Consider the following 71,839-nt stretch of genomic DNA (forward strand, 5'->3'; position numbering starts at 1 on the left):
AGAACAGCTCTTATTAAGATTAGAAATATTGCGACGTAGAGACATTAAAACAGAAAAGTGTTCCTTTTCTTATTTGGTAAATATTTTGCTTTTGAAAACATCAGTAACTAATCACAGCTGTTTCCTTTTGTTACAAGTGCATCCAATCAGGTAACATTCCAAATGAAACACACAATCCAACGAAGTCATTCCATTATACAGTACAATGGGAGCCTTAAGCCTTGTGAAATATATGTATTAAGTATGCATGTATTCATCAAATCAAACAAAGAAGCTAATGGGTCTCTGATTAGTGTTCTAACTCTATTATGATGATGCCTGAATCTCACCCTGACTCATCTAAAACATGTGAACAAAATGCTATTAAGTTTGATAGACAGTCTGTTACACGCCATCATCATTCTGGTTAAATATCCCAAACTGAATTTTGGCTGGAATCTCTCTCTTGAAAACCAGGGGCAAAGAAAGAGCCACTATTAAGCTGAGGTACTTTTCTATTTTAACCTCAATAATTTGTAAATCTTTATGCCAAAACTAAAACAAACATTAATCAAAATTAATCTCATTTAGGATTCATAAAAGATCATGTTTCCAAAGAGATTGTTACATGGACATTACCAGGCTCATTCAATCCAAAATTAGGTATTCATAAAACTAGGTAAATAGCAAACAAATTTTTATTTAATATTTTAAAAATACATTTTGTGGCAATTATAAATAAATTTCTAACAATGATAAATTGATACTTTGAACCAACAACAGGGCCACAAATTCACTTCCAAATGCAAAGCAGTTACCCTATGTTTAGGGATAGTTCATATTAATGAATAATTTTGTTTTTAAGAAAAAAGTGATTGTTACAATCAAGTATATAATCACTTAGTTACACCTAAGTTCTATTGGTCAAAAATATATTCTTTTAGAAAATCCATTTTAAACATCTTAACACTTTTTTTCAGTGATCTTCTCCAAACAATGGTAGAAGTGCCCCTTGATGGACAGAACTCAGGAATTGGTTTGATCACACCTAAATTATACTGATATCTATAATACAGGCCTCCAAAGGACAGTCTAGCTCCAACTTGTAAAGCAGGCCCAGTTCAGAATGTTGAATAAACAACAGTAGTAATCATCAAAAATTAACAACTTTAGGTATCTTTGTTTTGGGTTTCTGTGGTTTAGGCACATCCAAAATTTCTTCATAGTCTGCACTCATTCCCTTTGCCCAGCGACCAACTGTGACCATTTGATCTGTAAAGACAGAAAACTCAAAATGTAAGAAAGACAGTGATCAAATACACCCACCTAGATTGACTGGTACTGGTTTAGCAAAAGAACTAGTTTTGACATGAATAATCACAAAGAGAGAAGAGTCCATCACTAAAGCGAAGTGAGAAATGCTGTAATTGATTATAACCCTTGATTTCAGAGTACACGGGCAATTTGTCATCCCAATTAGGGAAATGTAGCAACTGCTTTGCAATGCACAAGTTGATGAGAAAGCTCTTTCATTCTTTCCCAGAGTTCATCATTACAGAGTCAATGAATTCCAAGAGACTGTAAACAGCAAGACTTATGAAGCCATCAGTTTTAAATGCACAAGATCCCACCTGGGAAATTATACAACATCTGCTTGTCAGTCTTGTCATTTGGGAAGTGACAATCCTCCCAGGAGGGAGAATTCAAATTCCACTTCTCATTTCAATCTCACTGCCTACAATGTAGTAAAGACTATCTTCTTCTAGACAAGACTCTAACCAAGAACTCTTGGTTTTCAAATTCAAATGCTAGGGGTAGGAAGTAAGAATGGGCAGACTTATTTGTATAGTACTATGATCATTTGATATAGAAAGAAATGTGCTTTTCCTCCAAGAAGCACTACTGGGCTACCCTACTGTCTTGCCTCCTTTCACACAGACTGTCATCATTCTAATCTAGGCAAACTAATGTAACAATGGTCTCCACATCCTGCAATATCTGTCTTAGGCCTGTTGAACATTTATGAAGTTTTAAATGACCAACGGTAGTATCTGTTAGGAAAATAATATAAACTGGCCAGATACTATGTGGATTACACAATTTAAATATTTCTCGAAGTTTTTGCAACCAACTTGGAATCCTTCTGACTTCAGAACATACATGAGGATTCTCAATCATAACAATACTGCAGATTATTCTATTCATTTTCTTAGTAAATTAATACTTTTCTTTAAGTAACATAATTGACTGTTATTATTAAACACATAAGTTAGCAAATATAAATATTTATGAATAAGATGCTTTATAAAATCAGGGTCCTCTGGGGCTTACTGATCATTTTTTTCCCACCTAAGAACAGCTGCTAATGCTTACTTAGTACTGCTGATAAAGAAATGATGAAGTCATCACTGTAACAGGAAACCAGACAGCCTTAAAACCAGTTGTACCTCAGGGAATTGTTAATAACAAAATTCAACCAAAACACAGAGGAATATTCAATCTCACCCCTTCTAAAGGAGGCCCACAGATCTCACCTGAGTTCTGACTTTCGGGACAATCTTTCTTCATATGTTCCACAGAGCCACAAAGTCTGCAGCCACCACCTATAAAAAGAACAAAGTCACTGAAAACCTGTGATACTTACATAGGGCATGTAATGTCTCAAAGCACTTGCATAGCTTGTTTGGTCCTCATAACCTGGTTAGCTGCAAAGGTAGCTGAAGCCAGGAACGACTTATTTCTATTAGTAAGTCTATTCTCCGTTCCTCTTAACCTCACAGAGCACGAGACTGTATCAACCCACCATTTCTTGCCCCTGACCTTCATAGGAGACGTGGGAAAGAGAAGTGAGATACGACGAGGTGCTTGTTCTCTGGAGTGCCCAGGAGCCACTGCATGGAAGCCTGGGTCTTAACCACAGTTAGAAAGGCATGGGCTCGTGAACTCTGAAAAATCTGTGTACAGATGCATTTTTTGAGAAGAATGCCCACAGGTTTTAATCAGATATTTTAGTGATCAATGCCTCCTCCCCCTAAAAAAGGATACAAACCACTGGCCCGCTATACAGGTCAGCTGGGCGTGAGTAGTTACAAAAGGAATGAAATTAACTTGTATATCAGTGCCTTTATCTGCCAGGCATCCTAACTTTAGTAAAAATGCCTATTTGCCTACTTTAAGCAACATTCCAGGACTGTGAATTACAACACAGTCCTAAAATGAGTTTTTCTAAAATGAATCTTTCACTGAACAGTCAAACACTATTGCTTAATGGTCAAGCATTAGCATGATCATGCTCATAATATTAAATGACTTACTCAGAAAAATGACCCTAACAGGGTATAAACTTGGATGAACTCACGCTTTTCTGTGACTTACTCCCCTTGCCACACTTTTTATATCTAGTCATTTTGGTTCACCATACAAAGGCATCTTTGCTCACTAGTCATATTATATGGCCTGTTTATTAAGTTCAAAACTGAAAGACACTTTTGAGTATCTTTCAGGTCCAAGACTCTTTACTGCTGTAGATGCCACAGTGAAACAGAGGAGGCACTTTAATAATTACTCTAATCCTCATAACTCTTTAAGGTAAAATATGATAATTCATCAAATCTAAGAAGCCACTGATTATAAGATATATCATTATTTTATATTCCTTTCTGAGGGAAAAAAAACTGCCACCCACCAATAGTAAGATACATTGAGTTCAGATATATTAAAATGTGGGGGGAAAAAATGCATCTTAAAATCAATGAAATAAAAGTTTCTCATCTCCACTTCACAGGTGAGGAAACTGAGATGAGAAAAGTTAAATAACTTGCCCAAAGTCCCACAATTAGTGAGTGGTAGTGCTGAGACTATAACTAGTGTTAACTCCAAAGCTATGCTTTTTCACTGGACTTCTGCAAGGGAACCCAGGACATGACACTAGAAGGGTCTAGAACCTAATGGTACCAGCATCACATTAATAAATGACTCACATTAACAGATGCCAACCTCCTCCTTAAAGCTTTAAACATCACAGACTTTATTGTGGGCACCTTAAGACATCAGCTGAGCCAAAGGTAAGAATGTTACATGGTCCATGCCAGACAATAAACTAAGGAAAACATTCAGAAAAAAAAAATCCAGAATAGTGAGTACCAACCCTTTTACCCAAAATATTACGCTATACTGAGATTAAATTCACCACACTATTTTTTAAATCTTGTATTAGTTTGAGAAATAATCTTTTTGCTTGTTAGGTTTAAAAGTAGATATTTATAACATGTTCTCACAAATGATATTGAAGTAAGTACAAATAGTTTGAAACATAGAGATCAGCTTTTTCTGATTTGATGTATCAACTTAAATTACACAAAGTCTAGTACATAGAATGTGTGCTCAGTTGCGTCCAACTCTTTGAGACCCCATGGACTGTAGCCTGCCAGGCTCCTCTGTTCAGGGGATTCTCCACCCAAGAATACTGGAGTGGGTTGTAATTTCCTTCTCCAGGGGATCTTACCAGCCCAAGGATCGAACCCCGTTTCCCACGTCTCCTTTACTGCAGGCGGATTCTTTACCTCTAAGCCACCATAGGATAATGCTTGATAAAAATAATGAAATTCTAGAGATTTTGCCACTTATTCAGGAATATAAAAACTGTTTAAGTGTAAATTAAATCACAACTGCATGATAACTCACCACAATTCTCAACATACAAGAGTAACAGTACTCACCATCAGCATAGAGTCCTTTGGGATTATCAGGGCAAGATCTGGACAGATGCCCCATTTCCCCACAAACAAAACATTTTGCAAAAGGAAATTCACCTGTAATGATCAACAGTTCTTGTTTAGTTATATACATGTATGGATGTGCGTGTATATATATCAACATAGATAGATACAGATACCTATCTAATCTATATATAGTCTAATTCATATTACTTTAAAACACTCTGAGAAGAAAACATATTGTTGTTACATAATTTAAAGTTTCATCACATCTGATTTCAAACTATTAAGTTACACACTCATAACAAACCCTGTCAACAATGAAAACACCAGTTGGTTACTTACTGGCCACTTTGCTCACTAACCAAATAAAAAAATTGATAGTAAAAAACAACAACAACATACCAAGAGCTGGGTCTACTTTAGCCTTGCACTTGGTTATTTCGTGCTCTGTGGATCCACACCTGTAACATATTCCAGTGCCCATTTCTTGATTCTCAAGGGCAGCAGGGCAATCTGCAATCCCATGGCCAGGTTGTCTACAATGGAAACATACCTGAGAAAACAAAAAGTGAGTTTCCACACTGCAACACTACACTGGCTTTATTAATTCTAGTCATCAAAAAAACAATCCCATGTTAAAGTTGTCTAGTTCTGTTTTTTGAACTCTCAGTATTTCATCTGTAGAAAAAAGTGTTTCACATTCTCCTAAACCGTAAGAAACGTCATTTTCATCAAAGGGTTTCAGTGCTTTTGAAAACCCTCAATTCATAAATCTATCAGTCTAGGAGACAAAGTTATAAATCTTTGCAGGAGGTAATTGCTTAAAAGAATTAAGCAAATATGGACTCAATACATTTCATTTCATTAATGAGGATGTCTGTATCTTAAACTGAGTTTTCTGGAGGAGACAGGCAATGAGCATAAAAATTATCACTCAAAATTAATACCTTCACTTTTTAAAGTTCACATCATAGAATGAATCTGGGTCAAGTGATTCCATTTAAGTTATGATTCAAATCATAAGATATATTTCATACCCCAAATTATACTTTATAATTTTTATATTTTTTATACATGTTTCTTAATATTTTTAAACAGAGGTTTCATCTTAAAATATATGCACATTTTAAAGGTACAATTCTAAGGTGAATTATTTGCCTCCAGCATAACATAGAGCAATGGTTTCGTTGCTTTACATACTACCTAGCAATTTGGAGGATATTTTTTGCTGCAGTGAATAACAGTACCAGTCAATCAAAGATGGTAGATATTTAAGATATTTTATTCAAACTGGAAAAAGTTTTTGGATAAAATAGTTCATTTTTTAATTAACAATTAAGAACCGATGCTTAGTCTGAGATACTAAGAAAAGTAAAAAAAATGAATTGAAAGGTCTCAACAAGCCTTATAGTATTAAAGCATATGCTTATAAAGAATCTTTTCTGTTTTGAAAAACAATGTCTTTCCTCTTAATTAAAAACATAAATTTTCCCTTAAAGTCATAATACTAAACATTTTCAAAAAGTATGCAATTCATCACACTGCCTATGTCAAAGAAATTATCTTTAAATTGAAAAAAATTATTTATTTATTTGGTTGCAGTGGGTCTTAACTGCAGCTGTCGAGATCTTCAATCTTCCTGGCAGCCTGCAGAATCTCTAGTTGGGGCATGTGGGATGCAATTCCCTGACCAGGGATCAAACCTTGAACCTGGGGCCTCCTGCATTGATGCATGGAGTCTTAACCACTGGACCACCAGAAAAGTCCTAAAATTATCTTAAAATTATTTTCATGTTAAATTAACTTGACTTTAAAATATTTTAAAATAACTGCACAATTTAAACAAGACTATCTTGATCCAAATAGAAATGATTCTCTTTTCTATCCCAATTTATTCATAAGGAATATTTTGTCAGTATTAGCTTATAAAAGAATTTTACAAAAGACACTCCAAATATGATACTGCATAAAAATAACCCTGCAAATAGAAACCACATTTATGGAAGCTGCAACATTTCAAGTCTACATTGTTGCAAACAATGCTCTACATTTAGTAAGTCTATTAAAAAACAAAAATGTAAAATAGCAACAAATCTTGATTCTTATGTATTACCCTGCTAGAAGAATTTCTCTCCCTAGAGAAGGGAAAGAATTATACCAGTATTTCATTTCCTGTGTCTGAAACAGCTTAAAATCTAGGCCTTGGGAATGCAGAAATTAAAAAAAAAAAAATTCACACTCATGTTTTCTACCCAAAATATGGAGATAATGCCACCATCTTTGTGTGTTGTGCTAATTCATCAGTACATCAAGTGTGTAGCATATAAGAGCATATAAACAAAAATCCTAGACTTACTACTAGCCCTCAAAAAGACGCCATCTAAGTCTAGCATACAGCCACAATCACACTCTGCTAAAATATGTATGAGCGTATGAATAAGTTTACAACCATACAACATAATGTGATAGAAGTGATAATCTTACCATTGCATTTTTCTTTGCTGCTTGTCTTTTTAATCGTCTTCCTTCCCGACGACTGTCTTTCTTTAAAGCAACTTTAATTTCTTCCCTTACTTTCTGACTGTCTGTTGCTATCACCTCACCATTGTGAAGCATCTGTGAGTTTTGTCTTAAATATTCCATGAATCCATTCACATCTTCATTTAAATACTCCTTTTTTTTTTTATTCTTTTTGTGTTTTGCTTGGGGGGCATCATTTTTAAGGGACAGCCTGTTGGCTTCAAGTTGTTTACTCTTTGGAAGATTTTGGCTTTGTCCCTCAGAGGACCCCTTCTTCATATCCTCCCATGATGTTGCAGGAAAGGGTCGTTTGTTCCGTGTGGTAGTGACTCGTGCCCACCTGGTCATAGCTTCATCAGAGGTGTATCAATCTTTAAGACAACCATGGCCAGTTTGTCATCATTTCAAAGAAAAAAACGAAACTAAAGATATATGCTATATCACTATATCAAGGATACCCATATGTTGAGTGTTAATTATTAGAAGACTTTTTAACTTAAAAACTTAGAGATCTATATATTTAATTCTATAACATGCTGCACAGACATACCTGCAATGTAAATCTAGCCCTTGCCATAGAAGCTACCACTCCAGTTAAAAAAAAAAAGCAACAATTAAAAAAAACAAAACACAGATATAAATACTGGCTTCAAACTGGAAAACAATTCAGCAAAAAAAAAAAAAAACAAATTATTTCCAAAATGAAATTACATGGTAATAGTAAATTAAGTTACTTTTCCCAAATTTTGCAGTTTTCTTAGTTTATTTGCCTATCTCCAAGTCCCAGGTCTACTTTCTTCCAATCTTTTTGCACCATCTGCCATTTCATCACAAATAGTTTATACAGCAAATTAGTTAAGTATACACAAATCCTGTCCTGAAGCATGAAGTTGTCATTACAACTCCTTCCAGAAGATTGATAAGCAAAATATATTCGTTTAGTGTCACGTGATAATACCGCGTCTACCTCTTTTTTACAATTTTATTTTAATTAGAGGATAATTATTTTACAATGTTGTGATGGTTTTTGCCATACATGAAAATGAATGGGCCATAGGTATACATATGTCCCTTCCCTCTTGAACCCCATTCCTACCCCCTCCCTCCCCTCTAGGTTGTCACAGAGTACCCGCTTTGGGTTCCCTGCTTCATACAGCAAGGTTTCACTAGTTATTTATTTTACATACGGTAAAGTATATGTTTAAATGCTATTCTCTCAAATCATCCCACCTTCTTCTTTCCCTACTGTGTCCAAAAGTCTGTTCCTTACTTCTGTGTCTCCTGTAATCAGAATACGAGCTACTTCCAACCCAGCTGTTTCACATCGTTTCCGACTATTAGCACGCTCCCTTCTAGGGCAGCATCCCCTGCACCGCTGCTGCTGCTAAATCACTTCAGTCGTGTCCGACTCTGTGCGACCCCATAGACGACAGCCCACCAGGCTCCCCCGTCCCTGGGATTCTCCAGGCAAGAACACTGGAGTGGGTTGCCATTTCCTTCTCCAATGCTTGAAAGTGAAAAGTGAACGCGAAGTCTCTCAGTCGTGTCCGACTCTTAGCGACCCCATGGACTGCAGCCCACCAGGCTCCTCCATCCATGGGATTTTCCAGGCAAGAGTACTGGAGTGGGGTGCCATTGCCTTCTCCCCTGCACTAACCAGTGTTAAAACCTCAGCTTCGGCCACAACATCCGTTCAACACAAGCGGTGGGGAGGAGCCAATAAACAGGCGTGGGACTCTGCACGCCACTTTACACCACGCGCGCACACTCGTCGCCGCAGATCCTGTGGCTGTCACAGTGGGGAATGGGGCCGTTCAAGGGGAAATGGATGATCCTTCTCCTGAGAACAAAGAACTAGGGGAGCTCTGAGTATCCAGTCGGTCGCGTCCATTCCGCCCGACCGGCCCCAGTGAGGCTGGACGCGCCGGCCCAAGCGGCTACCCAACTACAGCTGAGACGGATCCCCGCGCTCCGCCTGGGCCCGCCGCGAAGCGCGGTGCTTCAGCCTCACCTGGCGCTGGGGGCCCTCGGGGACCTAGCCTCCAGTTCCTGCGCCCTCCCGCCGCGCCCCAGGGAACTTACTCCCCAACGCGCAGCTTCTTACCAGGAAAGGATCCTCCAGAGCAGCGGAGTTAAGCAGGCCAGAAAAACCCTCCCCCCTGCAACGGAGGCGGCGACACCCAGGACCGGAAGCACGTCGTCCCTGCAGTGCGTCACTTCCGGCGAGCAATTGGCTGTCTAGGAGAGGTGCCCTTGTCCGGCGCTGAGGTGTACTTCAGCTCTGGGAAAGGTGGCTAATTAGTAAATGTGGAGGGCGCAGTGTTTGAAGGGCACGCGCTGGGCGCCGGGGACGCAAAGATGAAGAGTGTACGATCTGTGCTGTGCAGAACTCAAGGCATAAAGTGGGGAGACGAATGAGAGGATCCGTGGCGATGGGAGAGGCCCAAAAGGCTTCCCTAAGAAATGCTCTTTGTACTGGACTTCATCGCAAAATTAGGCAAACATTACTTGGAATCGGTGGCTGGAGGGACTTACATTTTCCTTTGTTGTTGCTGTTCAGTCGCTTAGTCGTGTCTGACTCTTTGCTACCCCGTGTACTACAGCACGCCAGGCGTCCCTGTCCTTCGCTATCTCCGGGAGTTTGCCCAAACTCATGACCATTGAGTAGGTGATGCCATCCAACCATCTCATCCTCTGTCGTCCCTTTCTCCTCCTGCCTTCAATCTGGCATCAGGTGGCCAAAGTATTGGAGCTTCAGCTTTAGCACTAGTCCTTCCAGTGAATATTCAGGGTTGATTCCCTTTAGGATCGAGTGTTTTGAGCTCCTTGCTGTCCAAGGGACTCTCAAGAGGCTTCTCCAACACCACAGTACAAAAGCATCAGTTATTCAGTGCTCAGCATTTTTTATTGTCCAGTTCTCACATCAGTACATGACTACTGGAAAAATCATAGCTTTGATTATACAGACCTTTGTAGGCAAAGTATTGTCTTTGCTTGTTAAGATGCTGTCTAGGTTTGTCATAACTTTTCTTCCAAGGAGCAAACGTCTTGTCATTTCATGGCTTCAGTCAGCATCTGCAGTGATTTTGGAGCCCAAGAAAATAAAATCTGTCACTGTTTCCATTGTTTCTCCATCAATTTGCCATGAAGTGATGGGACCCAACCAGTCCATTCTGAAGGAGATCAGCCCTGGGATTTCTTTGGAAGGAAGGATGCTAAAGCTGAAACTCCAGTACTTTGGACACCTCATGTGAAGAGTTAACTCATTGGAAAAGACTCTGATGCTGGGAGGGATTGGGGGTAGGAGGAGAAGGGGAGGACAGAGGATGAGATGGCTGGATGGCGTCACTGACTCGATGGACGTGAGTCTGAGTGAACTCTGGGAGTTGGTGATGGACAGAGAAGCCTGGCCTGCTGAGATTCATGGGGTTGCAACTGAGCGGCTGAACTGAACTGAACTGATGGGACCAGATGCTGTGATCTTCGTTTTTTGAATGTTGAATTTTAAGCCAGCTTTTTCACTCTCCTGCTTCACCTTCATCAAGAAGCTCTTTACTCTTTGCTTTCTTCCATAAGGGTGGTATCATCTGCATGTCTGAGGTTATTAATATTTCTCCTGGCAATCTTGATTCCTGCTTGTGCTTCATCTAGCCAGGTATCTTGGATGAGGTACTCTGCATATAAATTAAATAAGCAGGGTGATAGAGAAGTACATGACCTTTGGCATGTCTGGCCTCTCCCACACCTTGAGTATTCCCAACCTCCAGGAGTGGGCCCTTGGCAGCCATGTTTATATCCTGTGACTAACTCTTCACAGCTGATTGGGCCAGGACCAGGCGCCTGTGATCAAAAGAGGTCCAATCTGAGACTTGTGCCTAAAATCAGGACATGCAGTTGCAGGACATTACGTTTTCCTAAGCAGCAGTAAAATAAAACGGTATGGAATGGATCATTGTAATAGAAATATAAAGGACATTTGGGGCCCTATTAGGTGGAGGTGGCTCAGAGTAAGGAAGCTTCCTGCAGTGCAGGAGACCTGGGTTCCATCCCTGGTTTGGGAATATCCCCTGGAGAAGGGGATGGCTACCCACTCCAGTATTCTTGCCTGGAGAATTCCATGGACAGAGGAGCCTGGTGGCTACAGTTCATGGGGTTGAAAGGAGTTGGACATGACAGATTGACTAACTTTCACTTTTTACTGGGTGGAGGTGGTGCCCCATAGTCCTAAACAATGCTATTTAAGCATTCGATTGAAATACCACCATGTGGAGTCAAAGAAGGTCTGTCTTCAAGAGAGAAACCTTAGTCTCCTGAGCAACTATCTCCACAACCCCCTTCCCTTCCCTGCAAAAAAACAAATGGCTACCACCAGTGTTTGTACTTAGTGGGAAAATTGGCAATCTGCTCAGCTCACCAGGACAACTGAGCCCATCCCCATCATCACACTCAATCCATTTCACCTCTTAAACTCTTAAATAGCTATTCTTTTTATCACTGCTGTTACCTACTTTGTTCCAGCTTTCATCATGAATCAGTGGCAGCTGGTCTGGGCATCTGTTCTGGCTCCACTCCCTCAAATCCATTTTCCATGCTTTAGCAAAGCAAACTTTTGAAATGTAAATCAGATTGTTGCTCTCCTGCTTTAAACCTTCTGTATTTTCCCACTGTTCTTAAGATGAAATTCAAACTCATTAAGGAGATGCTTCCCTGATAGCTCAGTTGGTGAAGAATCCACCTGGAATGCAGGAGACCCCAGTTTGATTCCTGGGTTGGGAAGATCCCCTGGAGATGGGATAGGCTACCCACTCCATATTCTTGGGCTTCCTATGTGGCTCAGCTGTTAAAGAATCCGCCTGCAATGCGGAAGACCTGGGTTTGATCCTTGGGTTGGAAAGATCCCCTGGAGGAGGGAACATTTTCCCACTCCAGTATTCTGGCCTGGCGAATTCCATGAACTGTATAGTGCATGGGATTGCAAAGAGCCAAACCCGACTGAACAACTTTCACTTCACTTCACTTCAAAGAGATGTTAAGTTCCTGTCTCCTTCTCTAGCCTCACAAGTTCCCTCTCTTCTTTGGGCTCTATGACAGGAGCCTCACATGCACCTTGTTATCTCCAAGCCTTTATATATATTCTGTTCTTTGTATGGTACTCCTCCTCTTATTCTTCCAATTAATTTCCATTCACCCTTCAAGACATTTAATGTTTTATTCTCAAGTAAGCCATCCAAGGGCTTTCCAGGTGGCACTAGTGGTAAAGAACCTCCCTGCCAGTGCAGGAAACAATTCCCTGAGTCAGGAAGATCCCTGGGTTGGGACAGTCCCTTGGAGGAGGGCGTGGCAACCCTTTCCAGTATTCTTGCATGGCAAAACCCATGGAAGAGGAGCCTGGGAGGATACAGTCCACTGGATCGAGAAGAGCCATATATGACTGAAGTGACTGAGCACGCATGCAAGGCTTCCAAAGCCCCTCTCTCCAACCTAGATCAATTCCTAATACACACTCACAGCAGTCTACATATACTTCCTTATGGTGCTTTTCAAATGTGTAATTCATAGTGAATTGTGTAATAAGTTGTTTGCTGTATCCCCATTGCCTGGTACATAGCTGATGCTCAGTATGGTTTGTTAACTAAAGGAAGACTAAGTATTTTGCAATGCTTGGTAAAGTAAGCTAGAAAATTACTCTATTTTAAGAGGAAAGATTAAAGTCAATGCTACAGGAATATTGGAATGTGATATGGTAAATATCACAAATATCCTAAGTCTTATGGGGGTAAAAGTTAAAAAAAAAATTTTTTTTAATTCCTCCGGCTCTGGAAGAGAAGAAGCCTCCTAAAAGATGAAAGCATTCGTGCTTAGTTGCTCAGCCATGTCCGAGTCTTTGTGACCCCATGGCCTGTCACCAGCCTCCTCTGTCCATGGGACTCTCCAGGCAAGAATACTGGAGTGGGTAGCCATCCCCTTCTCCAGGGACTCTTCCCAACCTAAAGGTCAAATCCAGGTCTCCTGCAGTGCAGGCATATTCTTTACTGTCTGAGCCACCAGGGAAGCCTGGTGAGAGTGCTGTTTACACCATCATTTTCTTAACTAGCTGTCTTCAGGCTCTAAATGTCAACCTGCCATGCGCATGTGCTTAGTCATGTCTGACTCTTTGCAACCCCATGGATTGTAGCCCTCCAGGCTCCTCTGTCCATGGCATTCTCCAGGCAAGAATACTGGAGCGGGTTGCCATTTCCTTCTCCAGGGGATCTTCCTGACCCAGGAATTGAACCCATGTCTCCTGTGTCTCCTGCACTGCAGGCAGATTCTTTATCTGCTGAGCCATCAGGAAATGTCAACCTAGAACCTGACATTTCATAAAGAGGTTTTCTTTTGTAGACACCAGGTTCTTGCACATAGTGTATACCACTAGAGGGTGCATTCAACTAAAACTCATCTTTAGTATTGTACTGAATTTTAATCTGTAGAGGGTTGTATATTCCTGGAAGTGAAGGAAAATAATCTCAGTTTGTTTTTGTGGAAATGCATCAAATAAAAATTAGAAATTGAGTAAATCAGCCATAGATATCCTTTCAGATTCAGAAGAAAGTGTTAGTATTAATAATAGCTAACTTCTATTGAACATTTTATAGGTACCTGGAACTGTGTTTAATGCTTTACATTCATCACCTAATTAATCCATCCAGTATCCTGAGAGGTAGAAAATATTATGTTCTCCATTTTACAATGGAAAACAAGTTCAGAGAACTAAAGTAACTTATCCAAGGTCACATATTTGGTAAGAAGAGTCAGGATTTAAATATCAAGATCTCAATTCAAAGGTGTGAGCTCCATTAGTATCTTGAAATATTAATACTACAGAGGATTGTTTGCTGGCTTGAACCCTTCAGTTCAGTTCAGTCGCTCAGTCGTGTCCGACTCTTTGCGACCCCATGAATTGCAGCACGCCAGGCCTCCCTGTCCATCACCAACTCCCAGAGTTCACTCAGACTCACATCCATCGAGTCCGTGATACCATCCAGCCATCTCATCCTGGGTCATCCCCTTCTCCTCCTGCCCCCAATCTCTCCCAGCATCAGAGTCTTTTCCAATGAGTCAACTCTTCACATGAGGTGGCCAAAGTACTGCAGCTTCAGCTTCAGCATCATTCCTTCCAAAGAAATCCCAGGGTTGATCTCCTTCAGAATGGACTGGTTGGATCTCCTTGCAGTCCAAGGGACCCTCAAGAGTTTTCTCCAACACCACAGTTTAAAAGCATCAGTTTTTCGGCGCTCAGCCTTCTTCACAGTCCAACTCACATCCATACATGACCACAGGAAAAACCATAGCCTTGACTAGACGGACCTTAGTCGGCAAAGTAATGACTCTGCTTTTGAATATACTATCTAGGTTGGTCATAACTTTTCTCCCAAGGAGTAAGCGTCTTTTAATTTCATGGCTGCAGTCACCATCTGTAGTGATTTTGCAGCCCCAAAAAACAAAGTCTGACACTGTTTCCACTGTTTCCCCATCTATTTCCCATGAAGTGATGGGACCAGATGCCATAATATTCATTTTCTGAATGTTGAGTTTTAAGCCAACTTTTTCACTCTCCTCTTTCACTTTCATCAAGAGGCTTTTTAGTTCCTCTTCACTTTCTGCCATAAGGGTGGTGTCATCTGCATATCTGAGGTTATTGATATTTCTCCTGGCAATCTTGATTCCAGCTTGTGCTTCTTCCAGTCCAGCGTTTCTCATGATGTACTCTGCATATAAGTTAAATAAGCAGGGTGACAATATACAGCCTTGACGTACTCCTTTTCCTATTTGGAACCAGTCTGTTGTTCCATGTCCAGTTCTAACTGTTGCTTCCTGACCTGCATACAGATTTCTCAAGAGGCAGGTTAGGTGGTCTGGTATTCCCATCTCTTTCAGAATTTTCCACAGTTTATTGTGATCCACACAGTCAAAGGCTTTGGCATAGTCAATAAAGCAGAAATAGATGTTTTTCTGGAACTCTCTTGCTTTTTCCATGATCCAGCAGATGTTGGCAATTTGATCTCTGGTTCCTCTGCCTTTTCTAAAACCAGCTTGAACATCAGGGAGTTCACGGTTCACGCATTGCTGAAGTCTGGCTTGGAGAATTTTGAGCATTACTTTACTAGCATGTGAGATGAGTGCAATTGTGTGGTAGTTTGAGCATTCTTTTGCATTGCCTTTCTTTGGAATTGGAATGAAAACTGACCTTTTCCAGTCCTGTGGCCACTGCTGAGTTTTCCAAATTTGCTGGCATATTGAGTGCAGTGGGTTAAAACAGACTTTACTCACCCTTGCCATGTGAGACTTTTTTTTTTTAATGTGTTCACTTTTACAGTTCAAGAGATTTTTTTAATTAAAAATTTTCATTCCACTATCATTAATATACTGTTTAAATATGTTATTTTCAAAACAATATGATCCAAAGGGTAAATGTTAAGTGAGAAACTGAAGTTCTGGTTATGAAGGACTGAAGTACCTCATTTTTAGAAAATTGTGACATATATAGTGCATACAGAAAAGGTTATAAAACATATGAAGTAATTATAAAACACATGTTCATATAAATACTGCCAAGTTTAAGAAGCAGACAATTGCCAGATATTGTTTGAAATCATATAAATGTAAATATTTTTGCAGAGGCAGTACCTTTTAATGTTTCAAACAAAAATTGTTTATTATGATATTAATATAAGCTTTCTATAAACCATCTCTCATCCTGATAACAATGTATAAAACAACTACCTGAGGATTCTGAAGAGTAAATAAAAGCAGACATTTGTGGAGGGGAGTAGAAATCTGAAGACGCAATTAGCGCATGATTGTGTGTCCCTTTGTGTGTTTGTGTCTTTGCCATAAGAGAGGGCCACAGTCACAAAGTACATGAGCAGCTAAAACTGCAGTAGAAACCCTACCATCACTTTCTGGCGTGAGGAACCAGGGGAAAGAATCATGCAACAGCCACTCCTGGAGAACAAGGAGAGAAGCTGAAGAAAGAGTGCTCTTGAAGCTCTCTTTGTATGTGTATGTATTTTGTATTGGGTTGTCCAAAAAGTTCATTCATTCTTATGGAAAACCTGAACAAAGTTTATGGACAACCCACTATATGTCTATGAATCCCTCACAAGTCTCAGGCTGGTCCCTGAACCCACATGCACAGGACAAACATAAGAGGCTAAAAGAATGAACTGAAATTTGAGTTTTCACTGACAGAAAATGAGGCAAAGCCTGTAACATAGTCTAAACATGTTAACTGCCCACTTAAAATATTTTTTCCCAAGGAATAAAACAGAACTCAGAATATGTATATAATCGCATCCATAATGTCCAAGATAAAATCCAGAATGTAAATTTAGCACTGGTTTAGCGGTACTTTGAATTCTGATCTTCCCTAATTTGCCTGCTACTATTTTTCAGAGTCCTCAAATAGCTGATGTCTGCATTGTGTTTTACAGCTGCATTTATGGGGAGACAGGGGAGAGTGTACTCATTCCATCTTACCTGGAATTGGAACCACTACAATTAGAATTTTAAATCTTCATTCTTGCCTGGATTCTCTCAGAATAAGATGTCTTGTCAGCCTGAGTAAAGTTACCTGTAGGTGCTTTAGGGCTGGGAGTGTCCAAGGGCCACACGGGATAAGCCACCCCTCAAGCTGAGTCTCACAGTAGCATGAGTAGCTATTTAGCTGTAGAGTAATTTGGAATGAGGTTAGAGAATCTAAAAAAAAGAGCTGGTACCAGATTTTACTAAGTTAAAGGATTTTTTTTTTAATGCCAAATCAAAGTGTTTATCCTTTAGAGCTTAAACAATGAAGACCTTCACATAGTCTTTTAGATTATACAGTAGATCCCATAAAATAGGTCAAGAGAAGAGCGTTGGATATAGAATAATGTTTTAATATCTTATGCAGTGCTCAGGAGCCTCTGGACAATGTCCAGTTCAGTTCAGTCTCTCAGTCATGTCCAACTTTTTCTGACCCCATGAACTCCCCATCCATCACCAACTCCCAGAGTTTACTCAAACTCATGTCCATTGAGTCGGTGATTCCATCCAATCATCTCATCTTCTGTCATCCCTTTCTCTGCCTGTCTTCAATTTTTCCCAGAATCAGGGTCTTCTCCAGTGAATCAGCTCTTGGCATCAAGTGGCCAAAGTACTGGAGCTTCAGCTTTAGCACCAGTCCTTCCAATGAATATTCAGGGTTGGTTCCCTTTAGGATTGACTGGTTTGAGCTCCTGATGTCCAAGAGACTCTCAAGAGTCTTCTCCAGCACTGGACAATATACTTACTGACAAATATACATACAGAATATATACTATACTAAACAGAAATACAGCACAGGAGAGGAAAAAAAATAATGATTCTACTGTTGATAATAAAAAATGAGATCCAGACCAGTGACATTCTAACAGTTTCCTTCTTAAAATTCTGTCGTGAATTTTTAAGCTGCTTTAGGGCTCTTACAAGAAAAGATGCAAAAGGGAACGAGAAAAGGAAAGATATACCCATTTGAATGCAGAGCTCCAAAGAAGAGCAAGGAGAGACAAGAAAGCCTTCCTCAGTGATCAATGCAAAGAAACAGAGGAAAACAATAGACTGGTAAAGACTAGAGATCTCTTCAAGACAATTAGATATACAAAGGGAACATTTCATGCAAAGATGGGCTCGATAAAGGACAGAAATGGTATGAACCTAACAGAAGTAGAAGATATTAAAAAGAGGTGGCAAGAATACACAGAAGAACTATACAAAAAAGATCTTCACAACCCAGATAACCATAATGGTGTGATCACTCTCCTAGAGTCAGACATCCTGCAATGCGAAGTCAAGTGGGTCTTAGGAAGCATCACATGAACAAAACTAGTGGAGGTGATGGAATTCCAGTTGAGTTATTTCAAATCCTAAAAGATGATGCTGTGAAAGTGCTGCACTCAATATGCCAGCAAATTTGGAAAACTCAGCAGTGGCCACAGGACTGGAAAAGGTCAATTTTCATTCCAATCCCAAAGAAAGACAATGCCAAAGAATGTTCAAACTACTGCACAATTGCATTCATCTCAGTTCAGTTCAGTTCAGTTCAGTTGTTCAGTCGTGTCCGACTCGTTGCAACCCCATGAATTGCAGCACGCCAGGCCTCTGTGTCCATCACCAACTCCCGGAGTTCACTCAAACTCACATCCATCGAGTCAGTGATGCCATCCAGCCATCTCAACCTCTGTCGTCCCCTTCTCCTCCTGTCCCCAATCCCTCCCATCATCAGAGTCTTTTCCAATGAGTCAACTCTTCACATGAGGTGGCCAAAGTACTGGAGTTTCAGCACTAATCTCACAAACTAGCAAAATAATGCTCAAAATTCTCCAAGCCAGGCTTCTACAGTACATGAACCATGAACTTCCAGATGTTCAGGTGGATTTAGAAAAGGCAGAGGAACTAGAGATCACACTGCCAACATCCACTGGATCATCAAAAAAGCAAGAGAGTTCCAGAAAAACCTCTACTTCAGCTTTATTGACTATGCCAAAGCCTTTGACTGTGTGGATCACAACAAACTGTGGAAAATTCTGAAAGAGATGGGAATACCAGACCACCTGACCTGCCTCCTGAGAAATCTGTGTGCAGGTCAAGAAGCAACAGGTAGAACTGTATGTGGAACAATAGACTGGTTCCAAATTGGGAAAGGAGTACATCAAGGCTGTATATTGTCACCCTGCTTATTTAACTTCTAGGCAGAGTACATCATGAGAAACGCTCAGCTGGATGAAGCACAAGCTGGACTCAAGATTGCCAGGAGAAATATCAATAACCTCAGATATGCAGATGACACCACCCTTATGGCACAAAGTGAAGAAAAACTAAAGAGCCTCTTGATGAAAGTGAAAGAGGAGAGTGAAAAAGTTGGCTTAAAACTCAACATTCAGATCATGGCATCCAGTCCCATCACTTCATGGCAAATAGAAGGGGAAACAATGTAAACAGTGAGAAAGTTTATTTTCTGGGCTCCAAAATCACTGCAGATGGTGACTACAGCCATGATATTAAAAGATGCTTGCTCCTTGGAAGAAAAGCTATGACCAACCTAGACAGCATATTAACAAGAAGAGACATTACTTTGACAACAAACATCTGTCTAGTCAAAGCTGTGGTCTTTCCAGTAGTCATGTATGGATGTGAGAGTTGGACTATAAAGAAAGCTGAGTGCCAAGAATTGATGCTTTTGAACTGTTGTGTTGGAGAAGACTCTTGAGAGTCCCTTGGACTACAAGAGATCCAACCAGCCCATCTTAAAGGAAATCAGTCTTGAATATTCATTGGAAGGACTGATGCTGAAGCTGAAACTCCAATACTTTGGCCACCTGATCCAAAGAACTGACTATTTGAAAAGACCCTGATGCTGGGAAAGATTGAAGGCAGGAGGAGAAGGGGAAGACAGAGGATGAGATGGTTGGATGGCATCACAGACTCTATGGATATGATTTTGAGTAAGCTGTGGGAATTGGTGATGGACAGGGACGTGCTTGATGACAGCCTGGTGTGCTGCAGTCCTTGGGGACACAAAGAGTCAGACACGACTGAGCAACTGAACTGCACTGACTGAAGGCCCTTATAGTAAGGCCAGTGGGTAACAGAACTGAGTTCCTTTTTTTCTTCGTTAATTATTATTTTACGACTACTCTTTAATGAACAAAGTGAAGTCGCTCAGTTGTGTCCAACTCTTTGCGACCCCATGGACAGCAGGCTCCTCCGTCCATGGGATTTTCTAGGCAAGAGTACTGGAGTGGGTTGCTGTTTGCATTACCTTTAATATTATTACTAAAAAGCTTTTTGGGGGGCTCCAAAATCACTGCAGATGGTGACTGCAGCCATGAAATTAAAAGACGCTTACTCCTTGGAAGAAAAGTTATGACCAACCTAGATAGCACATTCAAAAGCAGAGACATTACTTTGCCGACTAAGGTCCATCTAGTCAAGGCTATGGTTTTTCCAGTGGTCATGTATGGATGTGAGAGTTGGACTGTGAAGAAAGCTGAGCACCGAAGAATTGATGCTTTTAAACTGTGGTGTTGGAGAAGACTCTTGAGAGTCCCTTGGACTGCAAGGAGATCCATTCTGAAGGAGATCAGCCCTGGGATTTCTTTGGAAGGAATGATGCTAAAGTTGAAGCTCCAGTACTTTAGCCACCTCATGAGAAGAGTTGACTCATTGGAAAAGACTCTGATGCTGGGAGGGACTGGGGGCAGGAGGAGAAGGGGACGACAGAGGATGAGATGGCTGGATGGCATCACGGACCTGATGGACGTGAATCTGAGTGAACTCCGGGAGTTGGTGATGGACAGGGAGGCCTGGCGTGCTGCGATTCATGGGGTCACAAATAGTCGGACACGACTGAGCAACTGAACTGAAAAAGCTTTTTTTAATCCATGGGAGTTTTGAGACAAGCCCATGAGAATTTCCAATTATATATAGATTCATAGAAATATATACCTTTAAAAATCTTGTTTTACGGGTCAGAGAAGTTAAGTGATTTCCATAGAACACCCTGCTGGTGACACAGTTTTATTACCTGACATGCACATGGAGGTGGCCCTATATTTTTAGTTTTTCATTTGATTGTCGGTTTTCTCACTAAATAACAAAATTACAAGCAGGACCTGAAGTGCCTAACAGCAGAAGCCCATTAGTGGAGGTTGCTTGAGATTGCTAAGCAATAAGGAAGAGAAATAATATGAAGTGTGTGTTCTTCCCTGAAAAAGCTTGAATCTTTTTCATACTCTTTGTTTAAACACGAAAAAAGAGTGGCACTGGAAACTAATCACAAAAATGGTGTGGTCTTCTGACGCTCTTCTCGCCCTCTTCTCGTGTCTCTCAAGCTTGAGTTCCTAATCAAGCATCTTAGTGGTTAGAGTGTCGAGTGCTTCAGATGAATACTTAAACCTAAATGATAAGTGAGTGGTAAGATTTATAAGCTCTTCTCTCTAAAGTACTTCCTCCCCTTCTCCTAAAGCCTGAGGAAATGCTACCAGGTATGGCCCTACAGTCTAAGGGAACAGTGGTAGTTCCCTTAGTAGTTACAAAGGGAATTCTATAAATGGATAGTTAGGAAGAAACATTTTTTGATATCTCTGTGTGTGTGTGTGTGTGTGCTGCACTCATTTGTGTTTAACTCTGCAAGCCCATGGACTGTAGCCTGCCAGGCTCCTCTGTCCATTTCCCAGGCAAGAATACTGGAGTGGGTTGCCATTTCCTTCTCCAGGGGATCTTCCTGACCCAGGGATCAAACCCATGTCTCTTGCATCGCCTGCACTGGCAGGCAGATTCATTACCACTGCGCCACTTGGGAAGCCTTTTTTATATCTACTGTTTGCTAATACCTTGTTAAAGACTAGATATATAAAAATGACAGCCCTTGGCTTTAAGCAGCCAACAACCTATAAGGGTAATACATGAAGACCTGTAAATCACTAGCAAGGTGATAAGTGAATGAATTACACTGGGAGTACAGATTACAGATAAGGTCATTCTTCCTGGGAGATTTTTGGAAACTCTCACAATAGAATGTGTTGCAGACAACTGGAAAGAGGGATTAGGGAAGTGATGGGGAGGAGTCGATAAAAAAGAAAAAATCTACCCATCTTCTTCAATAAGCTGAAATGCTTTGTGTAAATAAGGCACGATCACACACACACACACACACACACACACACACACACACACATATGCACAGTCTTAAGCTAATATTTGATACAGGACAAAAGTGAACACAATAAAATGATCGAAAATATTTAGAACAGATTTAGTAATTACTATAAGTAATCTACCTATAAATCACTGAGTAAAAAATAATAATTAATTTAAGAGGACCACATAGTTGGGAAATAGTCCTCCAAAAAGTATGGCATGGCAAATAAACGATCATGGGAAAAGAGGTTCCACAAATATTTTAAGAAACATATATGGGCCAGGAAAATGTACCATCATATTTATACTTATTCTGGAAGATGTGAGTATATGATGGTGAGCTCTATGAAGATGAATTGGGCACTGCCTATATTACAGAGGAATCTGTAATCTAGTGGAGGAGATAGGAAGATGTGCCAACAGTACCCCAAGGAGTAGATGAAAGAGGGCAAATGTGGAACAGTACCAGGTGTGCCCAAGACAATATGGAAATTATTACCCAGTTTTCAAATGGTTTGGCCATAGCGTGTATGTTGCTTTAGATATCTAAAAAGTGTCTTGGAGCAGGAGAGCAAACCAACAAAGGGATTTCTTTCAAGATCTGATCCAAATGTACAGTGATGGGGTTCAGGGAAGGTTGCCCCAAGATGTTCCACTCTGGCCTGCTGATTATTTTCAGCTAAAAACAGGCAAGCCCCAGAAGACTTGAGAAGATTTTCTGAACATTCCTGATAGTGTCCAAAAGAATTTAAGATAGGCAGCCTGTCCCAGGAAGGAGGAGTTATCACCATAAATAACAACTATCCTAAGTATGCTATATACACTAGCAGTGTGTCCTATGACAATCACTTATCTTCTCTGACCTGTTATACAAGGGAAGTAGACAGGAAGAAACCTAGCAAGGCCCATTTGATCAAAGTCCTGTGTTCCCTGTCTTTGGATGGCCCAGCAAACATTTGTATACCCAACATTAAGTCTTTTTATCATCCTGCAAATTATCTTACTTCCCTTTGAATTCCCCGACCCCTACCTACTTCTCCTTAGTCCAGAATAATGGTGTTACCCCATCTTGCCTTGCCATCTTTGGAGTTTTTCATATTTATGAGGATTTTCCCATGCATATGCAATACATTTGATTTTCTCCTATTAATCTGCCCACAGCTGCCTTTTAATTAGCAGTATAAACAGAGAAGAACAAAGAGCGTTTCTATTCATCACCCGATTCTGCAAGGATTAAGTTATAATCTGCTGCAATCACTGACCAACTCTGTACTCTGAGAGGAAATTAAGCTGATAACAGGATGATGCACTCTGTGCCTCAGACAGAGGGAATTAAGATGATAACAGGATGCTCTATGCTTTGGACAAGCAGGCCCCATGGATAGTTAGATGTACATCTCAAGTCTTGCATCTCCACATACATAGAAATACACTAAAACCATTAACTTGTAATACCTGTTCTTTGTGACTAGCATTACTCTTTTACCAACATATATGCTTGACAGATTCCTTCTCCAAAAATCATGTATCAATATCTGGACTGATTTCTTCCCATATGTCTTTGGAGCAATTCTTCAGAGCTACGGAGAGGCTGTCTCAGGCTGAAGTTCTCAGTAAAAATCCTTGGATAAAACAAATATATAACTCTTTTTTCTTTTCTTTTTCTTTCTTTCTTTTTTTCTCTTTCTTTTTTTTTATTCTTATTTTATTATTATTTTTCTTATTCCCCCCCCAAAACAAATATATAACTCTTACTTTGTGCATTTTTAAGTTGACAGCAGCCAAAAGAATTAAGAGGGAAGGAGAGCAAAATTGCTCTTCCACTCGCCAGTCTTCAACCTATAGGTGTTTCTGCTTTTCCAGTACTGGGTATTTGTTTTAAAATTATATTTAGGATAGTGGCGATGACTACACAGCAGTGTAAATGTGCTTAGTTCCACTGAACTGTACACTTCACAGTGGTAAATTTTATGTGTTTTTATCACAATTTGAAAAAAACAGAAAAACTGCTGTTTGACCTTTTTATGAGTAGTATTTTCATCTTGATTCTCTTGAAGTTTACTTTTTTACGTCTTTATTTAGTACTTAAGAAGCTGTTCTTAAATGTAGGAAGCAAGTTGTTAGCCATGTATAATTTTCCTTTCTAATCATAAAGTCAGCCATCAACTTAAATTTAGAAAGTTCTGTTGTGGAGCACAAAGCATTTTTGAAATAAATATAGCCATTATTAGTAAGCATCTTATGCTTGAAAACTTTCCAAATAGTCATGAATATTCATAATATGTAATACTAATGCTCATGCACAGTAATACTCATTGACATCTGGGGGAAACTAAGATACAAAACCTAATATTTTAAGACAGCTTAGCTAACATTAAATTTGTCGAAACTGTATCCAGTCTTTAAAACATCTGTTCCCTCTCCTTCACTCAGAGACATAACCCTCCTATAGTTGCCTAATATTTCATATTTGCCAGGCTAACATTAAAATAAGCATTGATACTCGGCAAACATTCATCTTTCCTTCTCAGTTTCAAATTCTGCTGAATCTCATAGTAAAGTCCTATTTGGAGGTGACGGAACTCCCCCTACCCAACATGATGAATACATTTCTAGAAAACATAAAAAAAAGGGGGGGGCCTCATTGGCTTATAAAAGTGCTAGCAGCATAAAACAGGGGAAAATGCCATCTCAGTAGTATAATAAGAAAATTTGGAATCTGAGAAAGAACAATTATTTAGTTTCTATTACAAAAAATAAAACAGGATAGCAAAAGACAGATAAATCAACCTCTGTTTTCATTAAGCCAAACCCATAGGCCATTTAAGTTAAGGTTGAAGAGATGTGCCAGGGAATATGTTGAACACGATGTACTGAACCTTAAACCTTCAATAGCCAAAACTTTTTACCTGCCTAGCAGAACGAGATGTGATTGCACTGTCAACCAAATTGTTGTCATGTGAGTAAAATGCATTAAAGACTTTAAAACCAAGGCTCTTTTACTCGTTAAAGTCTTCTAGTGCTTCATTAATTTTAATAGTATAATCTAGTTCTGATTGAAGTGCACCTGAATGCAGTTATTGCCTCATCAGTTCTGATGAGCTCCAAGTAATTCAAGCCAGGTCTGCAGAGTGATCACAAATTATGTGTCTCTGTTTACATCTACTCTAGGCCTGTTTGCCCATGTCTTCAGCAGCACAGCTTTTACGTCCCAGGAGCCGAGCGGCTTCTTTTCTGATCTCTCTTACAGTAGAGATTTTTATCTTCAGAGCTGCTTTTATACTAAAAACTGAGTTTTGTGCAAACAACAACAAAAGATTTTGTGGAGATGCCAAAATATAACATTTCTTCTCCAAATCTTCAGACTGAATACAGATATAGAATATAGATATGAGTCAAATGCATTTTTGAAAAGTTGGGAGTCTGATGTCTATGTTAAAAAGTAAATGAATCAATTCTGCATTTCCACCGTAACTCTGTTTCAAAAAATTCTTTTTAGAAAAATCTCTTCTTGGGACTTCCCTGGCAGTTCAGTGGTTAGGGGATAGGGGTTCTTCGGTTTTGTCTCAGGTCCCAGGCAGGTCTTTTAGTCTTGAGACGGCTAACCTCCATTTTGTGCAGATTTTTCTAGTTTAATTCTCAGAGGGAATTTACTTTCTCTTTTTTTGAGGGTTTTGAGGCTCCCTCTGATATGTTGTATTCCTCAATAAAATTTTAAATCCTTGTATAGTTCCCAACACATGAGAAAAAGAGTATTTCTACCATAAAGAGATTGTAATTATTTCATTTTTACCTTGATCATTAAATACAGTAGATACTGCATAATTTGTACCAAAATTTTCCTCCATTAAAATTACTAGCAACTATATATCCTTTCACATTAAAAAAATTAGCCTTGCTTGAATGTCAAATTTTCTAATTTTTTGGCATGTAGCATACAAGCTTCTTAGTTCTCTGACCAGGGATCAATCCCATGCCCTCTGCAGTGAAAGCACTGAGTCTTAACCACTGGATCATGAGGGAAGTCCCTAAATGTCAAATTATAAAAAGTTGTTATGAAACATTTTTGGCATTCAAAAAGGAATAAAAGACTTTTTATGTCTGGGGACCAGCAGGTGAGAAGAGTCACCATTGTGAAAGGGGTAACCACCAAAAACCACAGAAGTCAGAAGACAGAGGAACAAACTATTTAGAGGTGAAGGAAGGGGGTAAAAGTAGAGAATTTAATGTTTATCGAGTCAGGTAATTAGGTCTGTGTCTTCAAGAATATGAATTTCATCCCATTAATGTGTTGTGAGATCAATTTAGAGTACTACAATCAGCATTTTTTTTTAAACTGAAAGAGAATAATACAGAATAGAAAAATATCAGAGTGCATCTCACATAGTAAGGGTAAGTATTATTACCTGAAACTTTTATTTGGGTTTTACATACATACACATACACACTCACTATCTTACTCACATATGAAAAATATCAATAATATAATGGATTCTAAGGTAAAAATATATTTCTTCCTAGAGGTTCCAGTGAAAGAAAAAAAATGTAAGTCATTGTTTATTATTTAATCATCATAAAAACTTTGTAAGGCAAATTATCTTCATTTACAAATGAAAACCAACCCTCTATTGAGTTAGATAATTTGCCCTTGGTCACACAGCTATAGTGGCTGAGGCTGAATTCAAGGCAAATCATTTGACCTCAAAACAACTTCTTCCAGATGCTTTCACAATATGCTCTTTTAAACCTTTGGCCTGAAGAAGAAGAGCCATTTCTGCATAAGCAGACATACTGTGGCAGCACAGAAGTCAAAAATAAGGACCCAAAGAAGAGAGCCAGAATGGTTTCCCAGGCATCAAAGCCTTCTCCAGCTGCATTCTGCCGCAGATACAAGGAACATCATAAATTTTAAAAGCTTCATGACACACCACCACACTCTGTTCACATCATTGCTTGATGAATATTGATTAAAGGAGACTTAGTAAACGGAAACAATTTGCATGATCTGACACCTTCAGCTGAAAGATATGGCATTCAATTAGAATTTTAATTAATAGTTGTCTTTTTATCTTTTTCAATTGACTCATCTTTTACATAAAATCTCTTATTTTCACTGTAACACTGCCAATGTGCTTCTTTCGTGAATAGCAAAAGAGACCACAACTTCTGCAAAGAGGATCATATCACTCAAACAGTTGGCAATATTTGAGGAGAAAGGATATTCTTGTATCCAATTTAAGTGCTATTACATGCTCTGAAAACTGTCTGAAGAGCTGTCGGAGAAGATATTTGATGAATATGGAAGATGTCAACAAAAACTGAGGTGCTAGATTGAATATTTAGGAATCCATTGTAGACTCTGTTTAAATGACTGCCTTTAGTTATGAATATCCTGCTCTGAAAGAGTAAAGTCACATGTAAGTACATTCCTGGTAATACAATAAAGGGTATTGACCCACAAATCAAGAGTTTCAAATGTAAACAAGATAATTTAAACCTTAAGAAGTCTATGGTCAAGCCAATATTAAATGCAAATGTTAGTGTGGTTATTGATGAGTAGAACTAAAGATGAGCAATGAATTAGGTAAAAATGCAACAAAAAAGGAGAGAGATGTTAGCTTACTCAGTTAATTCTTGTTGTTAATAATGTTGCTTTGCATGTCATAGTATAGATGACAAGGCTTGCTTTTTAATATATAGCATATAATTTTATACCATTGCTTATTTTTTAGTTCTTCTTCTACGAAAAAACAAAAACAAAAAAATTGGTATATACTTCTATCTAATCTCTTCAAGCTCATTTATGCTTATGTTCTTCAGATGTATGAACTGGCCTTCATTTACCACTTATCTCATCAGACCTTTCAAAGAAGCGGTCATCAGATCTGTTGGTTTGTTTGCCCTACAGAATGGTTTTAAGGTACATTCAGAGATAGATTATTATCATAATAATGATTTCTTTTTCATTATTTAACAAGCAAACTTTTACATGGTACTTAAAATGTGTGGAGCACGCCTAAGTGAACTTTACAAATATTTTGTCCTCCCAACGACCCTAGGAATGATTTCTTTTTCATTATTTAACAAGCAAACTTTTACATGGTACTTAAAATGTGTTGAGCACTCCTAAGTGAACTTTACAAATATTTTGTCCTCCCAATGACCCTAGGAAAGAAGTATCATCGTTCTCATTTTACACAAAAGAACTTGAAGAACTTAGAGACTAAGTCAATTACTTAATGCCATATAATGGGAGAGTTGGGACTCGTATTCAAGAAACATGCTGTAGAGTCAACATGCTCGGCCATGATGCCAGTCCTCTCAGCCCTCCATCCCTCGTCCCCAGCATGCCAGTCACTGTCGAGGTCATGCTCCCTCTTATGTCTACGGGCATTGGTGGGTAGAATGGCCCTCCACCCCATCCCATTCGCAGGATGTTCAGGAGAATATCACAGTATCCTGAACTATACCAGGTGTGCCTTCCTCTTCTAAATTTCGACCACATATCAGTCTGTCTCTCAAAAGTTAGTATGGTGCCTTTTAGCATCAGCACAAGTGGATTATTTTTACAATAAAAAGGAGGGACAACAATGCTTATATTATAGCAATGATGTATCTTCACTGTAGCAGCTACAGTACTCACAAAATGCAGAATGTGATCTCCTTCCTGTCATTCAAGGTATTTTTCTATTCATGTGGAGCAGTTTTAGAGTTAGAGTTAGCTGCTCTCACCTCTTCTATTGTGCTCTTCAGGTTACAGACATCACAGGATGGATGGAAAAGAATAACAAGATTCGAGAGATAAGTATCTGCATGCTGAGGGAAGAAGTCAGCTATCGAATTATACTAAGTATGTTTTCAGTGTTTGAGACATCAAATTTTGGATTGCTTTTGAGAGATCGAATGTACAAATAGACAATGGCCAGACTATCTGTGCAAACAGAACTCTGACTCACAATCTTTGCAGCAACCAATTCAAGAAGCCAGACTGCAATCTCTGAAGCCATCAGCTTTGAGACTGGGCTTGGTCAGTGATTTCCAGTTCCCCTCATTTTTGCCCCTGCTTCCAATTCAGGACCAGCCAGAGAAAGCCAAATAATACTTTCCAAACCACTTACTTAGGATATCCCGCTTCTAGTTAGTCTGCCTCCAATCTCCCGAGGCCTACCACTCAGAGCACACCTGAGAACACCCTTGTTTTTCACCAGAAAGCTTTCCTATGCCTGCCTTTGAGTTTTTGCCAAATTTAAGTAGGCGAAGGTGGCTGACTCCCTTGCTACAGCAAGCCCTGCATAAATAGCCTCTATTTGTCCTCATCTATATAGTCTTTATTTCAAGAGAAATGAATCTCCTCTCACTCTACTTACCAGAAAACTGATTACATTCGTTCCTCATTTTCCAATGGTGTCTGTAGAGATTTGCTAAAAGTTTAGCATCTAGATGGTTGGAGGTTTTTTAGATTTGTGTGAAGTGGTCTTACAAATATGAGATTTATCATTGTCCTAAAATATTTTTACTGCCTGCCACTTGTAATTGGATGTGTTTACCCATCTTAATAGCATCAAAAAAAAAAAAAAAAAAAACCAAATCAGGAAAACACACCAAAGATAATAAGGAGAGTTTTATTGTAAAGATAGACAGGACCTATAATTTTTATATTTTTCCAAGTCTACAAAAACTCTCAGAGTAGAAATTTCTTTATGTCTGTCATACCAGCAGACAGATTATTTATAAATCAGGGAAAGGAAAGTTCACTTCCTGCCAAACTGAGGTAGAGGAGGTGGCACCTTAATATCCTGGCCTCTCTCCAGCTTCTTCTCACAATCCACCAGGTAATTGACTCCATCGATGACTATCTGAACGAGCTCAACCTTTGACAGTGAAAGAGATGAAAGATTAATTTGTACAGAAGACACATGCAAGGCTTTGATCAAAAGGAACAACACTGGGACACATGAGAACCTTCCCTGTTAGATGGACTGTATAACAATTTCTTCTCATTGTTTCCCTAAAGTTTTGTGGAAAGAGAGGTATCTGACAGCTAGCAGGGATATTACAGGGTTACTCTCGATCTTTCTGTCCTTAACATAAGGTTACTACTTTGTGTGTGAGAACTTTTTAAAAAATATGAAAACCATTAGTTTGCATTTCAGACATTTCTTCCCCATCAATCTCTGCTAAAAAATGACAGGAACAGGAACGTCGCTCAGTCGTGTCCGACTCTTTGCGACCCCATGGACTGTAGCCAACCAGGCTCCTCTGTCCATGGGATTTTCCAGGCAATAGTACTGGAGTGGATTGCCATTTCCTTCTCCAGCGGATCTTCCTGACCCAGGGATCAAACCTGGGTCTCCCACATTGTAGACAGTTGCTTTACCATCTGAGCCACAAGGGAAGTCCAATCAATCTCTGCTAAAAAATGACAGTTTGTCTTAAAGTCTGTCTATGCAGTGACATCCTCATGATATTCTCTGACCCAGATCTAAATTCTGACTTGCCACTAAGCTACCTGAGTACCAAACATGCTATAGTTCAGATATTATCATTTACACAGTGAACGGCTTTCTGAACAATATTTCAACTCAAATGTTTGGCAATTAAAGAATGTTTGCACTGTACCAGGCTAGTTTGTTACTTAAGGAAACTACGTGAATTACATTAAGATATACTTTTTTAAAAATCCCTGCTTAAAATAAGTTAGAATTTTCATTTACAAATAACTGGTTTTCTTAAACTAGAGTACATTTACCTATGATTTTTCCCCTGGGAATCACCTCTCAAACAAATTTCTTACACTGCTCCTAAAAAAACCCAACTAAGGTAGTAAGTAATTACTATTTAGTTCCAAACATCACTAAAATACATGATATAACTCAAGAATGCCCAGCAATAATGGAGGAGATGGTTAAGTGTTACAGCTGAACATATTTTAGGCATGATGGAGTCTAGTGTCCTCCCCACTTCTTTTCATGCAGAGGGAAATGGAAGCTCTAAGAAAGGGTTGGGTCAAAAAGTTAGTCATTACTAATTAAAAAAAAAAACACTTATTTTTTCTACTTATCCAACTGACCCATTCCATTGTTGATGAGGATGTGGTGAGGGGTCATTCACTGCCAGTGGAACTCTCTTGGTATAAATCTTCTGGTAGGAAACTGGTCATAAGTAAGGGACTCTCATATTTAACCCAAGAATCCCCTTTCTAGAAATATATCCTAACTAAATAATCATAGTTGTGATCAGAGTTATACATAGAGATGGTCAAACATAATATCAAATAATCAGAGAGACATTAAATAGATATTTATTAGACATTAAATAGATATCTATTAAATAGATATCTATCAAATAGATATCAAGTAGCTATTTAATACTGTGGAAAAATGCTCATGTTGAAAATTAGATTGGGGAAAAGCTGTTTTATATTCAACATATGTAATAATACTAAATTTAGTAAAAAAAATTTTTTGAATAATTGTAAGAATGGAAGGCAATTTAGAATAATGTTCACAATGGTTAACAGGGTTGTTAGGTTAAATAAGTGGATTTAAAAAAAAAAAACACTTTTGGGAATATTTCTAATTCCTATAAAAGATCACTTACTAAATCATAGGTGTTTTTTAATGATGACCACCTAGCTTTCCAGTAATTAAAATTAAGTTTTAATATTAGAGGCAAACAGGGCTAGGGCCTAGATTTTCTTTATTATTCACTGCTGCTGCTGCTGCTGCTAAGTCGCTTCAGTCATGTCCGACTCTGTGTGACCCCAGAGACGGCAGCCCACCAGGCTCCCCCGTCCCTGGGATTCTCCAGGCAAGAACACTGGAGTGGGTTGCCATTTCCTTCTCCAATGCATGAAAGTGAAAAGTGAAAGTGAAGTCGCTCAGTCGTGTCCGACTCCTAGCGACCCCATGGACTGCAGCCTACCAGGCTCCTCTGTCCATGAGATATTCCAGGCAAGAATACTGGAGTGGGGTGCCATTGCCTTCTCCGTTATTACTCACTACATCATACGTTATTTAGCTAATTTCAGAAGGTGTGGTATTTATAGCTGCTTCTTCCTCAAGTACTTTACCAGAGCTGGTAGCATGCAGGCTGATTTCATCGTTTTGTTTTCTCCCTTCCTTCCCTCAGTTTGCTGGTAGGAATACCAACTAGCAATGAAATACACAAAAGATGGCAAGAAAGAAGAAAGAGCACCAATGATCCATGGGTTTAACAACCAGCCACTGAGTTATTGAGTTGTATATTGTTGTTGAGTTGTTAAGTCATGTCCGACTCTTTGCAACCCCACAGGCTGCAGCATACCAGGCTTCCCTGCCCCTCACTATCTTCCAGAGTTTGCTTAAACTTATGTCCATTGAGTCAGTGATGCCACTGAGTTGTGTAAGAGCCTTTTAGTTAGTGATGGGCACAGTATGTTAAGGGCTTCCCAGGTGGCGCTAGTGGTAAAGAACCTGCCTGCCAGTGAAGGAGATGTAAGAGACGTGGGTTCTATCACTGGGTAGGGAAGATCCTCTGGAGAAGGAAATGGCAACCCACTCCAGTATTCTTGCCTAGAGAATCCCACGGACAGAGGAGTCACTGGAGTGACTTAGCAAGCACACACAATATGTTCAATGAGATAAACTGGGAGGAATTACTGAGATCTGGATTTGCTTAGGATTCTGCTACATGTTCATTAGGTGTGCTCTTTGTGCTTTTTCTCACGCATCACTCCAGGCCTACCTATAGTTTATGAATCTCATTAATCCTTTATATTCACAGAATCCTAAGGGCCATCTGCTGAGTACAGTCTTACACATATCTGGTGCATACCTTATTTGCCATCTTGAGCCCTAAATACAAAATTTTACAAACTATCAAGTAGCTAAAAATACCCAAGTGAAGATGATAGCATGTGATCTTCATCAAAAGAAATTCAGAATCAAGAGAAAAATCCACTATTTCACTCCACTCAGAGAGAGCACATGTGTTCTCTGACAGTGATAAGACTGCTGTCCTTTAGCAAAACAGAGCTCCTGCCACTCACGATTGCTGGAATAGCTCTGGGGGCAGGCTGGTGACAGCAGTCCCACTGTGAATTCCTTCACTTGTCTGTACATTCTCAGATCCCATGGTTCTTACCTTTATGCAGTGCTTTCCCATGGAGGACAAGCGCTACAGAATGAAATGCTAACATGAGCCAGGACTCAATGGGCCTGGAGGAGGTCTTGAATTTTGTGAATAAGGAAGGGCTGTTGAGGTTACTTCTTTTCCTCTTAGGCTGATTTTGTTAGCTCATTTTTGGAAAGTGAGAGAAATGTTACCTCCGATCGGCCGATTCGATCTATGTTGGAAATGTCATACACGTCTGCTACCGCTGCAGTGTCCACACCACCGGTGCCCCGCTTCTGGAGTCTCAGGTTCTCCAGGATCTTAGAAAACCGTGGATCCTGGGACGAAGGAGAATATTTGGTGTCATAAGAGGCAAAACTGATTCATCATCCTTGGCACATGTAGAAAAGATGCAAAATGAGAAGTAATAACAGTTCATATTTAGTAGGCAGATATTTGGGCTTCCCAGGTGGCTCAATGGGTAAATAATCCTCCTGGACTGCAGGAGATGCAGGTTTGATCCCTGGGTCGACACGATCCCCTGGAGGAGAGCATGGCAACCCACACCAGTATTCTTGCCTGAGTAATCCAAAGGACAAGAGGAGCCTGGCAGGCTACAGTCTATAGTGTTTCAGAGTAAGACATGACTGAAGCGACCAAGCACCCCTGCACAAACACAAACATATACTTACTATGTACCAGGGCCCTGTGCTGGAACTTTTACAACTTATAATAATCCCATGAAGAAGGTATTATTTTTACCCCTATTTCACAGATGAGGAAACTAAGCCTCAGAGAAATTAACTTGCCTAAAAGTAGAACATAGCTAGAAGGTAGCAGAGCTGTTATTAACTTCTATACCCCTATTTTGGTATCCAGATATCTGTTGGTGAGTTTATTGTTCATCTTTATAACAGTTGTTATTGATATTGATATAATTAAAATCAAGACATTAAGACACATCAAATAATTTTCTTAGAATTAGAATTTTGAATAATATTATCATACTTTGGGAGGGGGCAAAATCACATTTTCTAAACTTGTTTTAAAGTATTTGATTCACTTGGTGTGCTATAACAGAGAAACCCCCAGGTGCCCATCAGAAACCATTTTCCTATCTTAACAGGTGAGCTGAGGAAGTAAGCACTGTCTAGGTTCTTGCTAATGAAACAAGCAGAAGTGACAAGTGCCACTGGCAGGCCTAGACCTTAGATCTTCACACGGACACAGTGGCATGCTCTCTCGCCTTCCCACAAACTGAACATGAGGTCTGACTGTGACCACGCCTTAAGGCAGTGGTGCTGCAAGTGTAGTTCCCTGACCAATAGCATCGGCATCACCTGGAGACTTGTGAGAAATGCAAATTCTATATTCGGGGTTTTCACAACCCTCCAGATGATTCTGCTGCAGGTTCAAGCCTGAGAACCTCTGAACTAGAAGAGAGGAGATGGAAGGCTGGCCAGGCAGCAGAGAAGCTTGCCTGTCCATCTATACTTGTGATAGGATGGAGGATTTAAACTTCCTAAAGTCACATCCCATTCTTACAGCCCCTTAACCTCTTATCCTATGGACACAAATGTTGTTTCAAGCAAACAACCTTTTCTTGTCATTTTTTTTCATCGGTCAGAAAGTGAATGTTAAGGAATGCACTGGGACATTTCCTCCTCCACAAAGCAGCCCCAGGTAAGCTCATCCTGGTGGAACCCAATAGGACCACAGGCTACGTGACAGTACCTTGCTGAGCTTTGGGATCCTGACGTGGACACCAGCTCGCAATCCCGTGCCAAGGTTCGAAGGGCAGGTCAGAATGTACCCCAGGCGCTCATTCCACATGAACTCCCAGCCTCGCTCTTGGATTAAGCGTTCCACCTACAACAGGGAGCAAATGATGAAGTTGTCAGAGAGCCATTCACCCAGCACGCCCCCAGTACCAGGGAGAGGTGTGCGTACTGTAAGTTTGCCATGAATAAAACTTAGGTAAATTATTGTACTACTTCTATATTTGGAAAGGGAAAGTAAAACTAACTGCAGTTCTTTTAAAGTTATTTTTAATACTTTTATTTTAATAATTTTTTAAATAATTATTTTAATAATTTATTTTTTCGTGGGTCTTCATTGCTGCAAGGGCTTTTCTCCAGTTGTGCTAAGTGGGGGCCATGCTCTAGTTGCGGCATGTGGCCTTCTCATTGCAGCGGCTTCTCCTGTGGCAGAGCACAGGCTCTAGGGCACTCAGGCTTCCATAGTTTCACGTGGGCTCACTAGTTGCAGCTCCCAGGCTCTGGAGCACTGGCTCAATAGTTGTGGCACATGGGCTTTGTTCCCCCTCGGCATGTGGGATCTTCCCGGGTCAGGGATCAGACTCATGTCTCCTGCTTTGGCAGGCGGATTCTTTACCACTGAGCCGCCAGGGAAGCCCAATCTTTTTTTATTGAATGAAACATTCTTTAAGTTCTATCATGCTTTACAATTTTCAAAAGTTTCACACATGTGATTTCATATATTCTCATATATATTTTTCCTCCTACCCTTCTATTACCCCTCCCCCATCCCCTCTCCCTGCTGGTAACCACTAGTTTGTTCCCTATAGCAGTAAGTCTTCTTTTTTCTGTTTTATTCATTAGTTAGTCGTACTTTTTAGATTCCATATATAAGTGAGATCATAACAGTATTTGTCTTTCTCTGTCTGATATTTCACTTAGTATAATGCCATCCAAGTCTGTCCATGTTGCTGCAAATGATAACATTTCAATCCTTTATTCTATAGCACTTCATTAATAGAAAATTAAACCTCTTCTATCACCATATCAAAATGGTCCAATTAAATTAGATGAACCATGTAAAGCACTGAACACAGTACCTAGGACATCAGTTCAGTTCATTCGCTCAGTCGTTTCCAACTTTTTGTGACCCCATAAATCACAGCACGCCAGGCCTCTGTCCATCACCAACTCCCGGAGTTCACTCAAACTCATGTCCATCAAGTCAGTGATGCCATCCAGCCATCTCATCCTCTGTCGTCCCCTTCTCCTCCTGCCCCCAATCCCTCCCAGCATCAGAGTCTTTTCCAATGAGTCAGCTCTTCGCATGAGGTGGCCAAAGTATTGGAGTTTCAGCTTTAACATCAGTCCTTCCAATGAACACCCAGGACTGATCGCCTTTAGAATGGACTGGTTGGATCTCCTTGCAGTCCAAGGGACTCTCAAGAGTCTTCTCCAACACCACAGTTCAAAAGCATCAATTCTTCAGCACTCAGCTTTCTTCACAGTCCAACTCTCACATCCATACATGACCACTGGAAAAACCATAGCCTTGACTAGATGGACCTCTGTTGGCAAAGTAATATCTCTGCTTTTGAACATGCTATCTAGGTTGGTCATAACTTTTCTTCCAAGGAGTAAGTGTCTTTTAATTTCATGGCTGCAATCACCATCTGCAGTGATTTTGGAGCCCAGAAAAATAAAGTCTGACACTGTTTCCACTGTTTCCCCATCTATTTCCCATGAAGTGATGGGACCAGATGTCATGGTCTTAGTTTTCTGAATGGTGAGCTTTAAGCCAACTTTTTCACTCTCTTTCACTTTCATCAAGAGGCTTTTTAGTTCCTCTTCACTTTCTGCCATAAGGGTGGTGTCATCTGCATATCTGAGGTTATTGATATTTCTCCCGGCAATCTTGATTCCAGCTTGTGCTTCTTTCAGCCCAGCATTTCCCATGATGTACTTTGCATGTAAGTTAAATAAGCAGGGTGACAATATACAGCCTTGGTGTACTCCTTTTCCTATTTGGAACCAGTCTGTTGTTCCATGTCCAGTTCTAACTGTTGCTTCCTGACCTGCATATAGGTTTGCTAAACAATAAATGTCAGTTGCTATTATTTTTTCATATGGGCATTGTAGGAGAATATAGTAATTCTCAGCAAGTAAGGCTGTGGTCATGTTGTTTTTGTTGTTTAATCACTAAGTCGTGTCTGACTCTGAGACTCCATGGACTGCAGCACTCCAGGCTTCCCTGTCCTTCACTATCTCCTGGAGCTTGCTCAAACTCATGTTCTTTGTGTCGATGATGCCATCCATCCATCTCATCTTCTGTCACCCCCTTCTCCTCCTGCCCTCAATCATTCCCAGCATCAGGGTCTTTTCCAACGAGTCGGCTCTTTGCATCAGGTAGTTAAAGTACTGGAGCTTCAACTTCAGCATCAGTCCTTCCAATGACTATTCAGGGTTGATTTCCTTTAGGATCGCCTGGTTACATATGAACATAGATGCATTCTATACTGTTTCTATGCTTAGAACAGCCAAGAGCTCTGTTAAAGCAATCAGAAAATAGCTAATGATCCAGACTTCTCTAAACCATCCTGCACTGGGGCAAGAAGCATGGGAGCTTGCTGGAAGCCGCACCCCAAAAGAGTGCCACAATCCCTAAAAAAATTAGCCCTGTCTTAGAAGTCACCACAGTACTTTCTTTCAAGAATGAAAAATATAGAGATTTTATTTTAGTGAATATTCAGAGTTCTCTGATGACATCTTACCTCTTTAAGTCCACGACAGAATCGCTCAAATACTCTTTTCATATTGCCTCCTTTCTCCATAGAGATTACTCTGGTGTGGTCTTCCTCATTAATCCAGATGAGAAATGTCTTGTCATAATTATGCCTAATGAAGTGAGAAATACGGTGTTGAGTGTTAATTACATTTGTTTCAACACATGAAAATTCCTATTACCTCTGTAGCTTGATTGCTTCATTTCACCTTACTCATTGCCTTAGATGGTCCTAATGTCTTCACTGTGCCCGCACAAGTACTGCAAAATAATGTTACCCTGACAGAATGAAGAGTAACACCAACTCCAACCCTCCTGTCATGTTTTTGCCAAACAAGAACATAATCTCCCTCATTCCTCAGATTAGGGTGACAATAATTTAGCCATGATAACTTTCAGCTTTGTTGCTAACAAGAGTGTTCTGTCTCCTAATAGATTCAACCAAAACCGTATGGCACTTAATAAAAGATTCTACCTGCAGCTCAGCAGCAGCATGTTTGGGATACAGATTTCACATATTTGCTGTATAGATCCTGCCTATGCATCTACACTGAACAGTTGCTCCCCAACACTTTGATCTGGGCTCCTGCTGGTAGTGCCGTCATAACTACCAAGGAACAAGAATCAAAGTTGCCTGAGGACTGTTGGCCGAGCTAAAATATGTGTACACTCATAGCCACTCTTCCTTGTAGGATTTTGCTTAAATCCTCAATATTTATTTTTCATTTTCTGCTTTTCTGTTTTAATGGCATGTACACCTGTGGTGGATTCATGTCAATCTATGCCAAAACCAATACAGAATTGTAAAGTAAAAATTAAAAATAAATAAATAAATTAAAAAATTAAAAAAAAAAATGGCATGAAACAGAGATTCTCTAAAGTCCAATAATATGAAGCTATTTTTTTCTTACAATTTTTTTCATGCATAATTCATGCAAACCAGCTAGCATTCCTGCACATCTTAGAAACATTACTATACTTATATATTAAACACACACACACACACACCAATTTCTAAGTACTCTATCTTCTCCATTTCTAAGTACTCTATCTTCTCAAGCCAGGCATGCTGTCAAGAGCAGGTCACAGCAACTTCAGGTTAGGACAAACAGTGATCTGAAGGAGAACACTGCACACACTGCCACTGTGAAAATGCTCAGTCCATACCAGATTCCCCGGGCGTCTGGCCAGTCACGGGCCATCCCAGCACAAGTTAGTAAAGGGGATACTGGCTTATCAAATAGAAAGTGGTCCTGCAGGCCAAAAGGGACAAAGCAAAAAGATGACACTAGTGAGATCAGACATGATGGCAAGTGCCAGGTGGTCAATTTCCAACTCACTAATAATGGCTGAGGTCTCTCAGGCAGTGTTTCTCAGTGTTGGCTGCTCACTATAATAATCAGAGAGCTTAAAAAATTCTAATGCCCAGTTCCCATCTCTCAGAGATTCTTATTATTGGCTATGGCCTGGACATTGGTATTTTCTAGTGTACAGCTAAGGTTGAAAACCACTGGCTTAACCCAGATGGTAATCCTTAATGGAGTGTGTCTATCCAGCCAGCACCAACCCCATGCAATGGCAGAGTGGGCAGTGAGCAAAGGGGTGCTGTCCCAAGAAGTGTTCCACATAGTTGCATTCTCCATGTTTCTAATGTTGTAGGTTTACTTATTCTTATTATCCTTTTCATTACAAACTACTCAAGATGTAAAATAATGATCTGTAAATAAAAATAGTCACCATTTATCTAATGCTCACTCAGTGCCAGGCTCTATGCTGTACACTTTTATTTCCTTTAATCTTCACAACAACACTCTGAAGTAAATGTAATTGTTCTATGTGATAGGAAAAGAAAACTGAGGCTCAGATAAAACAACCTATCACACAGCTAGGAAATGGCAAAATCTAGATGCAAACCTAGACCTGTCTGACTCCCAAGTACGCCTCTAACAACAATATACCACCAGTGTCCAGAGACTGGCATTTTTCTTGCTTGTGTGGACATAGTAAAAATATGAATGTGGATACCATATATTCCAATATGATCACACTGAAGTCAGAAATCAAGAGGACACGGGAAGGGGAGTCCTTCTACAGTCTCTAAGTGGAAGAGCTGGGACAGGTTTAGGGACTGTTATTGCCCAGGAAACAGCGTGGCCTTTAAGCTGGAAACCAGAAGCAGCTACTTGAGGCCGAGGAGGAGTTGTTCTGTAACAGGACAAATGGAGAGAACCAGGAGACTGAGGCCTCTAGACCATCAGTTGGCCGGGCTCGTTTGGAAATAGGGCATCTTTTCTGGTACTGCATCTTCTGAAATGACAGAAAATTTGTTTCTCATTTTCCTTGGAGTTTAAAGTTACTTGTGGAAATGCCAGGCCAAAAAAAGGGACTTGGGTTTGTCTCCATGGCTTTGGTCTCCTGAGACCAAAGCAATGGAGAGCCTGGGGAGGCAGCAGGAATCTCAGAGGCGGGCTCTGGTGTGAGGCAGGTTTGGGGGCAGGCCTTCGACCTGGATGATTCCCCTTCCAGATGTTCTGGGCTTTCTGGATTTGAGTGTGGCCACGGAGACACAGGCAGCATTTTCCACGCCCAATTGTTCCGATTTATCAACAAGCCAGGGGATCCTCCATCCACCCCCATCCACCAATCCCAGCCCACCCTATGGTTTCCTCTGCAGACTTCATTCAGAGACCATCTCCACTTTTGACCTAAACTTTTAAGGCCTGCTCTTTCTGCCTTAGACTGACCGGGTTGAAACGCCAGCAAGCTCCCAACCAGGGGCAGGTCCTGGGCTCCAGGGAGGCCACACGGCAGCCACTCAGGGCCCTCTCGGCATTGCCCCGCCCCTGGAAGCCCGGGTGGTTCAGGGGCCACTCACATCGATGAGCCGCTGCTGGTCCTGCTCCGTCATCTCGGACAGCTTGTAGTAGCGCCCGGCCAGGTCCCCCTTGAGGCCCTCCAGTGCCGTGATGGCCACGTTCTCCACCTCCCTCCGCTCGGCCCGGCTGCAGGCTGGCGGCAGGCTCAGCCCGCGGATGCTGCGGCCTGTGCGGACCCGAGACGACAGCACGTAGCGCTCGTCGAACTGCCCCTGGGTGATCTGCCGAGCAGAGCGCGGGGTCACTGCGGGGCTGCGGCCACAGTGGCCTCCACCCCGCCGACCAGGGGACCCCCGGGCACAGAGCACGTGTGCATGCTGGAGCCATCCTGCTACTCTGCGGGCAGGGGTCTCAGAAGTCAACAGAGGAGCTACTTCACAGGGCGCCCTGTGCAGTCCTTTACCCCGGCTAGATTTGGGGTGAAAAAAGGAATTGTTTCAGGAAAGGCTGAAGGTTTTCAGTGACCACCACTAACCTGGTGGTAGGAGGCAAGGAAAACTGACTTTGGCTATTTCCTGACGGTCTCAGTGGCCCTCCAGGGAGCATGGCGTGGGAAGGCCATCACAGAGCTTTCAAGGGCAGCTGGACCCAGGGACCCTTCTCTCTCCTGCTCCTAGTCTTGGGTTCTGGAGTGCCAGCTTCATGGGAGGGTACGGAGGTGGCTGGAGCCTACCTTGGATGCATCCAAATCCGTGGGGTGCTTCATCACCCTGGGGTCATAGCCATTGTGCCTCAGCTTGATGACAGGGTCAAAAAGGTCGGCAAACACCTGCAGGAGGGAAAAGGCTCCTGTTTCCTTTGGAAAGGACCAAGGAGGTTCATCTACTTTAATTGGTTCATCATTTGCTCCTTTTTATCTTAAGCGCCAAGCCAAAGGTGATGCCCTCCTTCTCTGAAATTCTCAGTGCAACCATGCAGGAAATAGGTGTGAGACTGGATTGATGGCTAATCATAATAGTAGTAGTAGCAGTTGTTGTTCAGCCACTAAGCTGTGTTTGACTCTTTGGAACCCATGGGCTGTTTCCTGCCAGGCTCCCCTGTCCATAGCGATTTCCAGCAAGAATACTGAGTGGGTTGCCATGATCTCTTCTGGGGGATCTTCCCAGATCAGGGATCGAACCTGTGTCTCTTGCATTGGCAGGTGGATTCTTTACCACTGAGCCACCCAGGTAGTCCAATAGTAGTAGTAGGCAAATGCCAGAGGAAACCTCTCTGAGGCACACTGCCCCTTGGGTGAGGGCAGAGATACAGATCTCTGTCATGGTAATCTCTTCCCTAGTGATTCTGCCAAGTTTGCTACCATCAGATGAAGCAAGAAAATTTTGTGTTCAAGAATTTGAAGGATAAAATAAGCTGCTAGATCAGAAGCTAAGCAGTTTTGTGGTCAAAACTGGTTCTACAGTTTAAGTAACACAATACATTTGTAGAAAAGTAGCTGCATAGAAAGAAAAGTGTACAACAGCAATTAAGGCAAAGCAGGGACCCCTTACCCTTTGAGGACCTTCCCACCCAAACTAACTCGAGCAGAATCTATTTTTTAAAAAACCATAAATTTCTGGGAACATCCTTTAGGTAAAATGAGGATAAGTCAAACAGAGCAGCCTGCAGCCTCTGGGAGCTGTAGGATGTCCATCTAGGAGTCAGCGCCAGTCTGGGACTCTGGGAGCTCAGAGCTGGGCTGCTGCTCTTGAGTCAGCTGCCCATCTAGCCTATTCACGACGGCCCCCTCACTCCCCTTGACAGCTGCCTTCCCAAGGAACCGCCTTCCGCTCCCTGCAACAGAAGGTGCAAAGGAGGCAGACCTGAGGGAGACGGGCTGGAGGTATCTGCCATGACATAGAAGTTGCACTAGTGGCCGAGCTCCAGAACAGTGGACCATCCTGGGCTTCTGCCCCTAGAGTGAGGATGCGGATCATGGGATTTCTTCAGGAGACTTGGTGTGTGTGTGCTAAGTCACTTCAGTCACGTCTGACTCTTTGTGACCCCATGGACTGTAGCCTGCCAGGCTCCTCTGTCCATGGGATTCTCCAGGCAAGAATACTGGAGTGGGTTGCCATAGCCTCCTCCAGGGGACTTTCCTGATCCAGGGATCTAACCCCTGTCCTCCTTCGTCTCCAGTACTGGCAGACATGTTCTTTACCACTAGCGCCACCTGGGAAACACCAAGAGACTTAATGATTCACTAAGACTACAGTGGACTGTCATCAGTAATTCCCAAACTGAACACCCACGGAACCATCCTCTCCCCTCAATAAAATTCAGCCACAAACATATCATCTCCTAAAGCCTCACTGGTGAATACACATCACCGATACAATGAAACAACAAAAAATTAAAAGATTTTATTTTTTCTGTACCAGTTCATCCCCTTGACAAGCTCAGAGAACTGAGTCATGCAACTCTTTCCTCTATGGGGAGGATACTAGAGCAGTTGCAAAGGAAGCCTTGTGCCTGGGAAGAATAGACCTCGTTGTTCCAGAAAGCACTGCAGGTGTTCTGCTCAAGTTGGCTCCCCTTTATGGGAACCTGTTCTGAGAATGCAGCCCCACAGAGGGAACCCAAAGCACCCACCCAACACACACACTGTGGAAGCGGCAGCTGCGAGTTTACCTCATAGGACTCCTCGTCACCAGCCACCATGCCCACGGTCTTTATGAAGGGGTGGCCAGGGTTGTCCACTCCGGTCTGGATACACTGGTCCAGGGTATAGCCGTTGGGCGTCACCTTGTTGCGGAGCTTGGCATAGATGGCCGGTGTCAGGCACTCGGCCATGCAGTTGTTGTGTTTGCGCAGGTCAGGGTAGTCTGCACTGTCCGTGGAGGAGAGAGTTCAGTGAGCAGCCCCGGCGGGCACGGGGCCTATACAAGAGCTTTGTTTCTGACCAGGCTCTCTTCAGCCAGAGGGCAGAGGGAAACTGGCTAGGTCATGATTCAAGAAAGCCAGAGTTTAAAAACATACGTTCCTGAACTGCCAAAGAAATGGACCTAGCCCCGCCTAAAGAGGTTTATGATGCTGGCTGTGGGAGCCCATAGACTGTAACCTATGTTTATATAAAGAGGAAATAGCATGAAGATAATTAAGAAAGAAACTAAAATCATATGCAGGCTTTTTTTTAAAAAAACCCAGAAGTTTTGGTAAATTATAACAGTCACTTTTTGACCCCTTAGGTCTGTGATAGAGAAGCTAAAATCCCTGCAGGCGTAACTGCACAGAAATTCATTTATTTATCTGTCCTCTATGATGCAAACTCTACGACTATCTGCTATGCTGAGCTCAGTGCTTGCCTATAGACACAGGCATTCAGTGAATATCTGTTAAACTAATACATAGGAAAAAATCAAATGGAGGTGCAATCTTACCCTGGGATATGCACCGACTGAACAATAGGGAATTCAGGACCACCACAAGCATTCTTACCTCAGGAATTCCTGAGGTACCTGGCAGGTGCCAGCAATTTCCTCAGAGATCCTGATTCCCACAAAAGCCAAGTAAGTATTTCTGAGAAACCCCTCAGGTTTTCCTTATGTCTTCGTGCACACCTGCCTATACGGAATCCCTTCAAGTCAACTCTACCTAGTGTGAGACCTCTCGGCCAGGGTAAAGTCCCCAGGGCGGAGAATACACTCCGTCTCCATGCCACTTCTCTAATTCCCTCTGCAAGTCCCTTTAAAGCTGATACTTCAAATCACTGCTATCACATCACATTTTCCAGAAGGCAGTACAGCACGTGTGAGGCACAGGTCTGGAATCAAGGACCCTAGATTCATATCTGGGTATACCAGCTGCGTGAACTCAGGCACTACTTACTTTTCCGAAGCCTCCGTTTCATCACAGAGAGATGTTAAGAGGAATAAAACACTTTGTGTAAAGTTCTCATCACACCTAGACACGTTCAACAAAGGTTCGGTCTTGTTATTACCATCCCACTAGACCTCACGCTCGGGGCAGGAATGATGACACTACACTTCCTTGAGTTCACCACAGGTCACTGTGCATCACAAGTCAAACTGATTTACTCATCCTCAGAGACCAAAGGAGGGGCCCTTGCTGACAGTTTCAGCAGGGGAAAGCGTATTTCTGGCTGGCATTTGGCGTCATTTTAAAGCCAAGAGGACTTACCTTGGTGGGAATAGTTTGTGTTGCTCCCGGGCCGCAGCACACACGTTCTGCTTATTCAGCAGGTACCCCGTGGTCAGGGCACCAGTGCCCAAGGTAGCAAATAACAGAGAGGCATTGCGGCCAGTCAGCAACTTTGAGAAGGTACTGGCCATCCTTCCTCTTGGATGAGTGTCTGGAAAGCAGAGAAGCTGAGGATTATTTTATACATATATATTTAAAAGAATTTTTTGGCTGTGTGTGTTATATTGCTTGCAGGATCTTAGTTCCCTGACCAGGGATCAAACCTGGGCCTCCACAGTGAAAGCACCAAATCTTAACCATTGGGCCTCCAGGGAACTCCTGAGAAGCTAAAGACCAGACAGCCTCACAGGATGGCCCTGAACCACAGTATAGAGATCAACAGGGGAGAGAAAAAAACTGCAGGAGACTTAGCCTCTGTTTTGTTTCATTTTTTTCTTTCTCCCTCTTTTCCCCACCCTCCTCACACTGCTTGGAAAAATCTGGTTAGTTTTAGATGTAGAGAATGTCAAACTGCTTGAAGTCCATGTCATTTTCTCCACCAATATAATATCAAGGGGAAAAATGGAGGCTTTCCACATCTGGCGGCTTGACAGACCATGTGCTCTTTGGGCTCTGCCACTACACAACTAGACCCTGAACAGAGTGGCATGCTGGGCTTATGAGAGATAGAGGAAGCTCTTACCGAACAAGGCTCATTTTGCCCAACACACAGGAATCCAAAGTGCTGAAACACTAAGGTTTGCAGCAACCCTTAGGAGGGTTTATTCACAAGGCAGCCATGGAAGAAGACGGGAGAAAAAACTCACAAATTTACCTCCTGGAAGGTAAAGGGCGTGGAGTATTTGTGGGATAACAAAGAAGCATGGCGCTCTGAAGTATAGAGTGCGTGGGGAGTGTGCAGAAAGGTGATTGGGAAAAGGTGTGGTAATTGACATTTAGCACAGGTGTAATTAGGCTACCTCTGTAGGGTCTGAGGGTGGAGTTTCCAGCCCTGCGCTGTCAAAAGGTCACTGAGCTTGGACACTCATGCATGCCCAGTTTTGAGGTCAGTGGTCCTTACAGTCTTAACCAGCTCAGCTCGAACTAGACACAGCTGAGTCCATGTTCCTGGAAAATAACTTGGGCAAACACCTTATTGTTTAGGCCAGAAAGTGCATGGTGGACTCACAAGCCTTAAATCGACCTTGACTGGTGAAGGCTGCTGCTGCTAAGTCGCTTCAGTCGTGTCCGACTCTGTGTGACCCCATAGACGGCAGCCCACCAGGCTCTGCCATCCCTGGGATTCTCCAGGCAAGAACACTGGAGTGGGTTGCCATTGCCTATTGGTGAAGGCAGGTGAAATCAATTTCACTAATCATTATGCACAGTTTCAAAGTCTCTGAGGACCACTCTCCTACTTCACTTACCCCAAGTGAGTTGGTGTCAGAGCTCAGGGTAACAAGCCAGGAGATTTGGGTTATCTTGAGTATGGATGTCCATTTGCACACTAAGATCAGGCTATCAGCAAGGAAAGGGCAAGCTGAGTCTAAGACTCTCCAGCTGAACTAGGACCCTTGAGAGGGGCTAAAGTGGTCCAAGATCAGGAGTCCTCCAGCAAAAGCACACTTAAATGCTCTCTGAGGAAGGTATTTTCAGTTTAGGCCTTACTTCCTATAGATGAAGATCAAGCCATAACAAGCTCTCAAAGATCACTAAGCACACAAGGAGGTACTATGAATGGGAATCAACAGAATAAAGGGCCACAGATTTAGACCTCCAATGACTGTAATTCAGTCCAATGACTGAAGATACTGTAATTTCCAGACAAGAATGTAGATTATCTCTATATAAAATGTTTAAAGAAATGATGAGCAATCAACAGGAAACTACTAAGAATGATCAACCTGATCTGAAAGAGAACCAGAATGAACTACGGATAATAATACAGCTGAAGACAGAATAAATGAATTGGAAGATCTATCATAATAAATTATCCAGAATGTTGTGCAGGAAAATAAGAAAATGGAAAATATGAGACATAAGAGATATAAGGATAGAATGACAAGATCAAAGACACACCTAATGGAGACCTCAGAAGGGAGAATAGAGAAAACAGAGAAGCCATATTTGAAGAGAAATGACTGAGACTTTTCCAGGACTGATGAAAAACAAAAATCCACGATTCAAGAGGTATGACATAAACCAAGCAAAATTAAAATAATCCACACATACATGAATAATAGTTAACTGCAGATTACCAGCAACAAAGATATCCAAAGAAGTTAAAGAGAAAAGACAGTTCATCTATAAACAAAAAACATCAGCTGATTTTTCAACAGTGAATAATGGAAGACAGAGAAACAGTGTCTTTAAGGGGCTAGGAGATTATCAACCAGACTTGGGAATATAGTCAAAGTATCTTTCAAATCTGACAATGAAAAAGACAATTTAAGGTAAAGAGCAGATCAGTAACAAAGGAACTAGTAAAATGTATGCTTTAGAAAGTAGGAAATAGATAACAGATGGACAGACTGAGATGCAGATAAAGAACATGTATAAATCAAGATAAATATATAATATCATCAGGGATGAAAATCAGATTTCCTGTCTTCCACTCCCCAGAGATCAGCATGGATTAATTCAGAGCATCATCCAGGATGGGAGAGCTGTTTACCATGGGTTGATGAGTGGAAAACAATACAGCAGGCAATTCTTAGTATCCTGTCATTATATTGGTCTCTGTGATGCCCAAATGCAGGGTGGAATTTTTTCCCCTAGTGTTTAGATTATCAGGACCCTGCTATAGGATTCTCCAAGCATAGGTGCGTTGGATGGCTGCAAGGAGGCTCTTAAGAGTACGGTTACAAGATGAAAACCTAGGCTACCCTGAAGACGATAAACTCTCTAATAGGGTGAGGTCAGCATGGCTTTACACACAATTCTAGAAGTAGCCTTCTGCAGTTCACTTTCTTACCTGACTGAATTTTGAGAACTGGGATCGGTTCCCAGTTCCTATTTATTCTTCCATGATTGCCACCTAGAAGTCTTTACTTAACACCTTTTTGAGTAGCTCTAGGGAGAAATTTGAACATCTCACCTAAAGCATCAAAGTCCTTGAAAAAAAATTAGGGAGTTATTTTCCTATGTTAGCCCAGGAAATCAAATTATCAGACAGCCTTTCCCTTGTGCCATGTCTAAAAAGAATCCCCTCAATCCTAAAGACAACAGGAATTACTTTAGTAATCAGCAGGCAAAATAAATGGCCCATTTCTTGGAGTTTTTCCAGGGACTTGTAATGACCCAACATTCATCTGAACACATGTACTTCTTTGCTCCCTACTAGACTTTGGGCTGTTGTCCATCTCCTTCCAAGGGTAGGTCAGTGTTCCCCAAGGAACAACACCCATTCTTCCTGGCTTTTGTACACAGCAGATTACAACTTTGAAATCTGTTGTATCTGCTTCCACACCCTCCAATCTGCTTCCTAAGCAGAGAGGCAATACTTTTCTTCTCTGATTTAACCAATAGAACTCTCCAAAGTAAGGGAAGCATTGTCCAAGCTCTTTCCAGATTATATATAGGCCAAGACATACTCCCTAAGTAAACAAGAAGTGCATTTGTTTCTGAGTTTAGCTCAGATAGTTGATTTTTAGTTTTCTTTCCTTAGTTGGCTTTAGCACTGATACGTGTTCATATCAGCATGTTTGAGGAGATAAATCCAAAGAGGCAGAGTCAGGAGGAAGAGGAGGGGGTGGTGTCCATGTGTAACTCCACTGGTGGTCTTTAAAGGTCTTCTCCCTGTGAAGGTGATCTGCAGGTGGGTGTCTGATTCAAAATATTAATGTTTAAAATGTTATCCTATCCATATTTTAGTTTCTGTGTGTGCATGCTCAGTCACTAAGTTAGGTCTGACTCTTTGCAACTCCACTGAATGTAGCCCGTCAGATTCCTCTGTTCATGGAATTTTCCAGACAAGAATATTGGAGTGGCTGCCATTTTCTCCTCCAGGGGACCTTCCCAACCCAGGGATCATACCCGCTTCTCCCGTGTCTCCTGCATCGGCAGGTGACCTTTACCACTGAGCCACCTAATCAGCTATACTCTAATATAAAATAAAAAGTTTAAAAAAAAAAGATGAGGGAATTCAAAATCAGAGAAGTTAACTGACAGCCAACGGTCAGTTAAGGCAAATCACATGTACTGAGTTTAAATGAAAATCTTGTTTTTACTTATAAGGTTTAGTAACAATATCATAGTATGTTTGGATGGAGTCAACCTCTCCTCTCCAAGGAATGGAGCTGCCAGACAGTTCTTGCTGCCTCTGATTCCTCATGGTCTCTCAAGGATCCTGGATGGTTCTTCTCAATCAGGGTTTCCACCGAAGGCTTGACAGAAGATAATTATGGGGCCAAATTGCCATCCAGCCACACAGGCATCATTTTGGGCAGCTCTGAAGGGCAGTGCAATCAGAGGGTGGCCCTCAGGGCTTCGGCCACCCTCCAGGAACACTACTGACCACAGACTTCCAGAGGTCATCAGGCAGTAGGTCATGGCCACCGTGAACGATACTGACATGCCTGATGGAGGGAGGAGTCACAGCGGGCAGCAATGGAGGGAGAGGCAAGACTTGGTGATGAAAGGGTAAGGACAGGTATCTTTCTACTTATTTGTTTGATAAAATGTTAATGTTTAGATATCTAGTATGTGGCAGCTTTTACAGAGCTCATAGTCTCAGGGGAAAATTCTCAGGTAACACTTACTACATGTGGGAGCACATGGTTCCATTAGCTTTATGGTTATCCCCCATTAAATCCTCACAACAGAGGACGTTCTTATTATCCCCATGTTATAGATAAGCAAATGGAGGTGAAGAAAGGTAAAATCACTTGTCCAAAAGCACACAGTGTGTGAGTGGCAATGTAGGGATTCAGGACGAGTGGTCTGTTTTCACAGTCCTTGCTCTTAACCAGCACCCAACCTGGGCAACTACAAGTCATAGCGTCTGTGTTCTTCCAGGGGAACCAGAGCCCTGTGGGAGCCCCTGGGAGGGACTGGAACTGGCTCAGTTCATTCAGCTATCCTGTTTCAGGGAGCTGGTCTGGTATTAATCAGTCTGAGCTATTGTTTACCTCCAGCTGCTCTCGGACTGGCACTAGGACACAAACTACCAAAGATGAGACCAGCCATGATGCCCTGACACCACACACCCGTGTGCATAAACAGATGACCACAGAGGCCTGCTGCATTGCCTCTCTCTGGTCAGCTGCCTTCCAGCCATCCTCCAGGTGGGAGAACCGCCACTGCACTCAGCCCACACCACATTCAATCTACTTTGGAATACAGCAGAAAGAAAAGAGCCAGAAGAGCTGACTAGAGCCCCCGTTCTATGCCTTGGTGCAGGATCTTCTGGATGAGGACACAGACTCCTTGACTACTGTCACTCATCCAAATCTGGCTCTGGAGAGAATCTATAGAAGATAATTTCCTGAAATGTGGAGAGTAGAAGTCCAGTGGGACTGAGTCTGCCCAGGATGTATAGTGGCTGCCTGTCCCCAAAGGCCCAGAGAAAAGCCATGACTGGGAACAACCTTGATGGATTCCAGATTCCAGAACATTTGCAGCTACTAGCAACAAATCTGAATGAGGCCTGGCACTTATGAAGGGCTGAATATATGCACACATCTGTAACTATCACTTTGCTTCACTTGAGAGGTCTCCTCTAGGTGCTGCCCTCAGAATGTTTGAGAACATTTGGGGTGGGTTGCCATTCCCTTCTCCAGGTGGATCTTCCCAACTCAGGGATTGAACCCCAGTCTCCTGCACTGCAGGCAGAGTCTTTACCATCTGAAAAACCAGGGAAGCCCCATAGAAGGAGAGAGGCACAACGATATTTAGTGAAGCACTATGTGTAGTGGCATAAAAACCTAGAAGAACCTATCTATCAGAGGAAGAAGGATGGTATGAAATGTGATAAAAAGAGACAAAGGAATATTCCATGGCTATTAAAGAATCAGTTAAAAGTGCCTCCACTTTACCTAGATGCATGTCTATGCTCTATTCTTAGGTTAAAAGAGAAAAAAAAATCTCAAAGTAATGAATATGAATGGCTCCAATTTTATAACAATGATGTATCTATGTATGTATTTGCATATATTAGTATGAACATAAAGAAAAGTATTAAAGGTTACTCATCAAACTGCAAAAAGCATTACTTCAGAGCCACAGACTTGAAGTAGGCAGATTATTTTCTCTTAATAGAATTCTGTATTATTGCATCACTTGTAAAAACCAGCATAGATTGCCTTTATGATCAAAAATTAAATTTAAAACTAAAAGAAAAGTCAGCTGTGAAGTGTGTTAAAAAGTCACATTTTCAGACTCCATCTTTTGAACGAGTAGCAAGAATGGCACTGTCAACATGTCTATTATGTAAGCAGGCAATTCTCAGGCCCTGCTGGGTCTACGGAGCCTGCAAGTTGCCTACCTGAGCTTCAGCAACCCCCTCTATATAACGGACTCCTCCTTTATATACGATGAGACCCCTCCCAGAGCTGTTGTGAGGACTAAAGTGACAGGCTACAGTAGGCGCTGAGTAAATGCGAGTCTCTCCCCTCTAGTGACCTTAAGGCTAGGGACAGTTATTACTCTCTTCCCACAACCACCACTGGTTTTCCTAGCCAGCACTGGTCTGCCCCTTCTCTGAATGTTTGTTGACTTCAGTTTTACCATTCAAAGTGTTTCATCTAATTGCTTTATTCTGTAATCTCTCTGAGAACAAGCCTTGATTCCAGATGGAGCTCATCGTGTATGTTCAGATCCACGGATCATCCTTTGAAAACCAATGTCAGGGCTCACAACATCGATTTCCTCAGTTGGGTTTCCAAGTTCTTCTTCCAGACTCTGACCCTTTACCCAGGGCTTTCCTTCCACCTGGAAGGTCCTTTCCATTTCTGCGTGGCCACACCTTACTGTCATTTTTTCTAACCACCATTTACCAAATTCCCACCATGAGCCACGCATCATGCAAGAGACCCATACAAATGTTGTTCTCAGTCTTTAAAACAATCCTGGCAAGTAGGCATTATTTTGCAAATGGAGAAAACAGAGAGAGGTTAAGGGACCACACTTGATAAGGCTGGGATTTGAAACAGGCTTGTCTGGCTTGTCTCTGTCTCCTTGCAAACCACAGCACCTCACAGGCAGCACTGCACTGATCAGCAACTGGAGAGAAACCACCTCTGTGGTTCAGGACCTGGGAGCCACAGATCACTTCACTCAGGCCCCCAAGACAGTAGAAATGCACTTACCACAGAAGCTTCTAGACACGGGATTGTCACCTGAGAGCATGTGACTCCCCCAGCGTCCCAGAATATTAAAAGCCTGTCCTCAGGCTTCTGCTGAAGTGGCTGAGATGCCAGGTGCCACTTCACCCACCCCACTCTGATGCCAGGTGCCCAAAGCGCCTGCCAGGCATGCCGGGGATGCTGGGCCAGCCTGCCTTTCTCCGAGGAGACAGGGCATGGGGTTTTCTTCTCTCTCCTCCTCTCTCCTCCCCTCTCTCCTACAGAAGTAGGGACTGCAGGGACAAGGTGGGAGGCCGTCTCCAGCTCTCACCCCACAGAGGTCACCCGCCTCAGTTTCCCTAACTTGGAACACTTCATGACTCCTGAGTTGATTTTTACCATCAGGGCTACACTCTGGCCAAACTGCTGGGCTGCAAGCCAGTGAGATTTCTAAATGGGTGCAAGATCACAGCCAAAAAGCAATGGTGCTGTGGTTATATTCTTGTCCTCTCCACTAAAAAAACAAGAGCCACCACATTAAGCTCTTCTGTCATCATGCCCAAGAGCCCCCCACGTCTCAGGCAGGCGTACTGGGAGTCTGGGTCTGGTTTTGTCTGGTTCTGTCACATCCTAGGCTATGGATGGAACCCAGCCTTGAGTTCTGTTACTGCCTCAGTCTGACCTCCTGGTTGTCCTGAGTAACTGGAGGGAGATGCCATGGGTGCCATTCTGCTGACTCAGAGTTATTCCTGGGCCAGCTGTACCGGGCGCCTGTGTTTCAAGCTCCTTGGAGGGCAGTGGAAGGCCAGGGGTCGGACCACGTGTCAGTGTTCCCTCCAGAGAGAGTGACCCCAAAATAGAGGGCGTCCTTGAGGCTGGACTAGCTCCACAGAACACTCTGAACAAATTCTCCTGATGTCACTCGTGGCCAGCAGAGAGTGGCTGTCCCTTCCCAGCTCTAAGGGAGCAAAAGGTTCAAGTTACTTCTCCACCCCCGGATGTACTGGCACCCTAAGAGGCACCCTTGGGCATCTCCATTCTATTTAACAAGTAGAAAGTCATAAGCAGAGAAATCTATGGTCCTTCCCTGTAAAATAGAGGCCTTTCCTAGGCCTCTTGTTGATGAAGACATACAGCCATCACAAGCTCATTTCTCAAGGGTAAGTTGCTTTCAAGAAAATAGGAAGCTAGGAACCATCTAGTTCTTTGAAATGCTGTACAGGAATGGAAGCCTCCTTCCCTGCCCAAGGGAAGGAGCCCTGCGGCCTCCCAGGCAGCAGTGGGTGTGACCTCCAGCGGTCACCTTCAGATGGGCTCCCTGTGGGATTCCTGGCTCAGTGAGCAGGGACTCCCAGAATGCTGACGCAAGGTCCATGTGGGCCCCTCTGGGAAGGCAAATGGCTCCTGTTCTAGGCTGTGGCAGAGATGGAGTCCCAGAGCCTCCGAGCCAGGGGCAAAGTCTGTCTCAGAACCAGTCCTCCTCCTGCCTTGGAACATGCAGGACGCTCCATTCCTTCTCCTGTCCCCGACCCCAAGTTTCCCGGACCTTCCTCAGCCTCCCCTTTAGGAAAACTGACCTGGCCCCTGGTCCATGCTGTAAGGGTAGATTTGCTCAGGAAGCTGGCAGAGTCTGTGGGTGTATACGGTGCTCGTGCCCTTTGCTGGAACAGTGCCTTAACCCACAGAAGGTTTGAGGGAGGCGGCTGGAAAAGGTGCCCACAAAAGTAGAAGAGGAAAGGGAGGGCTCACACAGCCTAATAACCCCCAGAGCCAGCTTGGGAGGCTCAGGAAGCCCCTTGCCAAGTTCTGCTGGCGGCCGTGTTCTTCTATCTGAGCACAGGGGTAACTGACCAAGGACACAACCTCTGACATAGAGGCAGCGGGATGGCTGCAGACAGGAAGCGCGGCACTTCTGGAAACAACACACCGGGTGAATGCGCGAAGCCGGTCATGAGGCCACTGCCTGCCACCTCTGCTGATTCCACCTGACCCTGTGGGGCAGGGTGTCTCAGAGTCAGGGCAACGGTCAGGGAAGGTCTCGGGGCAGCGCTCAGCAGGGCCAGAGGGCTTTGCCTCATTCTGGTGAATGTCACTCTCCACACCCAGCAGAGATGTCACCTACCCAAGGGACAAAAACAGGGCTGACAGTAACCCAACCAAGCAAGCAAACAACAGCCCTTTGCCAGAGATGAAACACATGTAGGCCACCTCTGTAGCATTTTTACCTCCAGTGGAGGGGTTGGGGTGGTGCAAATAGTTACTTGGGTTTTAATTACTTATTCATTTTATTTAATTGTTTTAATTACTTTAAGTTATTTTAACTATTTTGTTTAAATTTTATTTTATTTAAATGATTTTAAATAAAATTTAAAATATTTTAAAAATATTTTAATTGCTTTATTTAAATATCTAAATTATTTAATTATTTTAGAGTAAGAGTAAAGTCGCTCAGTCGTGTCCGACTCTTTGCGATCCCATGGACTGCAGCCTACCAAACCTCTCCCTCCATGGGACTCTCATTTTAAATGTTATTTAATTATTAATTTATTAATGGGGTAGAGATTTTAAAAATAGTTCTCTAGCAATAATATTAACTAGTTTAAATCAGGTCTAGCTCCGGGGCCGATCTGTAATTAGCTCCTTTCCAGGGCTTCAAGGTGTCCATTTTTCAGTTAGTTTTTCGCAAGTCACTGGTCCGCATCTCTTCTGATGCTGCGGAGGAAGCCATCCCTCAGACTAACGAGTTTCTACAGATTACGAGGGAAAGAAAGGTGAAAGTTAACAGTCCCCAACTCTGTGGCACTTAGTTTTTCCATCAAGAAAAAGTCCTGCTTCACTATCAAACACAAGCACCGCAAGCAGGGTGCTGACAGGGTGCCAGCCCCCCGCACGCAACTGGCCCACGGAATGGTCACCTGCGCCTGGGTGCGGAGCGGCTCAATCAAGGATAGACGCGCTGCCGGCTCTTCTCAAGAGTTACCACGAATTCCTCACACAGGAGCATCGCCCAGACCCCGGCCCACAGCCCTGGGTCCACCGCTCATAAGGCCCCTACCCTTGCTCTAGCAATGACCCCAGTTTTGGAGGAATAAAGCCGGGTCTCACAGCCACACTGACCTTGGAGCCGAAGCCTCCTGCGTCCCGCCGCTCGCGAACAGCCAAGGACTGTAAGGTGGGGGCGGGGCCGGCCTTGAAAGGGCTCCTGAGAGGGGCGGGGCGGGGCCGGAAGGGTGGGGCGAGGCCGGAGGGGCAGGGCGGGGCCGGCCTTGAAGGGGGCTCCTGAGAGGGATGGGGCGGGGCCGGAAGGGAGGGGCGGGGCCGGAGGGGCGGGGCGGGGCCGGCTGTGAAAGGGCTCCGGCGTGGGGGGGGGCGCCGCTGGGTGGGCCGCCAGTGGCAGGGGGTGGTCTCTGTCCTCTTTCTAGCGCTTGGCTTCTCTCTGAAATGTTTCCCTGCTCCAAGTCCAGTCCTGTAGGCTGTCTCTCCCAGGGCTCTGCGAGGGCTTCCTGGGCCCGCACCCCGCTAACTGGCTGCCCAGACCTGCAGGCTCCTGCGTTGGGAGTGGGAGGACCGCGGGAAAACTGCTGCACCTATTTGGGAATTTGTTCCTATCTTCCCTCAGGAGCCCATCCCTGGGTCCCTGGTTAGCTGTGGAGAACGGTCCCTTCTCTCCGGGACCCTCCACTTTCCCCTCCAAGCTGAGAAAGACATCTAAAGCTCCCTCAGTTTCTAATCACATTCTGAACCAGAAACCAGGGCATCTCCTTCCAACTAGTTATCTGGAGGCTGGATTCAGGGGCAATCACCCTTCTCTTCTAGATCAGGTCGTCTGAAGTAGATTACTAGACCACACACCTTGCATCCACAACAGCTTAATTTACTACCAGAAGGTCCTGCAGGCCATCAACCTGCTTAAAAATAGTCCTCCTTGGAACATCCACTGCAAACCGGAAAGGTTGACTGTAAATAGCATTGACCCACCAGGACTTTGGAGCACAGCCTGCATTTCAGAGGGAGCTGCCCAGGCCTCTGGTGACGGTCATGTACCCAGCTTCTATGTCCAGGTGCACATCACCAGCTGATTCCTTTCCCTTCCTTCTCAGGACCCAAGCCATGCGAGGAGGGGATGATGGAGCAGGGCATGGAGCCCAGGAATAACCTCCCACCTAGAGTGGTTCTCTTTCAGAGCCTCCACCTCTTTTAAATATGACCCAAAGCAAAAACAAGTATTTTACCTTTGCATGGGGGTAGTGACTGGGAGAGTGCCTCAGAGGGCCTTCTGGGGCTGGAAGGGTTCTTGATTTAGGGGTGGTTGCATGAGTGTACACACGTGTAAAAATTCCTCAAGCTATACACTTAAGATTCAAGCACTTTACTGTGTATTGGTCTCAGTTAACATATATGCTATCATTATAACCTAGCATACAAATGATACTTACCCTTTTTGCATGTGATATGATATACTCAGATATTTTCTAGGTTCTCCTACGTTATCTCATTGAACATTTGCAGATTGGGACCCACCAAACTAACTGCATGGTCCTGTAAAGAGAGCTCCCAGTTTGCACATTTTGTCCCAACAGACCATAGTCCCTCCTGCTCCCCTGGCAGAACAGGCAGCAAGTTAGAGGTCTGTGGGGCTGACCAAACAGTTTCATGGTAGTTCAGGCACCAGGTGAAATAAATCCAGTGAGCCTGAAATAGCCCAGATCCCAGACGCAGAGAATGGTGAGGCTTTTGAAGAGCATGGAGATACAGAATTTAAAAGATGGTGGTTACAATGAGAAACTGCTTTTTTTCCAGTTCCCTATTTAGCCTCTACCTACCCACCCCATGGGCTTCCAAGGTGGCTCAGCAGTACAGAAACCACCTCCAATATGGGAGACACAGGAGACGTGGGTTCAATCCCTATGTTGGGAAGATTCCCTGGAGGAGAGTGTGGCAACCCACTCCAGTATTCTTGCCTGGAGAATCCCATGGACAGAGGAGCCTGATGGGCTGCAGTCCACGGGGTCACAAAGAGTCGGACACAACTGAAGCAACTTAGCATGCATGCATGTACCCACCCCATGCCTTACCTCAACTCCTCACTTTTACAGTGTAATTTTACGTTAGTAAGGTCAGAAGAGAAGTTGGGCTATTTTTGAGAAAAAAATGTATGGCACTCTTTTTTTTGAGGGCCTAGTTATCCTTATACTTATGATAAAGGTGGGGTGATGAAGTGACCACTTCCATAGATGACTCAACAGAAATCCCAGATTTCTGAAAATTCTTCAAATTATGATCTCTGTCATAGGCCACATACTCCCTTTTCATCTTCACCAATTCCCTTCAAAGTACAGGGGCTCCTTCCATATCTAGTGGCCAGGTGTTCACATGGCTAGCTCATGGCATAGGGATGGGAACAGAAGTGAAGCGTGTTAAGTGCCCTATCACTTGCTATAAAGGAAATATCCTGTTGTGGGCTTATTCTCTTTTCTGTTCCTGAATCTGGCTAGAGCCTGGATGTATTAATAACAGGACCCAGATTTGACCAGAAGGCAAGGTCAACGCCATGAGGAACGGCCAAGTAACAAAATGAAAGGAACCTGGGTTCTCAAATACCTACCAGGCTGATTGCTCATTTCGGAAGTGAAAAAGGAAGCCAGTGAGACAGAAGGGACCCACATTCTCCCTTTTCTGTTTTCTCTTGGACTCAACAGCAGCATGTTTCCTTCAGCTCTAAATATTAGCTTCATCTACTGGACAAAAGTGAAGTATTTTCATATATATTATTCCATGGAGCCACTGCAGTAATTCTAGGGGCAGATATCAGGCTTTCATTTTAGATGAGGAACACAGCCTCAGACCTCCACCTCTAACTTCAGTAGCTCTTCTCTCCACAGCCTGTTCATGAGCTGCCATTGGGCGAACAGAGCTGATTGGAGAGTAATGAGTTCTGTGTGCCTGGAGGTAATCAAACCTGGGCTGGTGATGGCATGGGAAAGCTATAAACCTGGAGAGACAGTGGGGCTAGAAGACCTTTAATGTCATCTTTGCGTGCATACACAGTTGTGTCCGACTCTTTGAGACCTCATGGACTTTGGCCCACTGTCCAGGCTTTAGCCCAAGCTCCTCTGTCCATGGAATTTTTCAAGCAAGAATCCTGGAGTCAGTTGCCATTTCCTCCTCCAGGGGATCTTCCCGACGCAGGGATCGAACCTGTGTCTCTTGAGTCTCCTGCATAGGCAGGCGGATTCTTCACCATTAGTGCCACCTAGGAAGCCCGAGGTCCTTCAACTTCTCTGATATTTTAGTACCTGCAACATGGTTTCTTCTAAACCTTTTCCTCCCTGAACTTTAGAAGTAAAAGAATATCTGAAGGAGCCCACAGCTATGAAGAAGACAATATAGAAAAATGCTGAAACAATCAAATGAAGAGACTAAGGAGATTTTGGAGAACTGGAGAAAGGCAAAGTTTAATTTGCGTACAGACATAACCCACACCTCGCCTGGCAAGTGTTAGGCCACAGCACAAACCCCTCTGACGAAGTCACAGATGTCAGCAGATGTGCGAAGTAACTGGACACGAACAATACAGTTCTCCAAGTAATACATGGGTTTGTCCATCACACACACAAATAACAAACAAATACACTTAAATCCTCTGCACAAGAGAGATGAGGATGGTAATCAAATTACCTCACATTTGGACAGCACTTTACAGTCGGATCCACTTTGTCCTCAGACAGTCCTGTGAGGTAGGCAGCACAGGCATCACTATTAACTCCATTTCACAGATGAGGAAACTGAGGATCAGAGAGGTTTCGGCACTGGCCTAAGGTTTCCCAGCTTTAGCTGGGTAGATCTCAGCCTAGGGCTACGATGCCTAGTCCAGTGCTCTTTCACAACTGCCTTTCCAGAGAAAAATTAATGGTGGTGTAACAAGACAGTGGTTCAACATCATTTAGTAGAACTATTATTTTTCTTGAGCAAATGCAATCAAGTACAATCAAATCAACCCTGATGTTAACATCATGTGGTATATGGTAGCCAAGATGAATAATTTTCTGGTCTTTCATGTATTTATACCTACAACAAGATGGTTGTTTTCTACTTTAGTTCCTCCCTGCCTTAATTTTAAGTCACTAACAGATACCAAGAAAAGACACTTTGATTAGATTTCATTGATTCAAGTCTTATTACCAGGATTCACATAGTGGTGTCAGTAATCAAGTCATTATTTAAAGCTACAATCTGTTGTCTTTCTGAAGTGAAAATAAATCTTATTCACTTATTCCTTCTGGCTGTGGACATTAGCATAGCTCTATTGTTTAGCCATAAATATTATCTTTTATACCATTTCAATAGCAGGAAAAAAAAAAAAAACTTCACAGGCTGGTTTTAAAAAAATCCTATGGTTTAAAATGAAGGGAAAGTTTGTTTCCCCACCCCCCTTCCAGGGGGAATAAGATCAACCTTTGAAAAGAAAAGCTAAATGAAATCCTTTATTTTAAAATAAAACTTAATTCTATTGGGAACAACCCCCCTATTGGATTACTCTTTTTAGTTAAGAATTTGAAAACGGTCCAATCATTGCTGACCCAAGGTCCTGTCTGTTACAACACTGTGAGAAAAAAAGAGGTGTGGGTCCATTATCACATAATCCAAACTGGAACGTCATGGATTTTTCTCTGCCAAGTTACTCAACATCTGTACTGCAACTTAACAAACAGTAATAGGGACTTGGTGTGAGAGTCAGTTGAAAATACTGCAACAGTAGGTTTGAATTTCCCTCTTTAAATTCCTTCAGAGAAACACTAAGGAAAATTGACAACATTCTACTTCATGCCTGAATCAGTCTCTTATTAAGTCCCTTAAATAAGAGACTTGTCCTTGTAGCAAAACTGGATGTCTGAGTTAGTCACCAAAGGCATCCTCTAAAATCCCCAAGATAATTTCATTGACTGTAAAAAATGTGAGTATTCATCTGAAAGCATGAAATTGGATTTTACTTCTGATTTTCTAGGTTAATTTTGCAAGAATACAAGTGTTCCCTATTTGGCTGTTAGAGGCTGACCTCCCATCTACTCATAGAAATGGGTCTCATGTAATAGAATACAAGCAGACCCAGCCAGGAGCGCTCATTCCAACCGCCACACAGAGCTTGCAAGGCAGAAGAGGATGGGTGCTTTAAAGAATCAAAAGGAAACCACAAATTGCTCTTGGGGCTTTTAAATGTGACCAAATTGAGTGTTTTAAAAATGCGCTTTCCTCTCTCAGCTGGCCCAGAAATGGTGCAGGTCATCAAAAGCAACTCCCTTGGAGGTGGAAAGGCTTCAGATTCTAGGAAGCAGGAGAGGTGTGTAACTAGCAAAAAATATATTAGTCAGCAGAGACGACGGACAGTGCCCATAGTTTACCGCCAGGGGGCGCTCTTCCAACATTCTGCAGGAAATAGGCCTGCCAGCTTTGTCACTAGCTGAGGAAAACCTGTATGCCAAAAGGGAAGGAGCATTTGGAAATTCCTCTAGTTTCTATTTTTCTCTAATAAGAATGGCTGCAGTGCCTCTGGAACCACTGGGTCAGAGAATTAAGGGTCCAAACTTCCAGGGACAGTGCTCACAGAACCACACCCTCCCTTCTGGAAGACTCTGGAGACTGTAAGGCCAGAGTCTGATATATCAACATTTCCACGCATTGTTCTGCCTGAAACTGCTGTCTGTGTGGTCTTTTCACTGATCTGTCCTGGTTTTAGTTCACTTTCAAAACTGTGTCTTTGCACCAAGAAAGTTAACCTTTACTTTCTTATTCTTTTGCAAGACTTTGAGGTGCTTGGTGCAACTGACATATATTAGTTCAAACTTTGTTTCTGAATACTGAGGAATAAATGATAAGTTTTGCATTGTTAGGATCCAAAGAACTCATGCTTCTTATCATGCACCAAGATGCATCAACTTTTTATTTGAAACTAAAGAGAAAAAACAAGCAACTTTAAAAAAAAAGAAAGAAAAATTAAGCATCCATAAGTCACCCTCCTTGAGTTAGTGCTATCCTGTTAGCTAATATGAGCTATTGAAAATATTTTTTGAATGATCTTCAAATATTATAAATATTTTCTTTTACTTACTTGATATTTCACTATATAGTTATGTACAGAGATCGCCCTTACCATGCAGGAAAAATGTACATTCTCACCTCTGTGGGACATTATCAATTCCACTGGGTCTTATGAGCCAGCAAGTTGAATTTATTAGTCAGCTGTCAGCTCTAACAACATAATTAAAGTGCAAAGAGAGAAAGCAGCCAAACAGATCAATTTTTTCCAATGTCAGCATTAATATGCTTCATGCCTCTAAGAAATAATGCCAGATGCAATAGGCTCAGGTAACAATAACTATATCTTTTCTCTTCTTTGAAAGCAGAGGTCTCCCTGAGAAGAGAAGAGGGAGGTAAACATGAGAACATGAGCTAGCCTTATTTCTTTAACAACCAACAATCCTGGGGAAATCACAGTCGCTTTCCCAGCCTAGGGTAGGAGGACGAACCCCTGCATTTGGTTTTCTGACACAAGAGCTCATGAGTGCTTGGGCCCATTTCCCATATACTTAACAATATTTTCACTCAGAAATGTCTCAAAATTTAAAAACAAAGATGACTGGAGAAGAACTGTCTACTAATAGCACATGGAAGGGTGGGTTTTAAAAAGAAAATCCCACTAAATCAGGGGTCCCCAGCCTCCAAGGTCTGATGCCTGATGATCTTAGGTGGGGCTGATGTAATAACAATAGAAATAGAGTGCACAATAAATGTAATGCACGTAATCATTCTGAAACCAACTCCCCTCTGCCCGCCCCAGACTGTGGAAAAATTGTCTTCCATGAAACTGGTCCCTGGTGCCAAAAAGGTTGGGGCCCACTGCAAGACAACTTTAAAAAAATACAAGTAATGTTCATAGTGAGCCTAAACATGGTTTGTGTAAATCAGAACAGATTCCCACATAACCAAGGGGGTGGGGGGGGGATGAAAACAAGCACAGCAAGGTGCAGAGATGGTTTTTAAGTATATCTTTTCACTTAGCACTGAAACCCACTCTTCCCCTCAGTGGCCTTCTGTTGTATTCCACAGTTCTGTTCGAGAGGCGCATGGGCATCTTTTCGCAAAGCCTGCACCTGCCTCTCCAATGGCATCAACTTCCTGAACTGCGCAGCCTCAGGAAGAAGTCCCCCATGTGGCTGGACTCTGGGGGCACGGCGATTGAGTTTGAAATTATGGAAATGTTACATACAAATCCATTTGACTTTCGACACGTCTTTTCTGTCCTGTTGCCTAAAGACTGAAAGAGCAGTTTCAGAACATGCCATTCCTCCAATATAAATATTTATGATGTACTGAGGACCATGCACATGCTGAAGACTGAGATTGCTTATGTGTCGGCCCATCCCTACAGAGACAGCCTCGGCTCTCCTGGAAGCCTGTAACAAAGGAAATGTAAGAGAAGCAGTTAAATCCTAGGAGAAAACTGGGAGGTGCCCCAGGCCAGTTAAGTGCCAGTGAAACATCACAAGCCTTTTCCATGGACCTTTGTCCGAGTTCTTAACAGAACACGGGGCCGAATTTGAAATTCCCCTTGTTACCTGCTCCATTCAAACGGCTACCAGCACCTCCCAGTTTGTACTCCCTCATGCAAACGCGCCCTCAGCTTTACCAAACACCACTCTCTCCAGCTTCCCACCCCAGTCTGAAGCATCTGTCCTTGGTCCCAACCAGCTGGGCTTCCCTGGCTGGAGACAGAATTCTGGTTTGGCTCCGTCATCTTTGGGGAACAGAGGAGACGGGCTTTGCCTCCATCCCCTAGGCCTCTCAGCACTGCGGGAGGCATGGCATGCACAGTTCTGTCCGCTCTGCTTTCCATGAAAATTCCACGGACGCGGGGCAAGGTCGGATCGTCAAGCAGGGAGCCGAGGTTCAATTTTTAGTGACAGCTCATACAGCGTATCTTCGTCTATGATGAGGGCCTTGTCAAGCAAGTACTGAGTGACCTGGAGAAGAAAGGGATATCCTCGCTTTGAGTTCCTTCACAACACCAGATGTACATTTTCTGAATGGAGCCTGACACAGTTCAACACTTGCTCCCAAGCACTGAAATACTTTATGTAACAAAAAAAAAAAACATTAGGAATATATTCTGACTGTATATATATAAAAAAATCTCTGTTCCCCTCTTAACTCCCTACCCTAGGCACTGCCCTCAAGAAGCACCACTGTTATCAGTTGGCTTGTATTCTCCCAGATATTTTTCAGTATCTTTCCAGACATTACCAGCTACTTACAGAAATCATTTTTCCTCTAATATGTGGTATCACAAGGGTATATTTTATTCTGCTTTCATCAGGCTAGAGGTTGTGGAGGGCTCATGTCATGCAAAAAGCTCTCACTGCTGTGCTGTATTACGAGTGTGGCATATCAGAGTTTATTTAATGATCTCATAGTGATGGGTTGCCATCAATATTTCACTATGACACAAAGTTACAGTGAAGTCCTTGTTAGCATACTCCCTAGTCCTTACATGTGAATGGTTCCACACCAGAAATGAAATGAAAGGACACAGAATTGAACAGGTTAGAACAGGTGTTAGCTCCATAAAAATATCTCTTTATTTTTACTGAGATATAGCAGATATAAGTAAAATTAAATACTTTGATTAGTTTTGACAAAAGTAAATACCCATGTAACTTATATATCTGGAAAAGGAAATAGCAACCCACTCCAGTATTTTTCCTTGGGAAATTCCATGGACGGAGGAACCTGGAGGGTTATAGTCCACGAGGTTGCAAAGAGTTGGACACGACTTAGTGAATAAACAATAACAATCAAGCTACATATGTAGCATGCTAGAGAATAATTTCATCACCCCAAAAAGTTCCCTCATGCAGCTTCCCCATCAACCTACTGCCAGAAGCAATCAGAAATCAGAAGCTCTGATTTCTATCGCCATGTGTTAGTTCTGTCTGCTCTAGAACTTCATGTAAGTGGAATCACACAGTAGGTACTCTTGAGTCTGGTTTATTTTACTCTGCGTAATGTGCTGAGATTCATCTGTGTTGTGGTGTGTCTCACTGGTTGCCATCTTCTACTACTGAGTAGTGGGTCCACTGTATAGATACACCACAATTTGTTTATCCATTCATCTATTTATGGACACCTGGGCTGTTTCCAATTTTTGGCTATTATTAAGAAATGCTATAAACATTTTATGTGAGACTTTTTGTAAGCATGTTTTCACTTCCCCCTTGGATAAATACCTGGGTCATAAGGTATTAAAGTTAAATATGCATATTTAACATTTTCAGAAACCTCCAAAGGACACACTTTTCCAAAGAGGTTGTACCATGTTACTCTCATCAGCAATGTATGAGAATTCTGGTTACTTGGTATATCAATTTTTAATTTAAAAAATATATAAAATAACCTCCAAAACTGTTGTGCCTATAGTACATGAGAGTATGTTATCCCATATCCTAACTAATGTTTGCTCTTAACAATATTTTAAAAATTTGTCTATAGTTGATAATGATGCTTTGTAATTTGTATTTTTCTTATTAATGAAGTTGAGCATTCTCCAAAAATGTACTGAACATTTTTGTTTCTTCTTCTGTGACTCACCTGTTTATAGCGTTGTCAATATTGTGTTTATGATTTTTCTTATAGATTTATAGGAATACTTTTTTTAATTTATAGGAATAATTTTATTCTGTATCTTTTTTATGTTACAAACATTGCCTCCTAGTCTGCTGCTCGTACTCTTGACTTTTTAGACAATTGCCCTTTGTCAAACAGAAGTTTTAGATTTTGATTCAGCAAACTTTATCAATCTCATCTTCTATAGCTTTTGCATTCTGTGTTTAAGAAGGTCTTTCAAATCCAAAGATCATGAATATTTTGTCCTATATTCTTTCATTAAGATAATGTAATGTTTCTTTTTATAATAAGGTAGTGAATTCATCTGGAATTTATTTTTTTAATAGTATAAGATGGAGAACCAAAATCCCTATTGCATTTACACAATGGTCAGTTTTTTTCTGTCACTTTCTTTAAATGTCTCCTTTATCCCATATTAAATTTTCATATAGACAAAATCTGCATCTGGACCTTACCCTACTCCACTGAGTTTGTGTTCCTCTGCCAAGATAGTCCTCTTCTAGTCACTGCAGTGCTAGTGTCTGTATCTAGCAGGGAAGGCTCTCCCTTACTCCTTATTTTTCAAAAAATTCCTATCATTTTTTTTTGCCTATCAAACCTTTCTTATGAGTTTCATAATAAGTATGTCAAGTTCCATGAAATAAGAGGGATGATGAACTGTGTGTTAAATGGAAATCTTCTCTCTTACCATTTCAATTTTTCTGTAAAGCTAAAATGATTCTAAAAAATAAAATCTATTACAAAATGAAAAAAGGAAAGGAAGAAAAGGAAGAAAGAAAAAGGTAATAAACATCAGTTATTGTTGGGATGGAGAGAAGAAGGGGATAAAGACATCAGATGAATCTTGAAAGATGAGTAGGGACCACATAATGCATAATTCTAGGATATATCAAAATTTTTTTCTTTCCTTAGCCTAAGAGCAAAGATAAGCCAATAAAATATTTTACGCAAGGGGCAAATAACTCCCACTGTGTGTTTCAGAGAGTCCTATTTGGCTGTAAATTTGTAGAATGGATTTGCATTCAGTACACCAGGTACCAGACATTGGTAGCTTGGACCAGGGGTGGTAGTGGTAGTGTGGACAGCTTCACAAGAAATACTGGATATAAAATGGAATTTGATCATGAATTGATATTCTTTTTGCTCTCTGTCTTGTTTTTCTTAATCAGAGTTACCAAAGGTTTGTCTGTCTTTTTGGTCCTTTCTTTGAGTTAGCTTTTGGTATTATTGGTCTACTCTGCTGCTGTTTCCAATGAACTAACTTCCACTTTTTTCTTCTTTACATTCCCTGACAACCATACAAGATTACCTTTGGCTGATGATCGATTCGATAGGAAGTCTGCTGGAACTGGCGTATCTCTCTGATGATGTGTGATATCTGATGGAGGAACAACAGAAGCAAAGCATGAGCATTGCCCTGGGTTGCAGCAGTGTTCTGGGAGCCTGTCCCAGAGAAGTTAGTCCCTTACTCCATCCAATGAGATATCTGGAGCCCTGCTCCATCATGACCTAGCCTTAGGGCTTTTTTGCCTTCAATGAGCCACAGGAAACCCTAACAGCAAGAAGATACTGAATTCCCAATCAGGGAAAAAGCTGGCACGGGGCATCCTCAGGTGGCAAGCATGGGGTGCTAGTGTCCATGGGCTCCTCACTTCTACGTGCTCAGAACCCAGCTGTCCAACAAGAAGCCTTCAGCATCTGTCTGTCACTGCTCAGTCTCAGAAAGTCATCCCTGGCACTTTATTCCCCACCCTCTTTGTCTAGACTGCCAGCTGAAAGAGGACTGTGAAAATCTCCTGAATCAGCTAACATCAGGTATCAGACCTAATGTCGGCTAAAAAGGTCAAGATGAAAAAGCCAATGGTCACTCTTCCGTGACATCGCCCCTTCTCTATAAGCCACTGAGGTCACTGAGACAGGCTGCTTACATGAAACTCGAACCCACCATTCTCATCTTGGAGAAATTGACGAGGCCTTCTTCAGTAAAGTTTGGTGTTCCTTCTTCAATAAACGCCAGGTCTGTCAGATACATCCCCAGATAAGGAACAGCAGGGGGGTTACAGCTGAAAGATCAAGAGGCACTGTTGGGAAGCTCATTCACACAGGTGTCCACCCACCTCCCCCGTTTCAACAGGAAGCAGCTGTGCTTCTCCTCTCCTGAAGAAAAAAAGTCTGTTAATTCCACCTTCAGAAACATACTCATGATATGCAGAATAATTATGTCTTACAATAGAGCATGATACAAAATTACAGCTCAAACAACAGGATGTCTTATAGACAAATACAAAACATTTGCTAATGGGACTTGCTTGTAGCATTTGCCTGCAGTGCTTGTCAAATGGCCACACCGTTAGAGATGTAAAAGCATGTAGGAAAACCCCATGCCCTCACCTCATTAAAGTGCAAACGTTCAATCTTGAAGAAGTGGGTGGAAAAATCAATGTGATTAGAACTTGTAAAACTTGTTTTCTGTTTTACTTAGTATTTAAATGTTTTAGAAGGTAGAGACTTAATATCACACCTGCACACTAAAGTGAGACCTTCTTTGTTTGGAAGGTGCATTCTCAGAGTCTAGAGGTTGAGAATACGGCCTTTTAATCCAGGGGGATCTCAGTTTGAGTCCCCACTTGCCTACTTCCTAAGTGGTGGTGGGCAAACTCTCTGAACTACAGTTTCCTTGTCTATAAAATGGAGACAATGAAACTTTTATCTCTAGTTTTCCATGAGGCTCAAATAAAACACTTCAAGCACTTAGGATAGAGTCTATCATTTATTCAATCTTCAGTAAATAGTTCTTATACTATCGTTGTTACTTTAAGTCTTTATTTCAGTCATAGCATCACAGGACAAAATTTTCCAGAGCAAGTGAAGTCCATGTGGCAGGTCATAAGAAAACAAATTGCAGGAGGATATACTCTGTTCTCCCTCCCTGTCTCTGTGTGTCTAAAGAACAAGAAAATGATCCAGCAATAAAAAGCCAAAAATAAAAAACAAAAGCAATAGGGACTGGAATATTCAAATAAAGAATCACAGGAAATCACTATTTAGATTAGGAAATACCAAATAAAGAAACTTTTTATAGTAAAATATAGTAAGATTTACTGTGGTGACATTTTCTTATTTGGAATGCTCTGCACACCATAAATATATCCATAAGACACTTACTATATGCGTGGTATTCCAAATGAAAAGGAAAATCAGAAAAACACCTGATGATGGAAGCTGTGTCCCATTTGATTTTCTTTTCAAAGCAAAGTATGAGGTAGGCCATTATTTGTATACTATAAAAATTATATAAATATACTTCTGAATTATGAATAATTTAACAAAATAGACATACTTTTTAAGGGTTTCTCTGAGGTTTTTAAATCTTCCTTCAGACGAAACAGTCTTCTGAAGCTTGTCCATTAGAGCTTTTGTCTAGAAGGAAACAAATAACTTAGTATGTCATGAAAATACCCCTATGGCTTGATAAGGTGGTGAGTTACTGAAAGTTGCTCAATTCTCTTCTACAGTGGCAGGTACGATGACGTGATATGATTTTCAAAGTAAGGAGATGTACTTAAATTTCATTTGTTAAAAAAGAACATGTGACAATACTAACTTATTTTTTATATACATTTAAAGAGAGAAAATGTATAGAAAAGAAAAATTGTAATGCACAGGAAACATAGGAACTTAAAGACCTGAAAAGAACATACCAAATAGGGGGTCTTAAAGAGAGGTCCTGTGTCAGGGGATTTTCATGATGAATCTTTCTGATTGTTAATTTCCAAGTCATCCAAGCACATATTATACTGCTTGGCTGCAGACTGGTCAATACCCTCTAGTCCAAATCCTTTGTGTTCATCTTCATCAATTTATTAGAAAAGAATAATTAATATTTACCAAGAAATAAAGTTGCTGATGACCTTGGTCTAGAGTTTCTTCTAGAGAAATGGAGAATGGTAGGGTAACTCTTGGAGATAAAGACTCACTCCCGGTTTTACCCACATCCAGGCAGCTTGGCTGGGAGAAGCATTTGGAATGAAGCTGAGGGTGAGGCTCCTCAGACAACTGTCTCAGTCTAGAGAGGAGTTTCAAGGCACCATGAGAGCTTCCAGTGTGACTCCAAGGGCTACCTTCCCATCCTGGTTCCTGAGGGCTCTGGGAAAAGACAGCCAGCATGGCTTGAACAGGGGTGGAGGGTTGCGGGGGTTGAGCAGGCCTCCTGCCTGGTCCCTGGCTGACCTTCCCTCAAAGAAGCTGCAGAAATAACTGTTCTACAGCCACAGACCAAATTTGGTGGGCCTCAAAGAACACATTCTACCAGGCCTTTTGGATGTCTCCCAGACTAGACTCAGTTCTGCAGAAAAGACAGCTACACAGCTGGTGATATTAACAAAAGTGTCTGAAGCAGGGCATTTCTGCAATCAGGCCCTGCCTATGGCAGGTCTGAAGCACTGGGTCTTCGAGGATAGCCCATTATTCACAAGAAAGCTGGTTTGAGTGATCTATATATGTGACTGAAATGGTAAATTCTATTTAATGTCTCTACAGGTAATATCGAAGAAGGCGATGGCACCCCACTCCCGTACTCTTCCTGGAAAATCCCATGGATGGAGGAGCCTGGTAGGCTGCAGTAATATTCAAATTTTAAAAAATAATTTCAACATTAGCCTTATCATCTCTATTCCACAGTCAGTTCAGTTATTCCTAACCTTGCATCCTGCCAAAGACATGAAGATTGCTTAAGTTAACCACAGTGAAGGCCTAAAGAAGATTTAACAAGATGCCAACTTCAGAGGGAAAAAGAAACAGAATGCGGAAAAGAATAGGCAGAGGAGTGACCTGCTGACCCTGATGAAGTGTGGCATGTATGACAAGGGAATAGGCTCTTTGCATCCAGTGCCTAATGGCTGAGGCAACTGCTGCTTTCAGTTCAGTTCAGTCACTCAGTCGTGTCCAACTCTTTGTGACCCCATGAATTGCAGCACTCCAGGCCTCCCTGTCCATCACCAACTCCCGGAGTTCACTCAGATTCATGTCCATCGAGTCAGTGATGCCATCCAGCCATCTCATCCTCTGTTGTCCCCTTCTCCTCCTGCCCCCAATCTCTCCCAGCATCAGAGTCTTTTCCAATGAGTCAACTCTTCGCATGAGGTGACCCAGCCATGACAAAGGCATCAATGTCCAGGTTTTGGATTCTGATATAGCTATTTGAAGTCTATTTTAAAAATAGTATTCCAATAACCCATTTATCATAAAATCTCTCAAAAACTAGGAAGAGAGGGTAGCTTCCTCAACTTTATAAAAAAGCATTTACAAAAAACATAGAGTTAACATTGTCCTTAATGGTGAAAAACTGAAAGCTTTCACCCCAAGGTTGAGAACAGGAAAGAATGTTCTTTCTTACTATCATATTCAACATAGCATTGGAAAGTCTAGCCATAGCAAGAAGGCAAGAAAAGGAAATAAAAGGCATATAAATTGGAAATAAACAACTGACATAACTGCCTATGTAGAAAATCCCATGGAATCTATAGAAAAGTCCCAAGGACTAATAGTGAGTTCAGCAACATTATAGATATAAGAACAGAGGAAAATAAACTACATTTGTATATACTCAGTTCAGTTCAGTTCAGTTCAGTCGCTCAGTCGTGTCCGACTCTTTGCAACCCCATGAATCACAGCACGCCAGGCCTCCCTGTCCATCACCAACTCCCAGAGTTCACTCAGACTCACGTCCATCGAGTCAGTGATGCCATCCAGCCATCTCATCCTCGGTCGTCCCCTTTTCCTCCTCCCCCAATCCCTCCCAGCATCAAAGTCTTTTCCAATGAGTCAACTCTTCGCATGAGGTGGCCAAAATACTGGAGTTTCAGCTTTAGTATCATTCCTTCCAAAGAAATCCCAGGGTTGATCTCCTTCAGAATGGACTGGTTGGATCTCCTTGTGGTCCAAGGGACTCTCAAGAGTCTTCTCCAATGGAAACCCAAGTTAAAACCACAATTACATTTAAAATATCTCCAATGAAATTGAAATATTTAGGCATAAATCTAATGAAACATATACAGGACTTATATGTTGAAGATTTTAAAATGTTGATTTAAGAATTCAAAGAAAATCTAAAGAGTAGTGAGAAATACTGTGTTTATGGACTGGAAGAGTCAATATAGTAAACATGTCAATTCTCAAATTGACTGATTAATGGAAGGACTGATGCTGAAGCTGAGACTCCAACACTTTGGCCACCTCATGCGAAGAGTTGACTCATTGGAAAAGACTCTGATGCTGGGAGGGATTGGGGGCAGGAGGAGAAGGGGACGACAGAGGGTGAGATGGCTGGATGGCATCACCGACTCGATGGACGTGAGTTTGGGTGGACTCTGGGAGTTGGTGATGGACAGGGAGGCCTGGCGTGCTGCGATTCATGGGGTTGCAAAGAGTCGGACACGACTGAGTGACTGAACTGAACTGAACTGAATGGAATTCCAATGGAAATCTCAGTAAAGTTTTTAAGACACAGTTTTTATTCCAAAATGTATATGAGGGTCACAGCATCTAGGGTAACTAAAATTTTGAAAGAGAAGGATAAAGTGAGAGGAGTCTAGAAAGAACTCAAATCTCAAAGATAAAAAAACCCAAAGAACCTAATTAAAAACTGATCTGAAAACATGAACATTTTGCTGAAGATGCAAACAAGCACATGAAAAAAATACTTACCATTATTAGCCATTAGGAAATGCAAATTAAAACAATGATGAAATATCAAAATGGCTAGAATTAAAAATAGTGACAGCACCAAGTGCTGACAAGAATGTAGAGAAATGGTTCATTCATACCTTCTTGAGAGGAATGTAAAATGGTACAACCCCTCTAGAAAAGAGTCTGGCAGTTTCTTATGAAACTTAATGCACAATTACCATATGATCTAGCGACTGCACTCTATGGCATTTATCCTAGAGAAATGAAACATTATAGTCACACAAAACCTATACATGAATATTCACAGCAGCTTCATTTGTAATAGCTGAAACTGAAAACACCCCAGATGTTCTTCAAGGGGTGAAAGGTTAAACCAAATAAGGAACTAAGTACTGATATGTGTAACAACTTGAACAGATTGCAAAGGAGTTACGCTGAAAAAAAAAAAGGCAATCTCAAAACATCATATACTATACGATTCCATTTATATAACATTTTTGAAATGACAAAATTATAGAGATGGAAAACAGATCTGTGGTTGCCAGGAGTTAGGGAGCGAGAGGGAGGAAGGTGGTTGTGGCTATAAAAGGGTGGCAGGAGGTATCCTGGTGATAGAACTGTTCAATCTCTTGACTGTAGTGAATCTACC

At 41.9% G+C, this 71,839-nt stretch overlaps 3 protein-coding genes across 3 annotated transcripts in view; all 3 read right to left on the bottom strand.

The window, feature by feature from the left end:
* Positions 1-219: 219 nt before the first annotated feature.
* Positions 220-9,430, bottom strand: ZCCHC9 (zinc finger CCHC-type containing 9). The gene is made up of 6 exons (XM_040239448.1): positions 9,322-9,430; positions 7,182-7,588; positions 5,100-5,250; positions 4,698-4,790; positions 2,514-2,582; positions 220-1,251 (listed from the first exon to the last, which is right to left on the bottom strand). The coding sequence occupies exons 2-6, from the start codon at positions 7,563-7,565 to the stop codon at positions 1,133-1,135; spliced, it is 816 nt and encodes a 271-aa protein (XP_040095382.1). The 5' UTR covers positions 7,566-7,588; positions 9,322-9,430; the 3' UTR covers positions 220-1,132.
* A 20,090-nt stretch (positions 9,431-29,520) lies between these two features.
* CKMT2 (creatine kinase, mitochondrial 2) lies at positions 29,521-55,119 on the bottom strand. The gene is made up of 10 exons (XM_040239440.1): positions 54,943-55,119; positions 44,543-44,714; positions 43,034-43,232; positions 41,097-41,192; positions 40,423-40,644; positions 38,715-38,800; positions 37,537-37,660; positions 34,743-34,877; positions 33,221-33,346; positions 29,521-29,785 (listed from the first exon to the last, which is right to left on the bottom strand). Exons 2-10 carry the CDS (start codon positions 44,692-44,694, stop codon positions 29,666-29,668), a joined length of 1,260 nt encoding a protein of 419 aa, XP_040095374.1. The 5' UTR covers positions 44,695-44,714; positions 54,943-55,119; the 3' UTR covers positions 29,521-29,665.
* Positions 55,120-58,258: 3,139 nt separating this feature from the next.
* RASGRF2 (Ras protein specific guanine nucleotide releasing factor 2) overlaps positions 58,259-71,839 on the bottom strand; it is a 266,419-nt gene continuing 252,838 nt past the window's right edge. Inside the window, exons 24-27 of the mRNA XM_040239434.1 lie at positions 67,844-67,923; positions 66,449-66,566; positions 65,813-65,881; positions 58,259-62,843 (exon numbers count right to left, since the gene is read on the bottom strand). Of these exons, the coding sequence (XP_040095368.1) occupies positions 62,751-62,843; positions 65,813-65,881; positions 66,449-66,566; positions 67,844-67,923 (360 nt within the window). The 3' untranslated portion in view covers positions 58,259-62,750. The remainder of the gene's footprint in view (positions 62,844-65,812; positions 65,882-66,448; positions 66,567-67,843; positions 67,924-71,839) is intronic.

This window comes from Oryx dammah, unplaced genomic scaffold, assembly GCF_014754425.2.
Source record: "Oryx dammah isolate SB20612 unplaced genomic scaffold, SCBI_Odam_1.1 HiC_scaffold_5, whole genome shotgun sequence".
In the NCBI taxonomy this organism is placed as follows: Eukaryota; Metazoa; Chordata; class Mammalia; order Artiodactyla; family Bovidae; genus Oryx; species Oryx dammah.

Excerpts from the sequence above, each read along its gene's own strand:
- ZCCHC9 (XM_040239448.1), bottom strand. The coding sequence starts at position 7,565 with ATGACCAGGTGGGCACGAGTCACTACCACACGGAACAAACGACCCTTT. Across the intron at positions 5,251-7,181 it reads CAGCAAAGAAAAATGCAATG|GTATGTTTCCATTGTAGACA; the intron begins GTAAGATTATCA and ends TTGTTTTCTCAG. Across the intron at positions 1,252-2,513 it reads TCCCGAAAGTCAGAACTCAG|ATCAAATGGTCACAGTTGGT; the intron begins GTGAGATCTGTG and ends CTGTCTTTACAG.
- CKMT2 (XM_040239440.1), bottom strand. The coding sequence starts at position 44,694 with ATGGCCAGTACCTTCTCAAAGTTGCTGACTGGCCGCAATGCCTCTCTG. Across the intron at positions 40,645-41,096 it reads CGGATTTGGATGCATCCAAG|ATCACCCAGGGGCAGTTCGA; the intron begins GTAGGCTCCAGC and ends TCTGCTCGGCAG. Across the intron at positions 33,347-34,742 it reads GGATCCCAAAGCTCAGCAAG|GATCCACGGTTTTCTAAGAT; the intron begins GTACTGTCACGT and ends CCTTCGTCCCAG.